The sequence below is a fragment of the Setaria viridis genome, chromosome 3 (genome assembly GCF_005286985.2).
Source record: "Setaria viridis chromosome 3, Setaria_viridis_v4.0, whole genome shotgun sequence".
Taxonomy (NCBI): domain Eukaryota; kingdom Viridiplantae; phylum Streptophyta; class Magnoliopsida; order Poales; family Poaceae; genus Setaria; species Setaria viridis.
This window is the reverse complement of record NC_048265.2, coordinates 44647268-44716015: the sequence shown is the minus strand read 5'-3', so window position 1 is coordinate 44716015 and position 68748 is coordinate 44647268. Positions and strand designations below refer to the sequence as shown.

The 68748-nt window shown below is 43.5% G+C and overlaps 3 protein-coding genes across 3 annotated transcripts; all 3 read left to right on the top strand.

Moving 5' to 3' along the window:
- The first annotated feature begins 9703 nt into the window (after positions 1-9703).
- Positions 9704-17692, top strand: LOC117848518 (uncharacterized). Its single transcript, XM_034729950.2, has 7 exons — positions 9704-10086; positions 10866-11134; positions 11260-11365; positions 12942-13065; positions 13163-13918; positions 14470-16390; positions 16768-17692. The coding sequence occupies exons 2-7, from the start codon at positions 10951-10953 to the stop codon at positions 17181-17183; spliced, it is 3507 nt and encodes a 1168-aa protein (XP_034585841.1). The 5' UTR covers positions 9704-10086; positions 10866-10950; the 3' UTR covers positions 17184-17692.
- Positions 17693-18914: 1222 nt separating this feature from the next.
- On the top strand, positions 18915-22073 carry LOC117846862 (protein CLT2, chloroplastic). Its single transcript, XM_034727964.2, has 10 exons — positions 18915-19294; positions 19445-19590; positions 19759-19796; positions 20056-20171; positions 20390-20489; positions 20564-20599; positions 20762-20812; positions 20936-21059; positions 21362-21487; positions 21624-22073. Exons 1-10 carry the CDS (start codon positions 19155-19157, stop codon positions 21779-21781), a joined length of 1035 nt encoding a protein of 344 aa, XP_034583855.1. The 5' UTR covers positions 18915-19154; the 3' UTR covers positions 21782-22073.
- Positions 22074-37045: 14972 nt separating this feature from the next.
- Positions 37046-43003, top strand: LOC117847920 (indole-3-pyruvate monooxygenase YUCCA1). Its single transcript, XM_072292880.1, has 4 exons — positions 37046-38014; positions 39620-39868; positions 40103-40228; positions 42532-43003. Exons 1-4 carry the CDS (start codon positions 37262-37264, stop codon positions 42748-42750), a joined length of 1347 nt encoding a protein of 448 aa, XP_072148981.1. The 5' UTR covers positions 37046-37261; the 3' UTR covers positions 42751-43003.
- The last annotated feature ends 25745 nt before the right edge of the window (positions 43004-68748 follow it).

The following is a 68748-nucleotide window of genomic DNA, read 5'->3' as shown; positions in this document are numbered from 1 at the left end:
TCCCCCCCTTTTCTTCTGACGCCCGAACTTCAGACTTAAGTTGCGGTCGATTTCCAATCCGACGGTGCACATGTGTCTTAACCGAAGTTGTAGATAATCTCGAGTTTTCCAATTCATCTATAAACCTTTGCCCGAGATAAACATCCAAAAGTCTTCAAATTTGAATTTTTCTTGGGCAAATGACTGAACCCTTTTACCCTTCCATTCAGTTTCGTCAGTTAACTGACAGTGTCATTTGCCTTACTTTGTGAATAAATTTGGTGATCCAAATCCTCCTTTTCCAGTCCAACTTCTTCCTATTCGTGCTCTAGCATCTCCAAGGTTTCCATTTTGCTCAAGAACAACTACTCCTTTTGATCTACATTTCTCAAAAATCAAATCCAAAGTCGGCCATCCACTGTCATTTTCAGACTTAACTATTTTCAGTGATGCCGTTTACAGTGACAAGATGCTGACTTTGAGCTTGAATTTGAATTCGCTCCCTTCACTGTTCCTGGCCAACAACATCAAATTCTAGTAGTCCAATGTCCATACTTTGATATGGTGTAGTTGTTCTGATTCACTTATTTGAAAAATTCATCAGAAATCAATTTTGAAAACAGACTCTGCTGCTGTTTTTCTGAGTTCCTATTTCCGGACGGTGAACAGTAAGTTCAGTTTTCCTTTTTCTTTCTTCAATTCCTTTGAGATATTTTGGACCAGTCTTGCTTCAAATTCTTGACCCTTAAGTTCTAGTCACTCTTACACTTGTATTCCATATTTTTGCCGAATTTTTCTGAATTTAAAATTCAAAATTCAAATTTCGGCTAAATTTGACCCGAATTTGATTTTCGGCCAATCTCTTTTTCTTTTCTTCTCGAATTGCTTCCAATCCATCAAAGTCACTTTAATAACTAAAATGGCAGCTGTTACAAATTCCCAGGCGCGTGTCAGGTCCAAACTTCCCTTGGCATGCAATGCTCCACAGTCCCGGCCTCTACCGTACTGTGACCACACTTGCATCCACATGATGCACCATGGGAACCTCGTTCCAGGGACAGCAGGGGTATAAGCCACGCCCTAGTTCAATCAGGTACTAGGCTTCCCCATCCCATATTAGGTATGAGATTAGTACTTTCAAACACTTGATCACGAACACCACCACTGTCGGGCCTTAGCAAGTTTCATAGACAGACGGGGCGATCAGCCGACCAGCAAAAAGTTACCCAACACCTTGCCCCGTCCATCGTCCTTATAGTTGCAACAAAAGAGGAAACAAACAACTCCTACAACTCGCGAGTGACAGGGAATCACTCAGCTTTTACCGTTTCCTAGTTAAGCAAGGCATCTACTCGGTCCAACAGCTAGTGTTCAGATCAAGGGAGCTAAGTTATGCATCTATGGTTCCAAACAACTCCTATACGTAAATGCACAAGCATGTTAAAGAAGGCATGCGTAAGTTTGGTAAAACACAGGGGGATTCATGCATCCGGGGCTTGCCTTCGAGCAAATAGGAAGGGAACTGCTCGACTTCTGGGGCAGCTTCGGCTTCTGGGGGCAGGAGCTCAGCTACACCGTCGTCTTCTGGCGCCGGGTGCAGCTCGTAGTAGCCGTCGGCGAGACGCAGCTCTACACGAATGCAATGCATTAGTTAGCGTAGACGGTTATTTCAACAGCAACACTTGCAAGCCTGAGCCCAGAAACTTGCAGCAAGTTACAGGAGGGTGGGGAGGTTCAATGGAGTTGATGGAGGTCAAGAGGTAAGGGTCGGAGGGAAGGAACTTATGATCTGACCCTTAATCTAGAGGGTTTGATGTACTAGGGGTCCTCAGACTCAACGCTGAAAGGTCCCCGAGTTTTAACATACACCCTCGGTTCAAAGAAAAAGATACAGCCGAGCCCTCGGGCGAGGCGGAGAAGGGTCGGCGGACCAGACAGGGTCGGGCGAGACGGAACCGGGGTCGGGTGGATAAGAGGGGTCGGGCGAGACGAACAAGAGTCGGGTGGATAAGAGGGGTCGGGCGAGACGAACAAGGGTCGGCAGCCTACCTTCGTCTCACAGAGGAGGCTGGGGCGGAAGAATTAAGGGCTTGGGATGGTGGCGCTTCTTGTGGATCACAAGCAACTCTTGGGCAGCACTGAAAGCAGTGGCTAGTGGATTGGAGAAAAGATGGTGCTTGAGCAGAGAGGAGAGTTCCTCAGACCGAGGTGGTGGCGCTGTGAACTCGAACAGGGAGCAAGAGAGATGGCAGCTAGGGCAAGGGGAACTCCGGCGGGACTCCGGCATTCCCTTTTATAGCTGCGCAGCAGAGAGAAAGAGTTGGAGCGGCGCGAAGACCGGAAAGAACGATGGAGTGCGCTGCCGGAGCGGCGATTGAGCGACTAGGGCGGTGGAGCAGGACTTCGGGGATGACACCGGCGGTCATTGGGCACCGAAGATAGGGCGGAGCAGGCGCGGTTTTGCCGGTGGTTGAGATTTGGCGGAGGCGGGCGTCATCGGGCGGTGGATCTGATGGAAGTGACCGGGGGAACGGCGCTAGAAGCGAGGTTGCTCAGGTGAGAGGTCAGGCGGGCCGCTGCTGCACGGGCGAGCGTGAAGCAACACTCCGTCGGAGCGCAGCGCTGACAAGGCAGGAAAGGAGCTGTCGCGGTCGGGGTTTGGATTGGCGGAGGAGGAATCGTCGCGTAGTGCGAACCTGGGCGGCGCGACTGTGAAGGGGCGACAGAAAAACCGGGAGACATCAGGCCTTGCAGCTGGGGGTCCGACGAGGTGATGATGGGCGCGAGCGGCGAGGCGCTTCAGAAAGAGTTGCAGAGGGCTTCCGCTGCGATTGGGGAAAGGGGCGCGAGAAACCATCCAGTCGCGGCCGGCGACGGGGCGGAGCGGCGGGTGTCGGAGAAGTTGAGCCACGCGGCGGGGAAACTCTGAAGCGGGCATGCCACTCGAGTGCGTCTGTCGCGAGAGATCTGGGAAAAGATTTTTATGGGTCCACCGGTCAGTCTCGGATGGTCCACTGCTCAGATTGAGAGAGAGACTGCTGTGAAGACTTAGAAGGATCCGGCGGGTGAGTTGGGGTCGGCGGGGTCGGAACTAGGGGCCAGCGGAGAGGGGTCGGGTCTCAGGGGTCGGGATCGGACTGGAGGTTGAGTACTTAAACTCGGTAAAGCTGAGACGGGAGACTGGGGACTTAGATTAAGATTAACTTGGAGATTTTGGGTCAGTCGTCACAGCACCACTGACGTCAAGACACCATTTAATATCCTTCCTATTCGCTTCTTGTAGCTCTGCATATATTTGTCCTAGCACCACCGACGATGAAACCGGAGACTCTCAATGCGGTGTCGTCCTATTTCAAGGTGTTGGAAACTGGGTACAACTCGTTTCACTGTGGTGAAACAAGATCTTTCTCTTCGTTCCCCTCGTAAATGCAAAGCCATCTCAGTAATATGCTTACATAGCAGGTAATTAATTATGCATGAAACCAGCATATTGAGACGGGCCTTAAAAATCAGCTTTTATGACATTAATGTAGCACTGCGTGCATAGGCCTGGCGCTGTTATGCCAATGTTTACAAGTCTAGAGACAGAGTTCATAAGCTAGGCCACTACATCATACTGCTGTTACATACTGACCGTCTACGTTTGAGCTTTAAGGGGAGGGGGGGCGTTTGCGGACTGAGCACCCGCAAGCAACCTTGAGCCAGCACAAATACCGTCTGTGCTGGCAGGCGACGTTAGCCACCCGCTAGGAATATGTATTTTTCCATCCAACATATTATTTCCCGTGAGTTATTTATAATTTCTATTTTGCGCCAGTTGTTAGCCGTCAAATTGAAATATGTATCTCCAACCACATAACAACAAACTTGAATAATAAATAATTCACATTATTCAAAACTGCATCGTACATAATATATAATTCACATTATTAAAAATCCAACATTTGGAATAGAGCTATCCTTTGCCACGCTAATATTAAAACTATTACGCCCATCTACGAAGATGTTTGCAGTCGTCCGCCATCAACACGCCATCTTTATCAAAGAATGCTCCATCCTCGTGACAAATCTCGCGTTGGATGAACCTCACCATGTCCCTACAAATGTTGTCGATTTATTTGTCTTCGAGCTTGGCATCGTGAGTGTCGATCCTAGGATCTGCAAGTATACAATAAATGAAGATTAGGATGTATTACCACTAAGAAGTTAGCATCTTGTAAATGCAAGCGTGTTTCTTCGCAGCCTCCACAAACTTTGATACCTATGCCATGAAAGTATGCGAATGTCTCTGTATGCCATACATCCATGCTCTATGATCCATCTTTAACAACCTATGACAAGAATTTTATGTTATATTAACTAATTTAATAAGGTATGGGTCGCAATTCTATAAACTAAATTAAATTATGGAGGTAGTAACTAATAAGTAGGAAGAAATATACTAAAAAACAATACTATATTACCCTAAATGAAACTCAATTAAACCTTGGATGTAATAATTAATAAGAAGAAGGGGAAAAATCAAACTCAATTATACATTAATTCAATCAACTCTATTAATTAAACTACGGATGCAGTAACTAATAAGTAGGAAGAAATATAATAGAAACCAATTCTATATTACCCTAAATGAGACTCAATTAAACCATGGATGTAATAATTAATAATAAGAAGGGAAAAATTCAAACTCAATTATATATTAATTCAATCAACTTCATTAATTAAAACTATGGATGTAATAATTAATAAATAGGAAAAATATAATCAAACTCAATTCTATATTACATTAAAATGACAAACATAGTATTGTAATGGTTATAATATGACCATAGAATTTTATTTACAAAAATAATCTATTTTTAGTTATTTTCTCTCTCTTCCATCCTCTCTCTCCTAAATCTAGATTACAACCTAATGAAGCTAGAAATGATGGATAAAAGTTGAAAAAGAAGGTTGGAATGGCACAAACTCATTTTATACAGCCACCTCCTCCAAAGAAATCAAGAACAAAATCTTCCTCCTTAGAATTGGTATTTTTGGAGCTTTTCACGAGCTCCTCTTAGGCAAGCTCCAAATGGAAGGTTGGCTGGGGAAGAAGAATGCCCGCATTTGTGGACTATCGTTTCATAGCATGGAGCTATTGTCAAAATATTCCCTCCTTTTTTCAAAGGAATGTGAGAATATTTTATTTCCCTAGTTATAGAGGTTGTGGTTCAATTGGCCACAAGGCACATTTCTTCCTCAATTGGAATGATTCCCGTACAATTCTATATAGGATAAGAATTTAATGCAATTCTTATCGATTATATAGAAACATATTATTGAACATCCAATATGAAGGTATGACATTCCCATGCATACGGGTTTGTATAACTCAAAACTCATGAGTTTGTACTCCCCTAATCACAACTGAGTTTGTAGAACTCAAGTTATTAATAAGTTTGTTCAACACAAATAGCATGAGTTTGAACATATTACAACATCATTAAATGGGATATTAGTGATAGTGAGGTTATGCGAAATCTCAAAGTAGATCATTTGAATAGTACTCAGTGAGCATGTCATCCAACAAAGTAGGATCCTCTTGGGAAAGAGAAGTGTTGTTCCGTGGTTCAATATGAGCCACAAGTAACCAACAAATGTGTTAGATATAAGATTTGAAAGGGTGTTTCATGTCTTGACTCTGATAAGAACTTTGCATCCATTATGGTATCCATTAGGGACTTATAGTACATGATTAGGTGCATGGGCATACGACACTACATCAATATGTATAGTGTAACCACATTTATGACAAGTGAGTTGTTATTCTCATTGCCCGTCTCTTTCTGGTATGCATTGGACATTTGCCCCATGTTGTATTTGCATTTATCAGTCGGGTTCATAGATTAGCAGGAGTGTCAATCTATTGAACGTCGTGTTATTCTCAATGTTATTCTAAACACTATGAACCTCAGAAGAGAGGCGCCGCACAATGGGCGTTGATGATGATTCTTCAAAAGAAGTTCATCATACTATTCATCATGTGTTTTTGAATGAACGAGGAATGATGCTAACAAATGTTACATTAATTCCAAGATACATATATTGGTACTTATTTTGTTACGTTAATTCTAACAAATGTCGTGATCCAAACAGTCTTCAAAAAAAATTAAATAGTACGTCTGTGCAAACCCACCATTCCACCCAACAACATGTTATTACATGGGACTATGGGAGGGCACCAGCATGCTACGTGCGCTACTCTGCTATGCGTGTGTTCCATGCTGCCGACCGACCCGAATGCATGCGTAGCGCTCTCAGTCGTTCGAAAGCCTTAGCGCGAATCTCCAACATTGGAAGGTGGGTAAGTAACGGCCTGTTTGGTTTGAGTTGCTTATGCATAAGCAACTTAAAAATAAGTAAATAAGTTGCTTATGAACCAATCACTCTTGCTTATAGACTTGCTTATAAGTTGCTTATGCATAAGCAAATAAGCAACTCTTGTGTTGCTTATGGTTGTTTATGGGGCACTTTACACCTCCTACCCTCATTCTCTCTCCTCTCTCCCATCACCACTCAGGCCCACCGCCGCTTCCGCCCGCCGCCGCCGGCCGCCCGCCGCTCACGCCCCGCTCGCGCCCCGCCGCGGCCCGCCGCTCGCGCCCCACTCAGTCCCCACAGGAGCTGGGTAATTATTAGGGGTAGAGGGAAATGGGATGGCAGGGGTAAATATGTCAATAGCAATCAGATAAGCAACTCAAACCAAACACCTAGAGCTAAAAATAAGCAACTACAATAAGCAACTTTAAGTTGCTTATAATAAGCAATTGAAACCAAACACGCCCTAGCTTTCTTCCGGAAGACGTATACGGCGGGGAAGGGAAGGGGCAGGCCTAAGCTCCCTCCTTCTCTGTTGTTGGTTGTCAGCGTTTGTGTAACTAGGTCACTTCTAATATTAAATATAGTTTGCAGCTTACCCTCAGCTACCACGCCACATTAAGCAAAAATACTATAAGTTGGAGCCGAGAGTGGAGCAATAGTGGGAAAAGCTTGCAGGATCACCTCTTCTTTTCCTCTACTCGATCAATTTGCGATGTGCTCTATTCGTCGTTTTCATAATCATATATAGAGGTCCCTAGCTCGTTGTGACACGGTGTGGTCAACTCATCTTACTCATGTGCTCATTCGATCGACGTGCCTGCGGGCTGATTCTATCAATGGTAGTCTCCGCCTTCTTCACTAGTGACTATCATCAGGTATGTACCTAAGATTAGATGCCCTAATGCGAAACGTAAAATGGGATCCCATATTTGGAAAATATAAGTAATGGAAATGTATTTTGATTAGATTATATATAATGTTTCACGATTGAGTGCTTATTATCCTGATTGGTAGAACGGGAAGCGAGAATGCAGGGAGGAAAATTGATAGGTTGCAGCATAATTGCAAGGAGGATTATTGGAGGAAAAACAAATAAACAGGAGAAGATGAAGTGATGGGCAGCAATTTGGAACGGGGAACAATTTGGAACAGACGGAGTATAACTTAATTTTGCATCCACGGATCCTCAGGGCCCCTAACTTGGGAGGGCCCCTGCTGCGCGTTTGCTCCATTTGCACCACCCAATATACGGGCCGGGCCTGACTATCATGCTCAGCAACGAAATCTTCTAAGGTAGGATGGCGGGCCGATGGTTGATTGCTCCCCATGCCGTGGAAGTTGTGGGTAGAGGAATTGTCTTCAAAACTAAAATAGGCCAAATAACTGCGTTAAAAAGAATAGCGATTGAATTCGCACGAAACATCTAACAGAATGCAGTTGTCCTTCGCCCGTTTAATCCCCCTATAATTCTAGACAAATAACAAGTGAACCTATCCTATCCTCATTCTTGTTGACAGCTTGTCAGCTTCTACTAGAGTTACCAGTACCGTACGTACTCCCTTTATATAAATTTTTCTATGTATCTAGATATAAGTATATATCTATATGCATATAAAAATACATATATCTAAAAAATCAAAACGACCTACGAGCCCAAAATGAAGTGAGTATAAACCACTTAACCTCGCAAACGACGTACTCGTCTAGAGGTTTTATACGACCTGCTAGCCTGGGTTAATTATATATATGTTCCTCCATTCTCTTGGAAACGGTGCTCAAGAGAGTTGTTCCAGAGGCGTGACACACCAAGTCCGTGATGCGAGAAAGATGTTGCCTGTTTGGGATAAGCTCCGGAGGCAAAAGTCCCCTCAGCAGGGGGCTTTCACGCGAGCAGGAGGAAAGGTCCAAACCGGGCAACGGTAGCTGCCCACCTACCGGCCGGCCGGCGCGCGGATCGGATATGATCAGCGACGCCGCCGTCGTACGCGGAGCGCAGGCGGACATGGACGTTGCGGCGGCTGCGCCCCGAGCGCGACGCGACACGCCTCCCCCCTCGTACGCACGCCACCGGTCTCTCTCTTTTTCTCTCCGTGGCCGCATCCGCATGTGGGGAGCAGAGCACGTTGGGATTGATGGCGACGGGTCGTGCTCCGCCTCGTCGACGCAATCATCTTTCGGGCGATGAGATCACGCATGCCCGCGTGTGCGTGCGCTGGTGGATGGTTTTTGCTGCGTTTGGACCGGGGGAGGGTTGTTTTAGTTTTGTAGTTCCCGATATAGCATATATATATATATATAAAAGCGCGTAATAATATCTATCAACCTAGAAAAATTAAAATGATCTACAATTTGGAACGAAGATGTACAGGTTAATTTATTAAATATGTTACCGTAGAAATGTTATTTATCGTCTAGAATTTATACAGATGGGGTTTGGAATTCTCCTAAATTTTGGATTAGGGTAGTATCACAAGTCATTCTACTCTTGAAAGTTAACCCTCTATCTTATCTCGCCTTTTAAATTAGTACCTTAATCACATTGTGTTAATCAATAAAACTTACGTTAAAGACTGTGTTTGTTCTTTTTTATGCATTCACCAATATTAATGTGCAAGAATGTCAATCTTAATGTTTCTCTTGATTCCATCATACCATCTTCCAATGATTAATAACATCGATTTCATTAACGCAGTAACCCTGACGGTGTAGTCTAATAAGGCCAGTCTCAATTGAGGTTACGTCGGAAGTTTCATGACCATTAAATAACATGCAAATCAGCAAATTTGCTGACGTGGCAAGATCATTATGAAGAGAGGAGAGGGAGTTTCATCATACGTGAGAGGAGTTTCATCACCGTGAAACCCAGCAGGCGCAGTTACCAACTTGTTAGCCTTGGGAACTGTGCCGTGAAACTATGCACTGGGACTGATCTAAATAGCACCTACAGAGTAGACTGCTGATGTGGCTTCTAATCATAATCCTTTCATCTAGTAAAAATATGGTTGTATCATAGGGTTCCTGCCAAAACTACATGGCACGTCAGAGGAAAGTCAACATTTCAATGACCCAAATTGACAGAACATCGTCACCTTCTTTGTTCAAGACTTCAAGTGATATAATGCTGCCAAGTAACAACCATCTACTTATGCTAGCACTAATTGTATTTGTATTTCTTTCGTAGCACAGGAATTGGTTGAGTTGTAAAAAAAGCTGTGGCGTACGGTATCCTCATCCTCCCCTAGGGGTAAAATCGTAATCTTACCATCTAATACACCACAACGATTTGCCACATCACAGCTAATCCTCTCAACTAAATCCATCTTTCCGAAATCCAGATAAACCAAAAAAGTTGAAATAATGCCAAAAAAAAAACCCAAGAGAGCAAAAACCACCTTCTTCCCCAGTCCCACCCTCACCTCCGCTTCTGCTCTGCCCTCCCCCCTCCAGCGAGCGCACAACGCGCGCAGCCTGCAGGGCAGCCAGCAACCGGGTCGAGCTCAATCCCGCTGCATCGCCCCACGCGCGGCGCCGACGAGCTCCCGTAGGGCCGAGGGCGTACGCGGGAGGGGAGGGGAGGGGAGGAGAGGAGCGCGCGGCGGGGACGACTGGGATCCCCCACCAATGCTCGGGCCCGAAGCCGGATCTGCCTCGGGGCTCGCGCCGGGGGCCGCGGAGCCGCGGCTGGTGGAGCGGACCGCCGGCGGGCGGGGGGCGCCGGTGAGCGGCGGCGGCGGTGGAATGCGGGTTAGTGGACTGGGGCGTACTGAGCTGTTGTTGGGTGTGCTAGTGTCTCTCTCTAGTGTGGTCAATTAAGGGTAGATGCTTTGATACTTGAATGTTGTTCAGTGAAGTGCGTAATTCTCGGTTTTTTATTGCCACCTTTCTTGATGCTGGCAATTGGCATGTTGCTTTCTCTGTTTCTCTCCCATATTCTAAGGGTTTCTTGAATTGTGAGCTTAGCAGATTGTTTCTATTATCTCGCTTGTTTGATCGCTAGATGCAGCTAGTGGTGTTGTGGATTGTGAAATGCTGAGCTTGAATGCTAGCGTTCCCAATACGCTCTTGTGTTTGTTTGGCTTGTTGTCCGCCTCATTTTTGGAGACCTGCCACTGGGCTGGCTATTTTTGTCCTGATTTGGTGGATTTTTTCATCCAGAATGTGATGGATTGGGCAAACTGGGCTTTGGACTGTGGCAAATATGGGGGCATCTTCAAGTTTTGGGCTCCCTTTTGGGACCTTTTGTTTGGTTCATCCTGTTTCATTGCTATCTAGGAAGGTAGTAACTATGTTAGTATGTAGGTGTTGGGTGGATAATTTTGTGCAGCAATGAGATGATTGGTTACTTTGGGCAATGCATAGTTCACAACTCAGGCTTCTTTTATAACTTTTCATTCCTCGTCCTTCATATTCAGTGTATCAGCAACTAGTCCTATCTTTCACTGTGATACATGTCAAATGCCTTTTTGATTTTTTGGCGCATTTTTTGTCTGCCTATTTCTTTACTAATGAAAGCCCATTTGCAGATATTTCAAATGGATTAGTCTCAGCCTTGTCCCAGAGAGAAAGAGCATAGCTACAATCCCTTCCAGAGACTAAAATACTACAAAGATGCCCCCCTCACCGTCGCCTAGGAGATCTCGTAAAGAGATTTCCCATGAAAGGGGGCATAGTTTTGGAAGCATTCTGCCTGCTAAACCGAAGGATGACGAGCTCACATTGTTCACTGATATGCAGAAACATGAGAGGGACAACTTCTTACTGGACCCGGCAGAGGATTTTGATGAATCTATCTGTAAGGCATATAAATGTCATCCTTGTGATCTACCTACAGTTTTCGCAACATTGTATTTCCTAGTGTGAACTTTGTGATTTTATCATATTTACTGTATGTTCTTTCTTTCTGATCCTGCGTATCAGCAAAGTTGAGCTATTTTCCGGATTTAAAGCTTGGTGTCAACATAGCTGGAAGGGGTGAAAACCGAGATTTGCTTAATGCTGATGGTGAGAGAAACGATTATGATTGGTATGTACACTTAATGGCACATGTTTCTTTGGTTTGCTCCATGCTTAATAGTTTAATACGCATGTTACTTTGTTTAGTTTCAACAAATATAGTTTATGTTAGGTGTTTAAATAAAAATAGTTTATGGAGTTATTTGGGGGATGTCATATCTCTTGCTTATTATGTCTTTGTTATGTTTAGTACAGATTGGCTCTCATTATGTGATGTTGAGTAGTTAAGCAGTGAGTTACAAATTGCTTAGTCTTCTGGTTAAGTATGTAAGTAGCTCAGCAGATGGGATAGATCCCCATCATCTTACCCCTGACACAAAATGCACACTGCTCCTAAAATCAAGCAATTTGAGAGCAAAACCAGGATCCTCCTTGCCCTTTATTGTTGATTCCTCCCTATTGTTCAGAGAGGGGGTTGCCTAACTATGGTACGCGAATGCATAGAAAGTAATAAAATCATATAGCAAACTCAGATACTCATTTGATTTGCAAGAAACTAGCCATGCAGCTGCTAGTCTGTGCCACCACTAGGTTTGGAACTCACTGGGTGTGCGAAACCAATAGTAGCCCTACAGTTGTGCTGTAGGCTCACCAAAACAGCAAGGATCTTTTATTATTCATTACTAATCATTCTGTTAATGTTTTGGTCTTTCAGTAAAATTAGTGCTTTTGTTTGGTCTACTGAATACTATTCTACTATACCACATACAAGGAATGAATGCCTCTACCTGACACTGTAATTTCTGGCTAGGCCACATTATTAGATCGGTAGGTCACACTGTCAATAGGTGCTTGATCAATGAAGAGCAGTTATCATTCTGAGTACTAATGAGTAATACATCGTTAGAACCTTTCTCTTGTTAGTGCTGCTAGGAACTGAGCCTAGCTCAGTTGGTTGAGGGTATGGATGTCCGCCCAGGTCACCCAAGTTCAAGTCCTCGGCGAGGCGAATTTGGGTGCCTATTTCTTCTTAATTAAAAGCCACTTAGTGCCTCCTATGTTGGTTGAGTTTTTGTATTAGTTCTGCTTATTCTTGGCATGCAATGAGCTTATATGGATAATTGAGTTCTCCCTTTTTGCAACATGGCATTTGCTGTTTTGTTGTTGAGTTTTTCTCTCTTGTTTTATAGCCAAACATTCTTGTCTCTGTTGAGTTGTGGTTTCTGATTAACGCGTGATTCCTATACGCCTCAAGAAGCTTCCTGATCTAGATTTCCTTATTTTTTTTCTGTCAGTTCATTTAAGGTTTCCTTACTCTGATGCTTAAATACTGCAGCTTTCACATATTTTGTTTGACTTATAAGCTTTTGTGCTGTCTAAAACAGTAAAACTCCATTTACCTATAGTTCTTGTGTCATGTGGGGGTATACTTCTGTGTGTAGCCATGGGCAGCTACAGCTGGCACATAATTCAGGGCTGCGCAGACTAGGGCTGGTGGATGGGTCTGGCTTTGCCGTGGCCATTGAGTTAGGGAGTTTGAGTTTCAACAGTGTCTCCTTCATGCTTCCATCTGTTAAGGCCCAGGGCATTTCATATGTCAGGTGTAAGCCATTACTTACCAGGCATCTAACTTTTTTGCTTAACAGGTTGTTGACTCCACCAGAGACCCCACTTTTTCGTTCACTGGATGATGAAGAATACCAGCGCATTGGTATGGCTCATAGGGGCAGGGCACAGATTAAGCCAATATCAATTTCGAGGTCATCCACAGTGAGTGCTTATCTCATGACATGGTCCTGATATTCAAAATTTTCAATTGACAAGACCTACCTATCAAGTGTGAATATTCCTTTCTGATTTTGCACAGATGGATAGTACTCGAAGGTCTAACAGAAGCAGTGCAAGCCCAAGTAGGCTTAGCCCATCACCACGCTCATGTAGCAGCACTGTGTTCACTAGGACCAGATCGTCAAATTCATCTTCACGTTGCAGTACACCTCTTGCTTTACAACCAGCAACACCGTCATGGAGGTCTTCAACTCCTCCAGCTTCTAAGACATTAACACCTCCACGAAGGTCACCAAGTCCTGCTTCAAGGAGGATGAGTACTGGTTCAAGTGATCCAATTTCAAATGGAAGAAGGGGAAATTCACCAGTTAAAGCTAGTCACAGGTCATATTCGCTAAACCTTCAAGGTGATCAGTCAAGTGACCCTGGTTTCTCTTTTGAAGCACCTTCGAACCTGCGCACATCTCTGTCAGATCGTCCAGTATCCAGTTCTAGGGGTGGATCTCCTTCATCTTTCAGTGGATTGGACATGAATCGGAGAGGTAGAAGGCAATCTATATCTCCTCCTCCATCAAGAAGAGCCAGTTCATACAACAGCAATGACCGAGATCATTTCGGCTCATACAGCAAAGCATCTGCAAGATCTTCTGCTGAAGATGATCTAGAATCCATGCAATCTATACCAATTAGTTACTCCAGATCCAGTAGCCCAGCTGTAAGAAAGAACTTGCCAGTAATGAAATCCAGAACTATTGCATCGCCTAAGAAGCCATCCAAGAATTTCTATCCTAGTTCTGCTCCAAAGAGGTCCTTTGATTCTGCAGTTTGGTTGATGGTAGGCATTGTTCTGTTTCTTTCATATTTGGTATGATGATGTAATATTTGTTTTTGCATCACATGGTAGAATCCCCCTTGAAGACAATTAGTTATTCATTTAGTAAAAGTTGAAAACCTTTCTATCCTTATAGTTATTTTGTTCCTTTTTTTTACTAATATCATTTTTACTCATTGTGTCCAGCTGATGCATATTTCTATTTAAGATACTTTCCTGTTCTTGAAACTCTTTTGTCATTGCCTTTGTTTCACATGATCCTTGAAAAACAGAGGTGATTCGTACTTTGCTGGTATTTTGTTGCCAAAGTTATATTTAATTGGTCGTATTACTGGCTTCAAATGACCTTGCACATGATTACATACCATAAGTTGTTCTGTAATCATTTCATAGTTCAATATAGCTTCTCTTGTAGAACTGCATTTTCTGTGCACCTAGACTGATTTATTTGTGCATTTGATCTACTTTTAATGCAAGCGAGAACCGTTTCTCTTGTTTTATGCCTTCCTTTTGGATTGTCCGCAATATAACCAAATGGTATACTCCTTTTCTAGGATCAACGCAAAGCTCCTCAAGATAAGTTCAGGCCACTTCTATCAAGTGTTCCTTCCACCACATTTGGTGCTGTCAAAGGAGATGATGTACACTCATCTATGTTGTCGCATGATTCCTCTTTCATGACAAGCAGTAATTTAAGCTCCGAGCACGGTGTCACTTTTGGCCCTTGTATGGTTAATGACCAAGAACAGAATGATGTCGTGAGTCAATGTGAAGCAACATCTAGTTCCGTAATTCATGAGGATATATTTATGTTTGATAAGTTGGATGTGCTGAACGGAGGACCTAATTGCCATCAGTGCAGTTTATCAACTACTCAAAGTGGCCCAAAATCTCCAAGAACAGTAAAATATGCAGAAAGCACCATAGAGGGCCTTGATATGGAAAAAAGTAGAATAGCTCAGAGTTCATGTAATGTTGCAAGTAGTTCTGAGGTCGGACACACTAAAATGGTAACATGCACTAGGTGTGGAAAGTTATTCAATGAAATAGGAGATGATGGAGAAATTGATTTCTGTGATGAATGTGCTTTAGTAGATGAGATTCTTTTTGTGGACCCAAAGATACAGACTTTGGAAGAAGCACATCAACCAAACCACAAAATTGGAAATTCTAAACCTTGCATTGCATGGGAAGCTCCTCATATAACTCCAGATTGCATTGAGGGTATCAAGAAGTCATCTCTTGACAGTCAGCTGCTGAATGATGAACCTCAAGGTGGTTGTCTGCAAAAGTGCCCTGAATCAAAGTCAACAATGGATACAACTGACAGAATGTTGTCATGGCAACATGGGGAGAATGTTTCTCAAAATTTAAAGCCACATGATATTGGTGACTCTCCGCTAGGAAATAAAATTGATAGTTCATCTCATCAATGTAGCGTAAGTGACTGTCAACAAAAAGAACCAATATCTGTAATTGAGTGCGATATTTTAAGAGACCAAACTGCCAACCACAACAATGAGGTATCCAAATGCCTGGCACAGTCATTGCCTGAAAGTATTGAATTTGTCTCTGATAAACATACCACTCATAAAGTGGGATCAGAGCATCTAAACCTGAAGACTGAAAATACAAGGGGTGCTGGGATTTCAGTACTTTTACTGCAGGAGTCAAGCAGCAACAAATGGCCTGTTGTAGAAGGGAGACCCTTAGCTGCTACCAACATTCTCTGTTCAGAACCCTATTATACAAGGGATTGTGTCAATACGCCGAAGCCTACCATTGGATGGGACAGCTCATCAGCTGCTTCTTCCATCAATCAAGGGTCTTCAAGGCAATCAGTACATTTTGAGCGCCACAAAAGTAGTAATCACTATGACTTTGAGAAGTCTCAAATAAGTAGTGCCGTCAGTTGTCAAAGCATTGCATCAATGTCAGATATGTCAACCAGCAATTGTTCAGTTGCAATTTGTCCTCGGAGAAATGCAATTGTAGATATTGGCTTCCTAACCGACAATTCAGAAAGCAGTGCTTCAAGAACCATGATTTGTACTGAGGAACTTGATGAGTCATGTAAGTGCACTCTCTCAAGCACTATAGAGTGCTGGTCTGCTGCAAAGGCTATTGTTAATGATGATATTGATTCATTTGGAGATGCTATTCAGAACTTAAGTGCCAACACATGTTCATCAGATACCGAAACACATAGCAATATTCCACTGTCTTTGGCTCCTGAAGAAAGTTGCATACAAAAAACTGAAGAAGGTACATCTGCTGTCAGTCAGTGCTATTCAGTTGGCACTCCAGAACATCCTGGTGATGAGTGTGGCGTTGATAATTATCAAATGCAGTATGAAGCAGTTCCAGCTTCTAATGAGGCAAAGAGATTGGATGATGGTTGTGTATCTGTCATCTCTGAAGAGGATGTGTTGTTTTCTGCAACAGAGGCTAACACAATGGAGCTTCCTGATAATGGTATGTATCCATGACTTGCTAGTTTGCTACATATTCACTTCTTAGTGCTAAAAAGTTCTGGTTTTGTCTCATGTTTTCAGTTTTCTTGCAAGTGATGTGTATTGCAAGCATTTTCAATACGAACATAATGCACTCTTATTTGATAAACATATTTCCGGTGATTAGGCTCCATTTGGCATTGCAGTGAATTTTCAATAGCACTTATGTCTTTTCTCAAGATTTTTGTAACTGATTTATGGCAACTAGATCAGCTATACATTTCTGCTTATCCTCACTGTAGTTATGCCACAAATCCAGCACGTTTTCCATTTGAATTTGATTAAACATATTTGGTGCCTATGTCAATTAATTAACACTAATTTATGTCTGACCTGTAGAAGGATTGCTGGCTACAGTTGAGGGATCAAGGGAGCAAATTCAGAGATGCTTCACTTTAGAAGAGGTTACGGATACAATTCTCTTCTGCAGTTCCATTGCTCATGACATTGCATTCAGGGCTGCAACAATTGGACTGGAGCGTGAGCAGCAGTCAGAATTTGCTTCTGCTCCTCGCCCAACAGTTACCATGGTAGGACAATCCATTCCAAGGGGTGATAGTTCACTGAAGCCGACCCACAGGCGAATGCCAAGACATAGGAAATTATCAGAAGGTGGAACGGTCACAGAAACTGCCAAGATGGAAGTTGTCGCTAAAGATCATATACCTGTGCAACAGGTTCATGAATTTTCAAGGACATCTGACAGCATGAAGCCTCCAAAGATCGAATCAAAGTGCAACTGTGCAATCATGTAGAGTTTCCTATCAACCTAACGTGCCAAGGGCACTTATGATCGTAGTTGAAATCCATGGTTGCTACTTATTATTTGCACGCAAGTCAGCAACACAGAATGACAGAAACGAATCTACATCCACCTATTTCAATCGACATCAGCGACCTGCTAACTGCTGGTCGTGCATTTGTTCTTTTTTTTCGGGGGATGGGGGTGATAGAGGTGCTCAAGGAGCCATTCTTTTGTAAATTCTTGCTTGCCCCTTTTGCTCACTGTGTTTACTCTGATTTAAGTCGTTCAATTTTAGTTTGTGTATGATGCCAATTCCTCGAGAGGGAGTGAAACTTCTAGTTCAGATTGTGTTCAATTGTGTATTCTTTTGCGACAGAATGCAGATGTGCCTTGTTATGCCATCGTGCATCTGTTTGCATATCTGACACAGAGTGCAGTGAGTGTAGGTTTTGACTCAAATGTAAGTCTGTAATTATATATTGACATAGGAAGTTATAAATGTATATTGGCTTGGCTGAATGGTGTTGGCGGAAAAGAAAATCAAATGGGAAATGTTCTGTCAAGCAGATGCCATTAAATTCATTGATGTTCTGTTATTTTGGCTTGTCTGAACGGTGTAAGTCTTGTTTTCTTGTTTTTGTTCTTTGCCCTCCATAAATTCTTATCTGCTGACCTCATTAGGAGCAATTAAGAGGTTCCATGTGGTGATGCGGACATGCTGTCCACGTTGGAATGCAAGTTAAATTAGGCTAATCCCAGTGGGAGTTTCATAGAGGTTTCATGCACATTAAATACCGTAACACATCAGCATATGTGATGACATGACATGATAGTTATGAAGTAAGAGAGGAAAGGAGTTTCATCATGATAAAACTGTGTATACACTATAGAGTTTCATTTCATCTAACCATATCCAATCACATGTCTCACAATTAAATGTCATGGTCATCCTATAAAATCATGAAATGAAACTATGCACTGGGACTCTCTGTTTTATTCATGAGAATACACCTCATGGGATGAGGTGGCATCCTTGGAAACAGTGCGATGAAACCTTACACTGGGACTAGCCTTATGGAAAGTCTAGTCATTGGATCAACCCTACATTGAAATATAGCTTCTTGGTCATAAATACAAATACTTTTTTTTAGGACTGGTCATAAATACTTTGTTTTACAAGTTACGATCAAACTCTTGAAAACATTTTGTTTGAAAGAAAATACCATATGTATAATTTATCTTAAATGTATACTTTTGTAATCTCGTAAAATTTATTATATTTTCTAGTATATTCTCAGAAGTAAACTCCTATAACTGGAAAATCGAAACCGTCAATTTTTCTTGCCGGAGGAATCATAAGAGTTAATGTTCTAAGATCCTTAACACACAATTTCTCACCATGCCATCTATAGTGGCACAACCATTCTCTTCAAATCTGAGTCAATAAAATAATCAAGTGAATTTTGCTATTTTCATAAATACCAGTAATATCGACAGGGTTGTCCATACAGCTAATACTATAAAAACACATGGAAGTTTACAATTTTTTTTAAGCACATCGAGGCCAATGGTTTTTTTCCCCCTGAAGGCTGCGCAATCCGGTCAGCCGTTGAAGTCTCAACAGCAAAGAGCTCGGTCAAATGCTACAGCCACGTAAGGAAAGGTTCCTTGCGCAACTTTCCTTTCCTCCTACCATAGTTTACAAAGGCAAAAGGGGCAAAGTCTAGGGGCCTAATCATAAATACCAAAAAACAGGGGAGAAGAGCAGAGACGCTTTGATTCCCGCACCCCCACGGCAAGCAATCCACGCGGCGGCCGCCAGCGCCGCCGCCGCCGCCGCCCCCACGGTTTTTCATGCTGGGTTCCCAGTCCGGCGATTCCATTTCGATGTCCTTCCTTCTCTCGGAACCTCACCCCATCTCAGCCCAACGCTCCCTCGACTAGCTGAATAGCCTGGCGGTGTAACGCTGCCGTGTGCGCGATGGGCTCCTCGCCGGTGGCCACCGCCGCGGCGTCGGCGGCAGTGGTGGCTCTGGCCGTGGCCAACCGCGTGCTGTACAAGCTCGCGCTCGTGCCGCTCAAGGCGTACCCTTTCTTCCTCGCCCAGCTCACCACCTTCGGGTAAGTAAGAAAAGCCAAACCAAAGCTCCCCCTTTTCTTCCTCTGCTGTCCCAGGCAGCCGCCAGATTGATGTTCGACGTAATGCGGGGGCGGGATTTCGGCGCGCTTGACGTGCTAGCTTGCTAATTTCTCCGTGATTTGCGCGTGCAGGTACGTCGCCGTGTACTTCTCGATACTCTATGCCAGGCACCGCGCGGGGGTGGTGACCCGGGATATGCTGGCGCTCCCCAAGCGCCGCTTCGTTGCCATCGGGTTGCTGGAGGCGCTCGGAGTCGCTTCGGGCATGTCCGCTGGAGGTAGCTTTGAGCTTTCTTTACACTCCACAGGATGTGGTGTAATCAATTATGGCAGATTAAATATTTCCTGCTTGATCGAAAGGACAGGACAAGGGAACTGTGTTTCCTGCAGAATGTTCAACGCTCATGTTTGATCACTTAACTGGTTATCTTTTCTGAATTTTGCAGCCATGCTGCCTGGACCTGCTATTCCCATACTATCCCAGGTATGCCCTTTGGTTGGTTTTGGGTTTGATCAGCTCTTAACATTTGTTCAGCTATATGTGTAGTCCTTTGTTAAAATGTTTCATTTTTGTGCATGTTTGTAACCTATGCGAACTTTAATACCAGTTTTCTGGATCCATGCTAATATTAGGTGGCTAGTGCCAGTATATAACCAATGCCATCCAGGATCCAGTTAGTGATTAGTGTTCAAAACAGCTGCGGCTCTGTAATGATGTGGATTTTTCCGAATGTATGCTGCAGTCATTCCTGGTGTGGCAGCTTATCTTCTCTGCCCTGCTCTTGGGAAGGACCTACACTGTGAGACAAATAATTGGTTGCCTCCTAGTAATTTCTGGTGTGATTCTTGCTGTTGCAAGGTATGCCATTTTAAAACTTTGCTTTATTTTCTGATCCCTGTGGCGCAACATGTTTTTGGAGGAAAAGTTGTATACATGCATTTGGGTCTTTCACTGCTATCAGCTACAGTTTGCTGAAGAGTTGTTATTCTATCATATTAATTTTGCAAATTGGTTATTGCCATACTGGTAACTTATGATCGATTGGCTATGACTATCACAAAAAATTGATATTTTAGTGGAGCGGATGAGGGTCAGTTTCTGTCTGGAGTCCAGTTAATTTGGCCAACACTGATGATCACTTCATCTGCATTTCAAGCTGGTGCATCTATTCTGAAGGTATAGCTGCTTAAGTTATCTTATGCTATTCCTTTTTCTGCTGGTGCTGAGACTTGGTACATTGTGAATGACAGGAGGCTGTTTTCATTGATGGTGCAAAACGTCTTAAGGTTCTTTCTCTTCTATCATTTTTTTTGGGTATATGACCATGTTTCTGGGATTGAGGCATATTTATTGGCTCTTTGTTTTGTTGATTGACCAGTAATTTTATTTATGAACTCATGGTCAAATCATTGTTCATAACATTACTGTGTTATCAAAAAATTTCACAGGGGAAGCGTCCAGACATCTTTGTGGTTAATTCATTTGGATCTGGATTCCAGGTGACCTTATAAATTGGATAAACTTGGTCTAGAGTTTCATGTTTAATGCTTCAAAACATCATCATCACCATGTCTTTGAACCTGGATTGAATATTATATAATTTTGTATTATATTTTTTGCAGGCCCTTTTTGTCTTTCTTCTTCTTCCATTTCTTTCTAACTTGAGGGGAATTAAGTTTGCTGAGCTTCCTGGTTATCTAAATGGTGGTGCTGAGTGCTTCTTAAATGTTGGGGAAAGTCCAATTGGTGATGCTTCTTTCACATAATCGAAAATTTTCATTTAATTTATATACTATTGTAGTAGAGTATGTACACTTCAATTAGCTGACTAGCAAAAAGTAAATGTATTCAAATCATGGTTAAGTGCTCCTGATATACTAAGAAACAGTGACTTGTTATGTTATGTTATTTTTGTGATCGATGGCTGTTATTTAAGGATATCTATTGTTGGACCCTTTCTTTCTAACTTACATGTATGTGTAGGTCACCTTTTTTAGGAAAATGGAAAAGCTGTATGCGTTTGGTGCTCACTTGCTACTGTTTTATAGATTGCGGAGGAGCGCCGTTCCTGCCTTTGCTGTTTATAGTGGTGAATATGGCGTTCAATATCGCACTCCTCAATTTGGTGAAGCTGTCATCTGCCCTTGTTGCTTCCCTTACTTCAACTTCAGCAGGTTCCTTTTTATGGCACCTTGCCTTTCCCCTCCTCAAATTTTCATCTTCATTTTGGTTCTAGTGCCACTGTGCTGTACATCAGATCAAAAGAATTTCTCCACGACCTTGCTGAATCATGTTCGTTTTCTGTTGTAGTGCCAATATCAATCTACATCCTTTCACTTCCTTTGCCCTACATACCTCATGGTGCAGAGCTAAGCACGCCTTTCATCATTGGTGCTGTGGTATTGCTGATGGGTCTGATTCTGTATAACCTCCCACAATTGTCATTGAAACAGTCGAAGGCTGATTGAAAGCTGAAGTGGAATGCTCCAGATGACTGGTTACAGAAAGTTTACTGATTTTAGTTTTTAGTGAAATCGACTTCCACTGAACTATACGGATCATATAACCATTCAGATTTGTAATTATGTCTGTTACCGTAATGAGGGCAAGCAGCACGTGTTTGGCGTAGGACCATGAATACTTCCCCTGGAGTCTGCAAGTGCTCTCTGATTCTATATTTCTGTAGAAGGTGAATTCAATGAAATCAGTGCTAATAGTGATACTGGAGTTCAATGAAATCTTTCATGTACATACCAGCAATTGCTGTTGCACTCTTAACAGCACATGCTTTTTATTCATGCCTCCAGGACCTAATCATCAAACCGCATTGCGATTTTACACTCCCAGTCCAACACTGCTCAATTAACCTGCTAGATTCAAGCACAAGGTAAAGGCTGAAGGATGTTGCACAAGGCCCGCAACAGGTGCTAGCCTCTTGTAGTTCGGCTAACATTACTCATCCCACAAACAAATATATGCACCCAACCAAACCAATCTTACATGCTTCTTTCGAATCCTCCACTTGAAGCCATACATGATTCTAAGTGAACACTCTATAAAAAGAGAGAAATTTAAGAAATTCTCAAAAAAAAGCAAACACATCTAGCCATCAATCGGTAGACTCAAATTATCAAATTATTGTAGCCATCGGATCTATTATGTTTTTTTAAAAATTACCCACCTATACTATTATAAAAGTAACATAAAGTAACCCCTAAATGTAAATCTAAATTACCCACGTCTTCCACAAATTATCAAATTATTATAGCCATCGGATCTATTATATTTTTTTAAAAATTACCCACCTATACTATTATAAAAGTAACATAAAGTAACCCCTAAATGTAAATCTAAATTACCCACATCTGCCATTATGAAAATAGTCTAAAGTAATCCTTTCTAAGTTACCAACCTCTACCGTTATAGAGAGATTTTAATCTAGATATCTAGAGGATTTTTACAATGCTAACAAAAGAGAAATTTTGACTAGAAAATCTCACAGTTCGTTGCCACCTCCTCATAAACTGAACCATCCACCCTTCTCACATTATTCTCTGTTCGACTCTATCTAAAAAATCAGCTCTGCTTTTCCTCCTCGACCCGCGTCACCCAGAGTCATCTAATCTAATCTATGATAGCCCAGCACATCGCTGTTACTTCCGTCTGATTCTTCTGCCCAGCTTCCTACTTCCAAGTGATTGATGGGAACATGCCGTCGGAGCATGACGGTGCCGTACCTGAGAGCCGCATCCATCCCTGTTGTTGGAGTTTTGCCACGCAAACGGGGAGACGAAGAATCGACTGAGCAACTGCGATGGTGGGGCGTGCTTGGTTCCCAACCAAGCCACACAGGGCCACACCCGCCACGCTACAGTTGCATGGTTTTTGGTGGCGTGCAACCAAGCATGTCCAGCGGCGCCGGCGTGCCGGCTGACATCATGCATGGGTGGTGGTACCCTGGCCAGGGCCAACACTAGGCAGGCAGGCGATGAGGCGGTCGTTGTCCTTGCATGTATTCGTGCACTTCGACTATACTTCAGGAGGATTCGAATGCATTTTGACTTGCAGGTTCGGTAGAACAAGAACCACATAAGGTCAGCCATTCACGACTTCACGCGTGCAACTTCCGGTTGATCCTTCGTCCAAGGGCAATTTTCTTTGTTTAAATTCCACTAATAATGTCATTGCTTCCTATGTCTAATCTGAGATGCTTGATGGATCCATATGGTTTTGCCTCCAAGATGGGCCAGATGGATCCATATGGACTATGGTCAATTGCACGCTAGCGATCTTGGTAATCAAGTCTGAACAGAGAAAGAAAGTATGCGGCCTTTTGTGTATTAAAGGCTGAGAATGCTCGTCTTAGAGCTGAGGTTTGTAAAAATAATTCCAAATTCATATATCAGAGTTGCTTTTCTTTTGGCATGTGTTGTATCTGCATAGGAACTGATAAGCACTAAAATTATTATTGGTTACAAATAACTACAATAGAAATTAGTGGTAAAGATGGTGTGGCTACAATTAGTCCACACATGGGCTGTTAGATAGCTATCTTACCTCCATAGCTGTTAGATTTAGATCCTATAATATATCAACTATGAACAACTTGAAGCTCATGTTTAGGCTGGAAAAAGGGTAATCCTAATTGTAAACCTTTAAAATTGACATGTGTAGAACTAACATTTGGTACAATGTTGGTACCAGTAGAGGATTGTAACCACATGCTAAGGTACAGCTTTAAGCTAAAAGGGAAATGATGGTGAATCCTGAAAACATCTCTCATCTCGGGAGGGGGTTGCAGTAGCAGGGTCAAATGATCTAGGCTTTGTTGGCACGGCCGGCAGCGCGGTGGACGGTACTGCACCTCGGCGAGGGGTGGGGTAAAGTCAGTGGGAGCGCGGTGGAACCCACCGCATGCGGGAGGGTGTCGGGAGGCAGCAGGCGATGGCATTTCCTCCGTAATCTCAACGTTTACTCTAAAATATGTTAAAATAATAGTTGTAACATTGATATCTAATTATTAGAATATATGTCAAGTCGTCCGATTTATTTTTTAAGATTTCGGATGTTACGTGGATTCTTTCACTTACACGCTGCAAAGAACTGTGAATTCGGAGTGGACTTTGTTCAACCGGACCATTTTTAACACGGGGTCGTACCAGTGGGGTATGAACCTGTGCTGGGATCGAAGTTGGCCTTTTTGCCTCTCCCTCACAGGAATTAGCTAGTAGCTATCCCCTTATGGCAAGGGAATTTTTTGCACCTGAATTTTACCACTGATGTAGACCGGTAATGGACGGTATTAAGCACCGTTTACAAGGTTATTGTGCCTTGATGGCAACGGATTACAGGAGGGGTTGAGGAAGCAAGAGGACTAAGCAATATGAAACAACATACAGCATTGATCAACTACGCTTAAAAGCTTAGTGCGGTGATCTAACATTTTTCTCAGCAAAAATAGGTGGATATACCAAAATTTAGACCTTGTTTGGATGCAAAATGTTTTTAAAGTTTTAGAAAAACATACAATATTTTTTTGTCAAATATTTAGATTCAGGAAGCGTGTTTGATGATGTAACAAACCTTGTATCGTGTTCCTCACTAAACCTTCACATTTTCCTACGCATTGTGCTCGTGTTTTCATGCTGGGCGTTTCCTCACATATAAACGGAGAGAAAAAGCAGAGTATCTCCTAGCAGGACCGTGATCAGTGGCAGATTGAGGAAAGAATTGGAAGCGGCTTGGATCTTTCATCTTTCTTCCTTCGATCTCCATCTCCCCCATCTTCTTCCTCCTCTGACCTCACCATTGATGCTGCTGAAAAGTGAAAACGCTGATGTTGCTATAAGTTTGGACTGCAGCAGTAGTATGGTACTGATATCCGTTGGCTCCCCACCTACACACAGCACAGTCAGTCATTAAGACGCCCGTAAGTGAATATCTATTCTCAGAAGCTTAATTAGGGCTTATATTCCTAGGTGTTTAGGAGTTAAGTTTAAACTTTAACGTATTGTTTAATTTTACTGCCTCCATTTTCTCAGATCCTTGTCCATGTCACCTTGGAAATCATCTACTGTAAGATCGTACTTACATATTTCATAAGTTTGTGCTAAATGTCGATACTTGTAATGAACTTAATTAGATTGTAGACTTTTCTTTACTTTTTCTAAAGGTTTAGTGAACGCAACTGAGGATTTGAGGAAATCAACTAACCATGGATCTTGCGTGGGGTGCTGGGCTGAATTGCACTGGGCTGGGCTTATCTTAACGGGCGAAAGACAAATAAATTTCATATGTGGGGCATCTTTTTCTTTAGGCTTCGTTTGGACATCGATATTGTGGACTTTGACATTGAATTGGTCTCAATACTAAATCAGAGTAGTTTTGGGTCACAATGCCAAATGTTTGGATATTGATGAAATTGCTATATGGAATTCAACTAGAGTGCCAATACCTATTCGTGTTTGGATGTGCATGGAGTAAGATTTAGTATTGACTCATCTTTTCTTCCCCGCTGCTCCTCCCATCACCGCTGGCAGCAGCACCCCCACCAGCTCCTCCTCCATGCGCCATGGACGCCCAGATCCACCAGCCACGAAGAGCTGTTGTCCGTGGAGATGAGGACACCGAGCCACCGCTGCTCTGTTTGGTGAAGGGAGGGAGAAAGGGGAGCGGCGCCGGAGGAGGGAGGCAGGGAGGGGCGGCGCGGCTCGCCGGCTCGCCGGTGGAGGGAGATAGGGGAGGGGCGGCGCGGCACTCCAGGGGTGGCGGAGTGAGGTAGGGGATGATGAGGACATCACATGCTTGGATACAACCATATTGGCATCTTTTGACTCCGAGGTGAAACAATTCTTTATCATAATTATATGTGACACATTTGATGAATTGATGCTGCACCATGATGTGTTTTCGTTGTCAATTTCAGAAATACGTACATGGATCAAAAATAGTGTTAAACACACATGGAAGGTATAGAGGACCAAAGAAGTAGATTGGGGGCCAAGTCCAAGTATTCCTAACGTCCTCCACCAGGCCACCACGTCACTTTTGGCCCAAGGAAAGAAAGAGATCCAATCCAACACGTTTTGGTGCTGGATTCGGACTACAGCTCTACCCCAACTTGCAACGACCGCCATGACCTCATCCGGACTCCGTTTTGGGCGTTCAAGTACTCCTTGGAATCCTTATGAAGTCTATTTTCATATGGATCCGGAATCATGTCCATATCTATTCTGAGGCGGCCGCAATCATCGAAATACTACTGAGAGGTTTTCTGTCAACAGGTGCTGTGTCGCCCTATTTTGGCCCGATGGGCCGTGTATCAAGTTGGGTCCATTAGGGACGTGTCCTAGGGTTGGAGCACGACCCCAACACCCCCCTGGTCGTCCTCCTAGGTATTAATAAGGATTAGAGCCGCCACGAACAGATTGAGTTTTGTTTTGTTGAAAGTTTAGCCATTGCTACTTCCTTGTAGACGCGTGTGTCGACTAGACCATCCGTTCTACTCGATTCAGAACCCCAACTTTGTGATTTCAGATTTGTTTTCATCTCCATATTTGCAATTTAGTTGCTTGTTCTACTTGTTCTTGCTTGTTCTTTGATTGCTTGCAGGACGAGTGCCCTAGTGGCCGGGTGACGCGCTCCACAAGATCGCGGCAGCCATTGGAGGTGGTGTATCGGTTGCTAAGGCGCAGCTTGGAAGGCTGTAGTCGGGCCATGAACGTCGTCTCCATCGACCAATCGAGTTATCCCACGCCTCTCATCGAAAGATCGGGAATCAACCCTAGCGGGTTCATATCAGTTGGTAATCAGAGGAAGGTTTATCGGTGAGAGACTTCCAGTTCCTTGCTGTTTTTTTAATTACCTATAGTCCAGAAAAGCACAAAAAAGATAGTAGATTAGTTTACCTGTAATCCTATAAACTCTTTGAGCCTTTGCTAGCATTGCTTAGTTAGGGCTTGTTGAGTTTTTGGTTGCATCGGTTGTGTCGAGTTGCTGGTCTTAGTGTCTACTCCTTTAGAGTTTTGAGTTCTATCACGTTTTGGTCACCACGAGACCCACCATCACCATATACATCATCGCTTCATTTCTGCCACCACGGTTTCATATGATGTCCGATTTGGGAGTTTAAATACAATCTGGAAACTTGAAGTTGTCTTCTTTCCAACGGATCTGACCTTGCAGCAAAATTCAGTCTGAGCGCTCCACAACCGTCTTAGAGATTTCCGCATCTGTTGTATTAGCAAGAGTTGTTAAATCTAATATTCGAAGGGGCTGTGTGCTATAGTCTTATTGTTTGGGTTGTTATAGTACCAAATAAAGTTTTAGGCCTCTGCAAAAAAAAAAGAAACAAAAAAAAAGAAAGAAAAAAAAGAAGAAGAAGGAAAAAAAAAGACAAGACAAGGAGAAGAAAGAAAGGGCTGGATCTGTTTTTTTCTTTGTGCTGTGCTAGTTGCTCTTTTCAGTGACTACCTTTGTGCCTAGGCTCACGTCTCTAGCATGGTTTAGCCTAGGACCAGCACAGTACCACCGTTGAATGATTACTCAACTTGCTTTTGTGACTAACGTGGTGCTAGTATATTTCCTTGCTTAAGCCCACCTACAGCTCCACATATTCGACTACAGCTTGACAGGCTTTTGTTGCTGCGGCATCGATACACTTCACTCCACGGTTGCATACTTGTTGGTTGCCGTCACCTCCTGTTTGGCTTGGTAAGAACTTGTAAGGGCTTGTTTTTACAAGTTGAGTTTGAGATAATTACAACCACCACATCATAGTAGTTGACAGGAGGATACATATTATTTTTGTGTTTCTTGTTTCCTACTAACCATGGCAGGTGATACGGAGATTTTGGAGCTGATGAAACTAGACTCTCATATTCAGGGTATTATTCAACACTTGCCGTTATATGATGGTAAGTTTGATCCTAAAGCTTACATTGATTGGGAGATAAAAGTAGATAATGAATTTGATGAGCATGACCTGTCTGAGAAACAAAAGATTTATATTGCCTCTAATATTTTGACTGAATTTGCCTTGCTACAATGGAAACACATTTGTAGGCGTAAGAAACTTCTAGAATCTTGGGAAGACTTTAAATTTCTTTTTAGAGATGCATTCATTCCTGAATATTATGCTGATTATTTGCTTGCTAAATTAGACAACTTGAGGCAAGGTAGTAGGACTGTGAAAGAATACTTCCATGATTTTAAAATTTGTATCATGTATGGTGGATTAGATGAATGCATGGAAGATGTGATGAGTAGGTTTATGAGAGGGCTCAATTCTGAAATTCGAACTTTGTTAATTAGCAAATCATGCATGCATCTTGCTCAATTGTATTGTCTTGCTCTCAATGCTGAAAAGGAGATTCTATTATCTGTGAATACTTGCAATAATGATGTGACCCATAATGTCCAAAATTTGTCCACCTTGCATGCTAATGACGAGCAACAAATAGTGGAACCCACTGTTGATTTTCCTTTATCACAAAAGGAATTACTTGCTATTCCTTGTGATAAAGAAGACTTGTGTGATGATGATTCTTTTACTCCTATGCCACAAGTAACAAATAAGTGTGATACTTTTCGTTTGGAAACATATAAATGTGCTGAAGAAAAGCTATTTCATCCTATTAGTTGTGCACAAGATGAACTGAGTTTGCTATCCTCTTTAAATACTTTGGGTTATATTGAATTTGATGTTTTGTGTAATCTAAATTGTCTAAAAGAGAAACTTAAATTTTATTCTGGTTTGCCAAGTTTTAATCATTGTTCGCTTCATCCAATTGGCAAATACGACAGCAAAGGCGAATATTTGGTGCATAAAGTTTATATTTGCTCTAATCTGAAATATCGTTTTGGGCAACAATACCAAGATCAAAAAGAGGGCTGCACTAACACTAATAATGTCTTGCAAAGTTTTTCTAGTTTTTCCCATATGCAACAGGGTAAGGCCAAAGAAGGGGAGCATTACTGGTTGTGCCCATGCAGCATGGTCATCGCTCCGTGCTCCAACATCAAAGCAACTACCTTAGAATGCCATTGGAGCAAGTCGAGGACGACTTGCAGCCAAGAAGGGAAGAATGATGAGGACATCACATGCTTGGATACAACCATATTGGCATCTTTTGACTCCGAGGTGAAACAATTCTTTATCATAATTATATGTGACACATTTGATGAATTGATGCTGCACCATGATGTGTTTTCGTTGTCAATTTCAGAAATACGTACATGGATCAAAAATAGTGTTAAACACACATGGAAGGCATGGAGGACCAAAGAAGTAGATTGGGGGCCAAGTCCAAGTATTCCTAACGTCCTCCACCAGGCCACCACGTCACTTTTGGCCCAAGGAAAGAAAGAGATCCAATCCAACACGTTTTGGTGCTGGATTCGGACTACAGCTCTACCCCAACTTGCAACGACCGCCATGACCTCATCCGGACTCCGTTTTGGGCGTTCAAGTACTCCTTGGAATCCTTATGAAGTCTATTTTCATATGGATCCGGAATCATATCCATATCTATTCTGAGGCGGCCGCAATCATCGAAATACTACTGAGAGGTTTTCTGTCAACAGGTGCTGCGTCGCCCTATTTTGGCCCGATGGGCCGTGTATCAAGTTGGGTCCATTAGGGACGTGTCCTAGGGTTGGAGCACGACCCCAACACCCCCCTGGTCGTCCTCCTAGGTATTAATAAGGATTAGAGCCGCCACGAACAGATTGGGTTTTGTTTTGTTGAAAGTTTAGCCATTGCTACTTCCTTGTAGACGCGTGTGTCGACTAGACCATCCGTTCTACTCGATTCAGAACCCCAACTTTGTGATTTCAGATTTGTTTTCATCTCCATATTTGCAATTTAGTTGCTTGTTCTACTTGTTCTTGCTTGTTCTTCGATTGCTTGCAGGACGAGTGCCCTAGTGGCCGGGTGACGCGCTCCACAAGATCGCGGCAGGCATTGGAGGTGGTGTATCGGTTGCTAAGGCGCAGCTTGGAAGGCTGTAGTCGGGCCGTGAACATCGTCTCCATCGACCAATCGAGTTATCCCACGCCTCTCATCGAAAGATCGGGAATCAACCCTAGCGGGTTCATATCAGGGGAGGAGCAGTGCGGCACTTCAGGGGCGACGTTGCTCGTCGATGGAGCGAGGCAGGGGAGGAGCAGCGCAACACGGAGGGAGGGGAGGGCGTGGGGTGGCTCGCCGGCGGAGGGGTGGCGCAGCTCACCGCGGAAGGAGGCAGGGGAGGATGGGGAGGGGCGAGGCGCGAGCCGTGAGGAAGAAAAGGCCGGGGCACCGCCGGGAGGAAGAAGGGGCGGCCACGACGGAGTGGTGGTGTGGTGGCGGCGACATCATCGAGAGAACGGCTGCACAGGCATTTTTCTGGAGGAACACGAATTCAACACGATACGGAGGGGAAGGGGTCGGTATTGAGGGGAAGGGGGTACTGGAGCGGTGAATATCGGTTGGTATTGGAGTTTATGTCCAATTTCGAATTCCAAACCAAGAACAGCTAGAATTGGAGCAAGTCAATTCCAATTCCCAATAAATATCCACATCCAAACGCTACCTTAAGGTCTTTCACCTGAAAGCTTAGTTTGTACATCCTCTAACCTTTCATTTAATGCCGGTTTTAGTTAGTCAAAGTTCTTGTTGCTGTAGCGGGGAAAGGACATGGATCATCATGTGACTCGCAAGGATATCACGTGACAGAATGGATCATTTTGATCTATCGATTTTGCACCTCCATGCCATTTCTGTTCCATTTAGTCTGGCACACACTTTACAAAGTCAATGTCTTGATGTGTACGTAACAGAGAGCCACTGCCATGTCCCATCGATCTCACATCTCTGTGTTGCCATGGTTTTCAACTTATGATTATGATCATCGAGGCTGACTGTGCATATCTAGAAAACTGCGGTATATAGGCAACAGCTCTGGTAATGGGTGTATTTAAGATAACATAAGTAGAATTATCAGTATTTGCAACAATCATACAAACTATTAAAAAACATCATATACATTAGACAGCCATATGCAGAACACTTACAACCAAAAAGGCCAACATAAAATGTTATAAATTCCATACTCCCCCTCCGTGCCTAAATATAAGAACTTATAAGAATTTTGGACAAATTAAACATGAAGGGAAAGGTCTTTCATGTCCCTCATTAAAAGCAGCAGCCGAGCCAGCCCCTGATTATTGGTGCGGTTAATGGTTAAGCCAGCTCTTGATTGGTCACCTCTTGATTTTATAGACGCAAATAATAGCTAGGTCAACTTGCCAATTTCTAGAAATGCTTATATATATTTTGAGAGAAAATTTAGAAGTCAGAACTCCTTAGTTTAGTCTCAGTGGGAGTTTCATGAGTATTAATTTCCATTCTGCTGACTTGGCAAGGTATTTATGAAGAGAGAGAAGGAGTTTCATCATATGTGAGAGGAGTTTCATCCTCATGAAACTTAACAAGAGTTACCTAGTTTCCAGTCTTGGTAACTGTGCAATGAAACTGTGCACTGAGACTAGCCTTATATTTAGGAACGAAGAAGTAATCAGCAATGTGTTGGTGGACCCAGTTACCCATAGGGTCAATGTGAAAAACAAATCATGAATTGTCAATTTGACTAAAAAAATAAATATTTCTAGGCCATTTGCAAAATGATACGGTGTTAAATGACATTGTGACTTTTACTTAATTAATTAGATCCGCACCACAAGAAAGTGAAAGGACCCTTGTATACAATCAAAATAAACACTACTACAAAGGGCAATCACACCCACAGTTTGCAAATGGCCATTAGAATGTGTATCAAGAAAAATAATGGAACTACAGCCATGCTTAGATAGCCATGAGAGTAATTGCAGCGAAGAAGGTAAGACCATTTTTTTTAAAACGAAGATAAGACCACTTTCTGCTGCAGATGTAAATAACATGTGGTAGAAAATAACTATATACTATATATCTAGGGAGTAGAACTCAAGCCATCCAAGTGCCAAGGAAGGATGAAAGATTGAAGACTGTCTAAGCTAGGAAGATCGTGTGCCAAGATGCCAAATTATATTCATTTTTGCCCTTTCCTTCAACATATTGTTCAAGCGTAGAAAACAACCATTTCAGTTATCACATTATAAGATTTAGCAAAAGTTCATTTCTGTTTTTTAATGTTTGTAATGAAATATGTATAAATGAAAATTTACATACTACTCTGGATAGTACCTTTTCCAATTAGTGTAGGTAAAAGATGCATACTCCCTCTAGCTTATTCTAAATTTAGGCCCTTTTAGACTTGCGCACAAGAATTAAGAAAGCATATCAAATGACCTGGGTGGCTGGGAATTTATGTATAAAACATTGGGAAAAATGACTCATTTGTGAGGGTGACAATATTTATTAAGCATAGGCAAAAGGAGGGAAGAAAAAGGTTAAAGACACATACTCCGCCTTATTCCAAATGTAGGTTGTTTTTTAGATTTGTACACAAGGACTATATATGAAAGTATATCTAATGAGCTTTGTGCCCTTCATTTAATTTATACAGCTTTGGAAAAGGTGACTCATCCATTTTTAGAGTTGCCGTGTATATTAAGCAAGGACAAAAAGGGAAGAAAAGGGTAAAAGATACATTCTCCACTTACTTTATAATATATATTAACTCTTTTTATTTAATACCTGAATTTATTACACAAAGTGTTGTCATCTCAAAATCTAACTAATTAACCAAGATTTGGCAATAATATGCCACACTAATGATGCCGATCCAAAACTAACTAATGCATTTGAATATTTTTACTATTTAATTTAAAATATTCAGAAATGCTCTTGTTTCATTTATGAGAATGCCTGTTTTAATTGGAATAAATATAATTAGTGGAAACATGCATGGCACTTATCTCTCATGAAGTACAAAATTGTCAACCTCCCAACCAAACCACATTAAGAGTTTGGGAACCTTGTGGTCATGTTGATCAATTATGATTATTAGATCTTGGGTAAGGCACATATATATGGCCCATGTCAATGGTATATATGCCCGATGTATGTACGTTTCTGAATATAAAGAAAATAGTATCAAAGGTCCATAACATTGTGTTGGTTCCAAAATTTGTTATCAATTAAGTCTGTCAACATGAAAGCTAAGTCCATATGTCAACATTTTCAACTTTGTAGGTTTCAGTTAGTCAAAATTGTTGGGTTTGCAAAAAAAAAATCGTTGTGGTTTGGAGAAAGGAGGAATATAATTCATATGGATCATCACGTAACCCTCATGAACAATCTTTGATCAATCTAAATGTCCCTATCGATTCAGCACCTCCATGCCATTCCCATGTCAGCATTTAATCAATCAACAAGTGCTAACAGCGTGTGATGGCCAGATTTTACAATTCAATGTCCTGATGTGTATGCTATGGTGAGTCACCGTGCCATGTCCAGTATATCTGCCATCTCTATATGTGTTGCCATGGTTTTCTTTATTATTTCCCAGCCTATAATAACATATAAAAAAGGCGCACAACATCACGCTACTATTAAGCAAGCACTCATTTAAAAGGATAACCAAACACGTACATTGGTGGAGCCAACAGTAACTGCACACAGGGCCAGAAAAGTGAAAATTACAAATAAATTAAATTTCAAATGAATATATACAACTAATAACTTGGTGTGGAAAAGGATAGATGTAGTGTTGATAGACACCGTACCACGACTTTCACAGTTTCACTTGTTAGACAGATCTATGCCACAGGCTAGCAAAGTTGCAGGGTACTTGTTGACAATCCAAAACATCAACACCTTGGTGACACCTCGAAAACTCTGGAAAGTCTACCGATGGATTATTAACGAGAGCCACCTCTATGGCGATCAATGGCAACATCTCGAGAAGTTCCTCATAGGCATCTCGTGTTCCCGACGGGGCATATGGTTATTTATGGGTTACCACCGTCCCAACAATCTCCATTGCGATTGACAGTTCCATCGAAGTCCATAGAAATCGACATCCATACGCGCCGCACCTCGCAATCGAAAGAATGTCATCCACACATCATACCCGCCATCATTTTCATTCCAATGGTAGTAATAACAAGCACAGTTCTGGTGGCCTCCCTACTTTTGCAACTTATCTCTATCTAATATTAAAGTACAGCTTTAAAAATTTTCAACCGTTGTCCGATGTGTTGGGGGAAAAAATTGGTGGAAACCAACGCAACTCGGTGCAAAACCCTACTTTTGCAACTTATTATGATTATGGCTTGTTGTTTATTTGGAGCACAAGAGTATCGCCTTAACTAATTCTCACATGAACCGTCTCAAATGGGTCACCCAAGCCCATGCCTGTGCAGTGCATATCCCGGCTACACCCATGATCTCCTCCAAAAAAAGACTTTATGTCCAAGCTATGTAGCCGGCCAGCATATCCCAGCTACTCTCTACATGATTATTGTTCATACTGTTTCATGCATGGATCGGAGTCTCTCTACACGTAGCTATCACGCATTGAAGTCGTAGCACTGTCGCCGCCGCACGTACGTTACGTACTCATCACTTCACTAGCAAGCTAAGCTATACTCCTAGGCTGTAGCTGTAGTAGCTGATCTCTTGCGCATGCCATCCATCACCTCTTGGATTCACACGCGCGCCCCATGCCTCCCCGTTGCATGTGTCACGCGCCTGCCATTCCCTGCGTCCATGCTGAGATGACGATCACCTGTCAACTCAAATCTAAATCTTGCAGCCCAGCCATCCAGTTGGACACCTTAGCTTTACAAGTGTGTATACGGTATGCATCGTTTTCCATCCCAACAGTGGCTGCTTGCCTTATTGTCGAACGTGCAAATCTAAGTCTACCACACCGGCTCCATGATAAACCTTATCCCACTTTCGGCTTTTATTAAGATTATTATGTCCCACTTAAACCCGGCAAGATGCTGTAGTATACTGTAGTTTGCTTGTTTGTTTAAACATGCCTATGGACAATTCCAATGTAGTGGCTAGTACACAAAAGAGTAATAATATTTACAATATACCAAATGGGCATCATTAGATCATTGTAAAAATATTTTCATTTTTTAATCACTTACTCGATTGGTAGATATGTTAACACTTAAATTTGGTCAAACTTAGTATAGTTTCACTTAACACAAATTAACTCAAAAGTCCTTATATTTAGAGATGGAGTGAGTACAAAGCACTACAATTAGCCTAATAATTCTCTTGGGTGACCCAGAAAACAAATACAATATATTGTATGAGTTCATACACATCTATTTAATACAATCCTCTTGACATGGCAGAGTTGAATATAACACCATGATATCTATAATCCAATAGGAATAGCCTCTCGCCCGCACACACTCATGTGGGTGGGGCCTATCTAGCACATATACATCTAAACAGAACAGAATCATATCCTAGCCTCACACATCATACAAGCAAAGCCACTATATATGCATGGGACTCGAACCGGTGCTTAGTGTGAAACTCGCCAACATGAATGAGCAAGTCTCACCACAAGGACCTATAACAACTGACCTCGCTTTAGTATGTTGTTAAGTTCATATAGTTTATACAATATTAATTGATCCTATGATGGTGCATTTATTACGTTGTTATGATAATTATAATTAGGTCCGCATTCCATTTATGTTTGTTATCTCTAGCTTAAAAAATATGGATGTTTGGTGGTATCTTCTGTGGATCCATATCACTATTTAAAAAATATGGATGTTGGGTGGTATCTAAGATTGGACTAGTTGATCTTGAGATTGTTGACTAAGGCAGTGTTTGGATACTAGGTGCTAAACTTTAGCAGTGTCATATCAGATGTTCGGATGCTAATTAGGTGGACTAAACATGCGCTAATTATAAAACTAATTGCAGAACCCCTGGGCTAATTCACGAGACGTTAATCCATCATTAGCAAATGGTTACTGTAGCACCACATTATCAAATCATGGACTAATTAGGCTTAATAGATTCGTCTCGCGAATTAGACTCCATCCGTGCAATTAGTTTTGTAATTAGCCTATGTTTAATACTCCTAATTAGTATCAAACATCCGATGTGATAGGTTGCTAAACTTTAGCGGGTGGTATCCAAACACCCCCTAATTCACTAGGGACGCTGTCTTGCTATCGAGGGACAAGTCACCTGCCATTAAATAAATAGTCACCTACCACTAAATAAATACTCCCTCTGTATCCAAATATTTGCTTGTAGCGTTTGACCATTCATCTTATTCAAAAAATTATTATAAATATATGAAAAGATGAGTAAATATATATATATATAATAAGTCACAAACAAATAAAATGATACTTATATTATATAATTTTTTTTTGAATAAGATGAGTAGTTAGATGCTGTGACCAAAAGTCAGCATTGACAAATTATTCGATATGGAGGTGGTACTGTACTAAGGATGTCATGCTACTATGTTGGAATAAATCTAAGAAAATATGAGAACACATGCGTTTGGGGCTCAAACCTAGATACAAATTAATGACCATAGATTCCACTACGAAGAAACTCACGTTTGCTTTGCTAACAATTTTGTATTTAGAAGAACTAGATTTACTATGCTAACAATTTTGTATTTAGAAGAACTAGATTTTACTTGTCGTTTGGATACAATAATATAGCCTATCTGCGTTCTGCAACTATCATTATCAATCTGCTAAATGCAAGCCGTATAACAGCAAAAGAAAGTATAGATATTGACGCATTCAAGGATGGCGTCTATTTTGGACCGGAGGGAGAGGGTACACATTGCAAACATTTGTATATATATAAATGTCTATGTGGAGGCTTGAGCTATATGCATGTGCAGTACAAGCCCAAAGAGCACCCATCTTGAGAGACACAGATCTCCAACACACTCCACAGTAACTATAGCTAGATAGAGCAACGCCTTTCACATTACACCTACACCTGTCTCACTGTTGCCATGCCAACATCGCGAGAAGGACACGAACCCGACCACCACCCCACCACCACCATCCTACACCGCGGCGGTGGCGCCGGGGACGCCTCCGGCGGCGACAGCGGCGCGCCGCCGACGAGGCAGGTGTGGGTGCCCGGCCCGGTCATCGTCGGCGCCGGCCCGTCGGGGCTCGCCACGGCGGCGTGCCTCAAGGCCCGCGGCGTGCCGTCGCTGGTGCTGGAGAAGGACCCCTGCGTGGCGGCGGCGTGGCGCCACCGCACGTACGAGCGGCTCCGGCTCCACCTGCCCCGGTGCTTCTGCGAGCTCCCGCTCGCGCCGTTCCCGCCGGGCACGCCGCCGTACCCGACGCGGGACCAGTTCGTCGCCTACCTCGACGGCTACGCGCGGGCCTTCGGCATCGAGCCCCGCCTCGGCGCGCGCGTCCGCAGCGCCGCCTACGACGCCGCCATCGGGTTCTGGAGGGTCACCGTCGACGAGGACGACGCGGAGGGCGGCGGCGCCGCGGCCACCACCACGGAGTTTGTGTCGCGGTGGCTCGTCGTGGCCACCGGCGAGAATGCGGAGCCGGCGTGGCCGGAGGGCGTGGAGGGGATGGACGGGTACCGCGGCGTGGCCATGCACACGAGCAGCTACAAGAAGGGGGATGAGTTCAGGGGCAAGAATGTGCTCGTCGTCGGCTGCGGCAACTCCGGCATGGAGGTCAGCCTCGACCTCTGCAACAATGGTGCCCGGGCCTCCATGGTTGTCAGGGACAAGGTAAAGTTTGCAGTCTACGTAAGCGCTACTAACATAATGTATTTACAAATTTACCTGACGTCATATATTTTCTAGTTTCAAATTAATTAAAACGTTACTAATTAGGATGGTATTGATTTAAATTAGATAAAAACCTTATGTATAAATTTATTTATTTATTTATAATTCTATAAGCTTGAACCAAATGCTGCAATACAAACTATAATGTTATATATAGAGAGAGACGGTTCCCATGTCCAAAGCAATATAATTCTGTGAACTGGGTTCTTTGAGTGGTCAATTCTGTGTAGTGCCACATAGGTTTCCTTCCCTTTTGCCCCCTCTTATATAGGCTGTTGTCACTTTCACAGGAAAAAAATATGGTAATATATAAATATATACATTATTATTGAAATTCAAATAGGAACTAATACTAATACTTTGAATAAGTTGTACAGATGCATAAAGAATTCTTAATATTATCCCTTGCAATTTGTTATCTTCAACATGATCGGCGTTCTAAATCATGCATTGCAGTACTTGTGACTTGTTAGAACATACAGAAATTTGTTGAGGAAGCTTTCTTATCCTGAAATATCAATCTTGTGAAGCAGATGTTGTGCTACTTGTAACATGCTGTTTCATAGAAATGTATACTGATGTGGTGCTATAGGGACCCATAAGTCTCCCTTTCCTTATCTTGTATATACCTGCCTGAGAGACAGGGAAAATAACAAGAAAAGTGACAGGGCAAAAATGGACCAGAACTACAGAACTCTCGAGAACTGCTTTTCTCTTTGAACATGTGGCATTGTGTTCTTTTATCCTAAAAGGAAATAAAATTAAATAGAATTCGTAATGTTGGACATGGTAGAGTTCCCTAACTATAGAATGGCAGGAGAAATATGTCAGCTGTAGCAGTTCAAATGAAATATCTAGCTAAGAGAACTCTTCTCAATACTCTCCAGTACAAAATGTATAAAGTTTTCAGTTTGCAAATGGATGTTATTCGAGTTTTGGAAGCAAGATTTTTAGACAATCAACTCTACTAGCTAGGTTCCTAAAAAAACAACTCTACTAGCTACTTGATTTCTTACTTGGGAGTTAGTATTCAATTAGCAGGAGCAATCTATACCAATACATAGTACATAGTTTTGCTGGATTTAAGGTCACCTAGAATGGGCAAGAGCCAAAAGTGTCAATTGCGTACCTTGTCACCTTGTGCTGCGTACATGATGCAAAAACTAGGGCAGACTAGAGGGACTCATTACAGAGGGAAAAAAACTAGTTTTTATAATATTATATTCTAAAGGTTAGGCATGCATTATTCTTTTAATTAGAATATAAATATTGAGAGTAAACTAGTTTTTAGAATAATGCCCTAGTATTTAGAATAATGCATGCATTATTCTAAAAACTAGTTTTTAGAATATAATTTTTAGAATATAAACATTAAAACATGCCCTAGTTTTCTTATAATTTTCATTAATTAAATTATTGTTGTAGAGTAAACATTATAAAAAAAACTCCTATGTATACTTTTGAATGCGAATAGTAAACATTGAGAGATTAGTTGACTGATTCTATATTGTATGTGCTTATATGATGTTCCTTTTTCTTTTTCAGCTTCATGTTTTGCCGAGGGAGATACTAGGCATTTCGACATTTGGACTTTCGGTGTTCCTTCTCAGGTGGCTCCCCATAAAACGGGTTGATTCTTTACTGCTCTTCTTCTCAAGATTGATCCTTGGAGATACTGAAAAATATGGTCTCCCACGACCAAAGATCGGGCCATTTCAAATCAAGAGTTCATCTGGGAAAACACCGGTACTCGACATCGGAGCTTTGAGAAAGATAAAAAGCGGAGAAATAAAGGTATGTGACCCAAATACTTCCCAAAAACTATATACTGTAGTTGCAAGAACCATGGAGTTACTGTAGGAATGATGCACTCTAAAATGTAAATGCATGGGACCTCAATGTACTACGAGGAATAAAAGCTGCACAGATCTCGAAAACACACACAAAAGAGTCCTAGACTGATATCGGTTGTCAGTACGTGTGTACTCAATGATACACAACTAATGTATCTAGAGAGAGATTCTGCAGGTGGTCCCAGCAATCAACCGGTTCACAGGGAATAATGGTGTTGAGTTCATAGACGGCCACAGAGAGGACTTTGATGCCGTCATCTTCGCCACCGGGTACAAAAGCAACGTGCCTTCATGGCTCAAGGTACATTCGTACCTACACATTCAATGAGCTTGCATAATCTTGGAAAGAACATGAATGGCCTTTTTGATAGTGGTATATATGTCAATCATTATAGTTACACGTCCAATCACATAGAAATTAATTGTTTTGCCGTAATTCATTCAGGAGGATGTGGAAATTTAGATCTACTTCATCCATCTCAAATTATATTATAGGTCATTTTGATTTTTCTACATACAAAACTTTTGCTTTGCACCTAGACAGATATACCTCATATCTACATACATAGAAAAACTATATATCTAGAAAAACTAAAATAACCTACAATTTGAAATGGATGGAGTATTTGGCAAAGCCTTGGGTTTATTTACTGGTTCTATGCTTGTCTTTTAGGCTTCAATTGCTGAATCAAACCTTAGATACAAGTAGATACATATATACATGCCATTTATCAAGCTTTATACCCTTAAATGGATTCGTATGGGAGCAATGCATGCTTTTGTGTGTGTGTGTGTGTGTATCAGGTTAATTAAATGTGCGTGTGCATATTTAGTCCTTGTCCAATTAAGCGATGTTCTAGATAGCAAGGCATGGGCAATGACAATGATGCTTAAAGGAGCGCGATATCCCTCCGACGGTGACTCAAAATTAAATTTGATCACCAAGAAATTGACAATCAAGGACAATGTTGATTGATCCGTGGGCATTAATTTGTGCAAGCCTACTAATTTGGGGAGAGGAAGTAATCAGTTTAGGCAGAGATCGAAAGGAATGGACACAGAGTTATAGACCATATATGTGCTTGTTTTATATTATGGTCCTTGATTGGTATGATAGCTACTGGCTTTTTTGTACTTGATTTCCTTTGTATATATCTTCTTGCCTGCATACAGACTTGCATCATTGCGTGCGAGTATGTAAACAAATATGGACAATTGGACATTCATAGGTACAACTGTTGATGTCACGTCAGCACGTCAAAGCTTTGAACGCGTGCAAACTAGCTAGACCAAATTAAGGATGCAGAGTGCACTGGCGGCTTGATCTTAGCTAGCTAGCATATGGTAGCTTTCATGCGTGCGCATATTTTTTGTTTTTATTTCTGTGTATTTGTGCTTGTGTTTGCTTGTATTATTGTTGGTGTGTATGATACTGCTGGTCAAATAGTGTAGCCCTACCAACATGCGCATCTGGGCCATATAACAGTGACCAGAGTGCGAAAAAAGAGGGATGAAAAGGACAGTTTTATCAAAAATAATTAAGTTATAATTAAATAATTATTAATACATTACTAATGATCGAGCCATATTTGCGTCATTTACCACGCCTACCCACAAAATTGCTCTTCAAATGAGTAGTTTCCGGTGAAGTCAAGATCTCACCTTCTGTCAGAAAACATGATATTGGCAAAGGAAAATTTGCAATGTACACAAACCCAGATTTACTTTTTCACCTACAAATATTTTACTAAGGCAACAGTATCCAAATAAAAAATCCAAAGAGCTAACTGCCTGGAGTTGTCATCAAATTTGGCTTGGCTTTCATGTTTTTTCATTCGAGCGCATATTAACTAACCAAACAACCCCTTCCAAGTTCCAACAAACCTCAGATAAAAGTTGTAAATGCCAACATTATTTAAGCAATCAACTTAAGTAGCTTGCATATGCACCTATATATTGATAGCATGCCCATTTGCACCTCTCGGCCACTATCAAGTGGGGAAGGAAGCTGCATCCCTGTGGGTTGGGAAAGAGGTTGCCACAAACCCCATGCATGGGGTGAGAGTTGGGTGATCGATGCACATGCATGAAGGCTGGCCCATAATGATTTTGTGGTGAGAGGCGAGGTCCATCTGGTCATCATCATGTGCTGCCCACTCTACCTTTTGTAGGGTGGCCCATCTAGATGGCTTGGATTTGTTTGATGGATCCCATCTGTCTAACCAGATTTGGTATGAAGGTCTCTTGCAAGTGTGCTTGGCATGCTTTCAGAAAGTTAATCAATCAATTAATTTGCAGTTGAGCAGATGGTTGAGATTTGAGCATTTAATAAATGTGAAAAAATGTTTGTAGAGTTTTCATTCATTTTTAGAGAAGATTTCTGAAGGCTAGTTCGTTGGCCCACCATTTTATTTTTGTTCCATTTGCAGCTGATAAATCAGTGTTTAGGAAGACCATCAAAATATGCATTTATTGTAGCTAGCTAGTTTGATCTCTTCGCATATTCGCATTCTTTTTTGCTGAAGGATCCGGCATATACATATATATCATTCATCGATCCATATGTACAGTTTCAACTGAAAGATAATTTCTACCTGCATATAGGAGGAGGAGTTCTTCAGTCATGTTGATGGGTTCCCAAGGAAGCCATTCCCACACAGCTGGAGGGGAAAGAATGGCCTCTACGCCGCCGGCTTCACCAGGAAGGGCCTCATGGGCACCTCCTACGACGCCGTCAGAATCGCCGGCGACATTGCGGACCAGTGGACCGAGGCCTTTGCGAGCCCCACTGCCGCTCACAGAAGCAGTGACCACGGTGCTTGAGGCGCACATCATTATGGGCGCCGTGCGCTGCTGCTCTCCTCGATAGGCCATAGATGTTGGTGGCAATCTGTAGATTGGTAATGCTTCGCATGTTACAAATTTTCAGCTGTTTGTTTTCATTTTGCTTCTAGCTATGAGACGACTGGAGGTACTCTGTGTGTGTGTCTATATATATGTGTGTGTGATAAACTCTTTATGTAACTGTAACCGTATAGCAGTGAAATATAAGGTGTGCAGCTACAGTGTTCCTAAATTTCCTTTGTCTTATTTTTCCCCCCATTTTCTTGTCGAGATTCTTTTTCTAGGCAAAGTTCTTGACAAGATAGATTCTAACGTGCGTGGTATTGATGGTGGGCTGAATGGGCCATTACAAGGCTGAATGTTTACGTGGACTGCATATATTATGACGCTCTTGTTTGTTGTTCTGGTCGTTTTAGTCTTCGCAGCAACTTCTAAATATATATCATCATAGAACTTCTAGATATTTTTTCTCTCTCTTTTCTTTCTTTTCATGCCATTGCTAAATAAATGCTACGACAATTCTGAAACTTCCAAGAAATAAATATATGAGGAGGGAGAGCAAATTAATAGTTAAATTGTTGGTCAAAAATTGCAAAGTTTGAATCTTGATATGCGTGTAGACAGTGCGCCTTACAAATAAAAACGGAAGGAGTAGTTGTTATATTTAACTCTTGCATTGTCTTAATTTGTCTCTATTTCTCCTGTTGCTGTCATTAAAGGTTCAAATTAATTATTTGCCACACCTCATGGCCGCTAATTTTTTTTTACCACCAGCACTGCCAAATTAAATCTGGCACGATGTGATGCGCTGAGATGGGAGGGGTATTTTTGACATTCCATTGCTCAAAGTGGGGGTGGTATCGGATCATATTCACATGGAATTGGATTCGGATATCTTTACCACATTTTTACTCGAATACGAATACAAATTCGGATATTCTCTAATTTGAATACAAAACAGATAGTGTTAATTTGGATTTGCATTCGGATATCTTTTCACTTTATCGATAGTTTTGGAAGTACGAATTCATCATAAAATGTACGTACCGGTTGGGATATCGGAAATACTTTGTTTAATTCTACCACATATAACCAGATCACTCATGCAAAATATTTTTATAAAAATATTTCAATAAATAAACATCAATAAATAAATAAACCTATATAAAAATACTTATAAAGGCATATAAAATATTTAAAATCAATCAATTAAATTATTTGAAAGTAATTAACATCACTAAATATATCAGTTTCAATATAAATAAAAGTAATATATTTATAGGATGGTTTAAAGATTGTTTATTCTGCATGAATGCGGATAATATCAAATATTCTATCCATTTCGACGTTTTTCACAGTAGAACAAAGAAAGACAAACACGTCTTAATGTTGTACTCACCACTACCACGATGATATGTACAACCCCCCCCCTCTAAGCTCAAACGTAGACGATCAATATGTAACAACGACTACCTTTACAGTACGATATAGTGGCCTAGCTTATGAACTCCCTCTTCTAGACTTGTAAACATTGGCGTAACAGCGCCACGCCTATGCACGCAGTGCTACATTAATTTCATATATAAAAGCTGATTGTTTAAGGCTAGTCTCAATATGCTGATTTCATGCATGCATAATTAATTACCTGCCATGTAGGCAAATTACTGAGATGGCACTGCATTCACGAGGGGAACGAAGAGAAAGATCTCGTTTCACTGTGATAATGAGTTGTACCCAGTTTCCAACACCTTGAAACGGGCCGACACCGCATTGAGAGCCTCCGGTTTCATCGTCGGTGATGCAAGGACAAATATATGCAGAGCTACAAGAAGCGAAGAGGAAGGATATTAAACTAGCATTTGGTGTCTTGACGTCAGTGGTGCATTTTGAAGCGCGATCAGCACATCTATATAACTGAGAAGAGAACTTGAGAAAGTGTGCTAGCTTGCACCACACTTCACAATATGATAATCTAAGATGAAAAGGAAGAAGACATGAAGCAAATCTTGATTTGAACGAGCCTCCAAGTACATCTCTTGTTGAAGCTACATTTAAAAGAGTGCTAGACAAGAATGAAGATATTGAAGATTTCCATCATAAGAAGGATTTGATTGAGCATATTGGCAAAAGTATGGACAGCGATAAACACTAATAGCTCAAGTATGAGATATGTTTTTTTAACTATATATTATATATGATGTCTAATACTATGTGATGTACGGAAATTGAAGTGAATTAAACTATCTATGTGTCGCCTTTTTTATTTTCTAATGCCATATTTATACATGCTCGTTTACTCTATGCCGTACGAATATTGAAATGAATAAAGTATCTTTCAATTCAAAGAGATGTCACATTCGTTCATGCATTTCCTACATCTAGTATTTGAAAACAATAGCTACATAGTTCATATGGAGCGATAGATCACAACATAATCCAGTAATTTAATGGTATGGCTAGCTTTGGAAACAGTGGAGTGAAACCATGCATTGTTCACTGTTTCATCCCACATGGTGTGATGTGGCAGTCTTGGAAACTGTAAAGTGAAACTCGGCATTGAGAATACTTGTTGAGAATGAGTGAAGAATGCGCCATAAACTATTATTAGAGGAACATTAAGGGGTGTTAGATTAAAATCATTGACTTGTTTGAGCACATTAGATCAACGTGCAAGGGTGATTATTCTCGATGATGATCGATGGGTAGTCCTTCTTTTTTATTTTGAAAGGAACATGTACTTCCCCTAAAATTAGATGCGCAGGCTTCCATGGGAGAAAACAACCTAAGTGCTGGGGTGGTGTGCATCAAATCGAAGCGGGTGGCTTTAATTATATAGAACAGCTTGTTTAGTTAGCTGGCAGGATATTCAACGCTTGGTTGAACTAAACAAAGGGAGCACACGAGTGAAGCATGTGTGTTTACTTTAACTAGGCGAAGCTCCACGGACCCCGGAGCAAGGAATATGCAAGGCTAGATGTTATTCTTTATCTTTGGTTACCATGCGATTTTCTTATGGGTATGTTTTTTCCTTCCGTTATCTATTTTTGCCTTTTTTTTTATGAACCAGCGGTGATAATGATCACTGCTGGTTTAAAACATGAATAGACGATCATAGTCATTTGAAATTGTTTCGATACCCAAATATTTGATACAAGGACTCACACTTATCAAACCATCTCAAATGAAAATAGTACGCGTTGCACTCTTTGGATGGCTGATGGATGTGTTGGGGTGCTCGAGTAAAAAAGAATTTTTTTTTGCTTCCGGATATCAATTCTGTATATATTTTTTAAAAAAATATATGGTGGTGATAATAACTATCACTGCCGGTTTGAAACATGAACAGACGGTGATAGTCATTCTCACCATTGGTCCGAAACTGGTTGTAATGTACTGTATATATTATCATTGTCGATCTTTCACCAATGATACCCAAAACCGACGGTGATGGAGACTTTAGGATCGGCGGTGATAGAGTCCGCTGCAGTAGTGGCTGTTCCAGCTCTTGATGATGGTTGATGTTCATGCTTCCTCCATCGGGAGAAAAAAAAAAAGATCGACGTGCTGGGATGGTTTACATCAAATCGAAGCGAATCTCCTTATAAAATCTTGTTTAATTAGCTTATCCGCAACATGATCCTGGATGCATATGAATAGTACTAATGAATTAAACAAAGGGAGCACGGGTGAAGCCTGTGTTGTTACTTTAATCAAGCAAATCATAAGCTCTACAAACTCCCGAGGCAACCAACGCCTATAAAAAGGCTTGCAGCAGGCATCCCATCGCCGCACCCCAACATTCCATTCATTCATTTCACACCCCAAGATACCAAGATATCCAAGGAAACATGGCACCCTGCAGATTCTGCAAGCATCAGGGCGTGGCCGCAGGGGGTCTTGCCCTGCTGGCGGCGCTGGTCGTCGTTGGCCTTGCACTGCCAGGCGGCGCCGCTGCCCAGCAGCAAGGCCAGGACGGTGACAAGGACGCCGGGATCCCTCTCAGCGTCGTGCATGCCTGTCTCGGAAGCGGCAGTGTACATCTGCTTTCCTGTGCATCGCGCCAAGAGGAGGATTTTCAAGGTTGCTGCGAGGAGCTGATGTCCGAGGATGGGAGTCGAAAAGACTGCGTCTGTGGCGTTCTCGAGGTGATCAAGGGTAGGGGCATTGACCTCAATAATGTCTGCAACACTCCTGGTATTGAAGGAGCTTGTCAATAATCTTTTTCCATTTCAAAACATCAGCCCAGCCCGGTGTGTGAGTTTCTTCGACAAATGCTTCATTTCCTTTAATTTCCTATATTTACTGTAATGATATTTCCCCTGTTTGTTTTTGCAAGTAATACTCATGTTTCGCGTGCACACATGCTTGTGCTATTATTTGAGAGCTTGTATGTAATTCTGTAATGATTTCTCCACTGTTTGTTTCTGCAAGTATGAATAAGACTGCCACCTTTAACTTACTTATTTCCTGTTTATATTTTGTCTATGTCCTTTGCTAGCATTCCGCTGTTTCTACGATCTTTTTATTTCGCTCAACATTTACAAGCTCAGCTTACAGATTACATTATAGGGTTATGTTATAAATACATATATACATATATATAAAACAATCCTATATATTCCGTACCCGAGCCAGCCACTAGTCGTCCGTCGGCTGCCGTTCCGCTGCTCCCACGCCAGGGTCCGTCTCCCCATCTTTTTCTTCCCCCTCCGGTTTTGTGCGCGAGGAGAATTCTATTTTAATAATTAATTAAAGTGGAGATCGTGGGTTGGACGGAATCGGCAGTTTTGCGGCCGCGTCTCTATCCATGCGTCGTTTGCCTTCCTCGACTCAGCCAGCGCCGGCGCCGGCGCCGCCGCCTATCCCAGCTCATCCCGCGCATTTTCCGCTGGTGAGGAGGCCTCTACAGCTCCGCCTGACCCTCCAGATGGGCCACCGTCCTTCGCAAGATGGGGACGCCCACGATATCTCGTGAACCGGTTGCGGAAGAGGTCCACCGTCGTCTTCTCCAAACTCCGGCCGGCCTCCCGTCGTCGTTCGCCCACCACCGGTGAGAACTTGCGTGCCCCCCTCCTCTCTCCTGCGCGCACCCGGCTGCCCGACCCCACTGCCGGAGCCCCATCCCGCACCCACCCCCATGCGCCCGTGTGTCGCGGCCCACCCCGGCCCCGTGCAGCGCCACCGGCCACCAGGCCGAGCTGGCCGTCCTGCCGTCCCGACACACCCCTCCCGGCTGTGCCAATTCGGCCAAGCCGAGCCGATCCAGCCCACCCGCCCGCCCCTCTGCGCCGTCCTACCCGTGGCCGAGCGCCGCTGCCGCCATCCGCGCCATGGCCCGACCGCCGGCCACCTGCACTGCCCACCAGGCCGAGCCTTCCGTTCCGCAGCTCCGCCCCCGTTCTCCAGATTCACAACCATCATTCCCCGAGAGGTCTAGAGCAGCGAACGGTAGGGCATGACAAGTGCAGCAGAGAGATCCGCTCCGGATCAGTTTAGCGTAATTGCTGCACTGGTTACTTGTGCTGTAGGAACGGCGATGTTTGCCGGTGCGACATTTGTGACCTCCCATTCCCTCTTCACTGACAAATTCACGCAGGTATGTACAAATTAAAAGCAGAGAACAAATTTTGTGTTGACCACCTGAACCAGACGGGAATATGACTGTAATTTTTTTTAAACGAACCGGCTGGAGAGCTGCCAATTATATTAAAAAGAAGGCCATCCTAGAAGGGAGGATGTACAAGACTCAAAAGAAACAGGAAAGGAAAAGAAAAACCCAAGCCAAGCAAAGACCAGTTAGGTCCGGCCGGCAAGGGTGGCTAGATGTTTAGCCCCCGCCGTCCAACTATCTAATTCGTCTCTAACTCGGAAGAAGACTCTGTTACTTGTGTCCTTTTTATGGTCAAAAATCCTCGCGTTCCTCTCTTTCCAGATTACCCAAGATGTTAGCATGATCAGCGAGCATAGGCCCTTTCTTGAGCTGGTAATTGAGGTTGCTCTACTCGTCCACCATGTATGGATATCGCCGTCGTGTCGCGGCCATTCCCTCGGGTGCAATGCTAAAATTGCCAGCTACTCTGCTATAGAAGCCTAAACCTTCCTGGTGAATCTGCATTTTGAAAAATTATTGATCCCTTGACCTCGATGTATCAGCAGTTTCGTGGCATTCTCTACAGTCTACTTGCAGAGGCAGCTCTAGGTTTTCTTTGTTTTGCTGTTTCCCTAAGAACTTAGAGAATTGTGCAGCAGTCGAATAGGTTTTGTACATGCAGATTGTCATTTGGACTGCTTTTATTCGTCAATATGAATACACGTTGAGACATGTAACTTTAAAATTTCGCATGTAATTCCAGCAAAATCATCTATGATCAGATTGTTTTCTCATAGATTACTTCTATTCAAATTCTTGAGATGCATAAGGTGATGCCCAAGTGCAAATTATTGTTTAATTTTTACCTGAACATAAGCTGCTACATAAGATTGGAGAGTATGTGATTCTTGTGTCATATGACAACATTGGTTGCTGACAGCATTGATTTGTTTATCAATCTATTGATTGAGGAAGGGGGATGATTTTTAATTCATTCTGTGAGGGATGGTGTGATTTGGTCATTAAATGTTGTCCAATTACAGATTTCTGTGGTGATTAATTTGCATCTCACTGCCATTTTGTCATTAACTAATTGCTAACCGGAACTCCACTTTTACAGACTAACTATAAGAATTAATCTTACCCCTCTAGTCGATATACTCAGGAACGTTGAATATTATTGTATCTTAAAAAATTATCATGGCTGAGATGTGTGGATGAAAGGAACTCAAATTTAGCAACCCCATGACGTGTTTCTGAAACATTCATATTCAGCATACTCCTGCTGGCAAATGTTGCAGTCAACGAACATTTAATAGAAAAGCTGCTAATATGCATGATTAGCTAAATGTTTGGATGGATTAAATCGATGCCCAATTGATCTAAAGGCTGCAGCTTTCAGTTACATAGATATTTAAGTTACCTTGCTGAGGTTCTTATTGTTCAGTTCACAAATTTGTGTCAGTTGTCTTCAGATTATAAACTACTATTTTGGTTGTTTTGTTGACTTCGCACTAGCAGAGAAGATAGTTTTCTATAACCAGACATAAAGATCTTTTGCTATATGGATATACTCTCCTCTTTTGGAGATATATGGTTTCCTATCTTGATAAGATACAAAATTTGTAGTCACGATAACTAGTTACTGTACTTGCAATTGGATCGGTGGGTGACAAAATATTGATATTATTATTAATTTTCAATTGGTTAAATAATCTTGAAAGAAATATCATGTCTGGGGCTTGCTGCAACAAACATGCCAATCCATTGTTGCTTAATAATATATTTGATCTTCCGCAATGTATATGGACTGTCTTTAACCTGCATATGCTAATAATGCTTAGCTCTTTTGCAGATTGCGCTAATGGAAAATCTATGAATATTTTCTAGTACAAGCTCTCTATACTAGCCACAATGCACTTTCTAAGAATCTGAAGGAGCATCATGGGGATTTTCTTTTCGTTTTACTTCTACTTTTTGCTAATCTGAGTGATGGTGCGTTCATGTGTAGCAGATTGCAATCCGTGCCAAGAATCTGGAGTCGGAAATGGCACAGCTGCTAAAGATTTAGAAGCAAAGATGCAAAGTCATAGAAATTGGTGAAATGATTGCAAGCAGCACGGGCAAACTGGATTAGGATTCAGATATTGGTTCTTGGTAGTGTTAGAAAGTTATGTGGTGTTGCCTTTTGGTTCATGTGGCTGGAAACGCTATGCACATTCTTGTTTTGATTGGAATTATGGAAAAATCGCAGTGTGCATGTTGATTGTATTTCTAAATGCAAGTGACGAGCAATGGACCTCTCCAATCTTTTTATTTGTTTTTTATTCGTAACAAGAGACGCGTATATTTTGATAAACGGTTCCATTTAAATCAGTATCGCGGGGGGTGCTGCATGCCTGCATCGCGTAACCGTTTATCTCCCAACCGGTTTAGCTCCCTGAATAACCCGTTTGGTGGAGCTTCTTGCCGCTCCAGCTCCGGTGGGTGCATGGAGGAAAGGCAAATTGAGCTCCTCCTCCCATGAATCGACCTCAGCTAGCAGCAAATCGAGACTTGACGAAGGAGGCAAGGCAAGCAGAAGGAGGCAAATCGAGGTCCTCGATTCGTGCAGCGGACCTTACCGAGAAGCAAAGCTCCGCTGCCGAAGCTGGAAGGCGAATTGACTCCGAGGCTTCCTCGGCCAGCCTCGAGCGTGACAAAGCATGGAGAGGGACGAGCGGCCGCTGGGCCTGCGGTGGGCAACAAGCGGCTGCTGGACCTCCGCACTAGGGGATAAGCAGCCACTGGTGTGGCGGTGAAGACGAGTGGCTGCCGGTGGCCTCCTTAAGACACGGAGCCTAATAGAGAAGTCTGATAGAGTGAGTTTTTTTTTACTGGGTCTTCTAAACTTTTGAGCTAGGGAGCAATTTAGAGGGTTTTTGGAGCCATAATAAAAATGTACAACATCTTCCATTTTTTTCATTTTGTCAACTCTATGTGGCGCATCGTAGATGAATGGTATTATGGATATTGGCAAAACTTGGGACATAAACCATATCTTGAGTGATTGGATCAACATCCTTATTTTGGGCTATTTGGATATGCCATAAAGTGTCGCTGTGACAGGACCACCCAAGTTAACCCGTCTAAAGTGTATTCAACATCACCTCAAAATGCGAATAGACACTTTAATCGAATTAAGATGGTTGTATGTCAGGTTTCACCCGATACAACCACGTGTTTTGATCGAAACAAGCATACCAAGCTCGCATGAAGACGAGTCCAGAGATTACAACGATCCAAATAACATATTACAGGTCTCAAATTAAATTATTACAAACCGAGCATGAAAGAGTAGTTCAGAGTTCAAAGCAATGGAAAACAACAATAAGTCTATCGTCGATACATAATACCATGATGAAGCCTACCATGATATCAATCACCACGATCCTCGCCGACCGAGGACGGGTCCCACTCAACCGTCCATCCCGGAGGGATCTGAGATGGCCAAGTCACACCGGCAATCAAGTCATTCACATCAACATTACCTGAAAATATAGCCACAAGTAAGGCTGAGTATACTGATATTCCGCAAGACTTACTCGTCAGGTGGTATCTAATCCACTGACTCCTAGACATGCAAGGCTTTTTGGCTGGGTGGTTTGTTTTCGCCAAAAGCTTCTAAAGTGGATCCTTGCTTTCAAGTTTTAGCCTCAAGTTCTAGTTGATTAACCATTCTAGATAAGCACCTATTCTAAGCAAGCATGGTAGAATAAGTAATTTAATCAAGCATCAATATTAATCATCATCCTTGTTCACCTTCTTATTCAATGTAGGAAAAGAGGTCAAGCAGTCCCAAACTGTGAGAAGCAGACGATTCGAATTGGATTTCTTAAATTTGCAAGGTGGACCTAAACACATGACATATGCGTACCCCCACAGTTCACATATATCAACGGTTCCCGTCAATTCGCGGCATTTATCCAGATCCCTCTTCCCTTGGATACAAGGCCCCAGCGGTCCCGGAACAACGCCGTACCGTGACTGCACTTGTACCCACTTGAGGCCTCAGGGGAAACTCGGTTCCAGAGAGAGTGGGGGAAAGGTCCACGCTGGTTCAATCAGGTACTAGGCTTACTAATTCCCCATACTCTCAGCATGTGTTTAGTACATTCAAAAACTTGACCAAGACTCCCACACGTTTCGACCTTAGCAGTTTTCCTCTATACAAACGGGGCATCAATAATTGCAAAACATAGCACCAAGCCCCGGTTGTCAACCTTATGATTCCAACATAAGAAAATAGGCAACTCCTATAGCTCACAAGTGATATGAAATCACTCAACTTTTACCGTGTCCCTATTTAGCATGGCAACTACTCGACTTATCATGCTAGTATTCAACACATGGGTACTAGTTTCGCAACACCATCAATAACCTTGAAATTAAATTTTTTTAAAAGCTAAATAGGAGTTGTCTCTATTTTTTAGCGACAAAAATAGCTCCAACTCGAGCAGTAACTTCTATGGATAGAGCGCGCTCTAGAGATCCCATACAAATGGAGGGTGGATGGAGGAATTTGGAGGCCTCCTTAAGACATGGAGCCTAATAGAGAAGTCTGCTAGAGTGAGTTTATTTTTTACTTGGTCTTCTAAACTTTTGAGCTAAGGAGCATTTTAGACGGTTTTTGGAGCCACAATGGAAATGTACAAAATATCCCTTTTTTTCATTTTGTCAACTCTATGCGGCGCATCGTGGATGAATGGTATCATGGATATTGGCAAACCTTGGGACATAAACCATATCTTGAGTGATTGGATCTTGCATTGGTTTGGCAGCATCCTTATTTTGGGCTATTTGGATATGCCATAAAGGTATCGTCTTTGTGATAAACTGAAACCCCAATGATAATAACCTCTTAGGGTTAGCTGACCCGCAGGAAGCCCTCGTTCCCACTGTTGCGCTGTCGATCCTTGCGGCCGCTGCCGGCCGCCTCCTCCACCAACTGCTCTACGCCTTCACCTCCCACGGCAAGAGCTTTAGGGCCTCATCCTCGTCCTCGTCTCCAAAGAGGGGAAAAGAGGATGTGAGCATCTGGAGCATGGGCATGGGAGGAAGGAGGCGGTGGTTCAAGGTTCAGTCAGGCACGCGTGCGTGACTGCCAGATCCACCTCCCGCTCGTGGCAAGTCAACCCCCTGTGTCTTGCTAAAGCTCGTCGCCTCCCCATCGAGCATCTTACCGCCATTGACCACAACTCGTTGTAGGGAGCCATCACCACTCGTCGACGTCCACACTCCACAGCCCTTGCCAAGCCACCGTCTCCCTTAGCTATCGGGGATGCCAGATCCATGAGCTTCCTCATCATAGATTCACGACTTGAGGTGAAGCTGCTTGTGGGAGTGCAGGAACCGCTACCGCCGGCGGCCACTACATTAAGGTTCAAGCTTGCTAGATCTGGCCGCCCTGCTACTGCTTCCATTTCAAAGCGCGTCGTCGGCCAACACAGCCACTTCCGTACTATGTCGCCATCTCTCTCGGGGTGAATCTGCAACCTACAGCAAGCTCCAAGTCAAATCCGGCTGCCCTCAAGTGAAGAGCGTAGGACACGACTATGATGCCATGTGAGAAGCTCATTGGCTGTTGGATTCACAGAAGTGAATTGCACCTGCCGCTACCGTCACCTCACCGCCTCCTCCAGTCAGCAGCATCGTGTCCTTCCTGAGTCCGCCACTTCGTAGGTGCAGCCGTGGGACCGGTGCCGTTGCCGCATCACCCGTCATGGGCCTCTACACTAGCACCTCTGCCCCTCTGCCATGCTGGCTGACTTCTGAGATGAAATCATGCCATCGTCAGATGGATCACCTTTGGAGAACAACGGGGTTTTTCCGATCCATCCTTGGTTCAGAAGGCTCACTCCCACCTTAATCCATCTCTACGCCACGCGGATCAAACACCAGCACCGCCACGTTCTTCACAATTGGAGAGAAGCATCGCCTTCAAGAGATAGGCTCAAGGGAGATGTTACCATTGTCTCGCACGTGATCACCAAGTTAGTTCGTGCAGGGACTACTTTCGTTGCATCCATTGTCACCGCCCTGGACATAGAGAGCGGCATTGTCATCTTTGGTCCCCTTCCCTGCTTTGCGAGCCAGCTCCTCCCGCGTGCAAACCCACCATCCCCAGCAAACAAGGACTTGGGCCAACATAGCAGCCATGCCTTCATCGAGTGGATGTCTCTCTACTCCGTCAACAGACATCTTGGTTGGGGCTCCATCACTCGGACATCACAATCTGTCGTCGGCTTCACAACCCATTGGTTCATGTGAGAAAGGCACTGATCCTGTTTGCCTCCAGTCTATGGTCACATCTTAGTTGTTGTTGTGCCTCTCCTAACTCAATGTCTTCGAGCCTCCAGTCTATGGTCACATCTTTGATGGAGTCATTGCGATCAGAGCTCCAACACTTAATCACTGTTCATTTGGAGGAAGTGGTGCGTCCCTTGAGGGAGGAGGCTTCTGCATCAAGTTGTGGCTAGCATGAGTGGCCCACCATTTGGAGTGTGCAGAGATAAGTGGAGAGCATACTTTTGTTTCCGACATGTTCGAGCTTTTTGGCCCGATTCTCCAATACGACACTCTCCGATGTTGTCAGTCCTCACTTCTCTAGCTGCGTCTTGCACACCTGCTTATCCATGATGTGTGAGGACACATGTGCGAACTTTGCAGACTCCATTATTGACAGCATGGCATTCGACACTGAGACACTCATAAAGTAGTCCATCGAGGTGCCCACATCGATTTCAACAGCATAAAAGCACCCAAACTCACCCATAGAATAGAAGTCGGTACAAGCCATTAGCTTCATTGAGGAGTTTCTTCTAGTAGAGGATGCATCTGATGATGAGGAAGCTATCTCAGATGCGCATGTGACAGTTTGTTGACGCTCGTTATTGACACACTTTTAGTACCATTTAAGTGGTGTTTTCATACATATTCTTGTACTAACCCATCAAATAACCCTATTTTTGCATATGCAATGTATTTTGGAGCATATTATATTTTTGCAGGAAATTGGACTAAATGGAGTATAATTGGATAAAGCTCAGAACAAGTGATGAACCGGAGAAAGATGAAGGCCAACGAGCCTAGGGCCTAGACCGATCGGCATATAGAGGCCCAGGCCGATCGGCCTAGGGTCCTCGGGGCTTCTCTAATGCTCATTTTTGCTCCTCCAAGATTACTTAAGGGCTAAGTTTGCAAGGATATGTCAAAGAGGATTAAGTGGAGATTTGGAAAGTTTATCAAAGATCAATCTTATCCTGAAGCTATCGATGTGCTAGGCCCACATGCAAGTAAAAACTAAGACTCCAGGACACCTAAGAAGACTAGGGGATGAAGGAGGGTGTGATAGGCCACAAGGAAGGGTTAGGCTGATCGGCGTAGACCCCCCAGGCCGATCGCCCTGGGGCTTTCCTTGCTTCTCTCGCCTTCGAATTTCTGCCACGCAGTCTCGAGACTATAAATACCTTGATATTTCATCGAGCACGTAGATCCATCCACAAGAACTCAATGAATAGAGGGACACACACCAGAGGGAGCTGAGGGCCACTGCAAGTTTTTGAGGTTGTCTAGGAGATGGCTTAGGCTAGACCCTAGCCACCGTGGTTGTCCCTGTGTGGCGAAGCCATGGTGGAGTTCTGAAGCCAAGCCTTGTGATCACCAAGGCTTATGTATACATGATGGTGATACCAATCTAATCTTGTGGTTACTTTGATCTACTATGATGCATGCTTGTTCTCATATGTTTAGCTAGCATATATTCTTAGTAGGAGTAGACATAATCATGGTGATTAGTCTATGTCTTGCGGATACATCTTAGTAGTGCGTAGGAAGTCAGTGTGATTACCCTTGCATGGTGACGGCATGTAGGAGGGAAAAGGCCGAACGATTGTGTAATGTTGAGTAGGATCGATGGCGAGTATTGTGGGAGTCATTTGAGGTAAAGCTTTGGGAAACCAAAGGCGTTAACATGCACCTCGCAGTGGTGACCACAAGAAAGTAGGCCGCTTGCGAGCCACCTTTGTTACCACTTTGGCTACATAGATTTGTTACCACTTTGGCTGAAACTACAACAAGAAGACAATAGGCTCATGCTACCTTTGGTTGTGTTACTTCATATATATGGATGTGATATGTTGACCATGTCTATAATTCTTATCTCACGATTGGGTTGACCTTTATATGCAATGCATGCTTCATGATAAGATTAGATCCATTTAGCTAGATAGAGAACTTGTGTTCTTGCAGTTCACAATTTGGCGTGCTAACTGCCATCAACAAGCTTTTCTAGCGCCATTGCTGGGGATTGGCAACTCGAACCCTGGGGCGATCTATCTAATTTTTTGTACTAACCCTAATTTTTCTATTGCATATATCATGTTTTTCTTGTTTGCATCCTTGAAAGCAGGTAAATACTAGATGCCAAATGATTGAACATGGACTTCATTAAGTCTCAATTCACTCTGATAAGATGATAACAACATCAAGCCCAACTCTTTAGTTGTAGGTGCTAACTTTGTTAGTGGCCCAGCATTTGCTACTGAATCCACATCAATGAAGATAATACAAATGATGATAAATAAGGTATACCACTATGTCAATTAATTTTTAAAGACTAATGTTTACTGGAGATTTGTTTGTTCAAGTAATAGGTGTTGGAGGCAACCATGTTAAGCTAAGAGGGATGATCGGAGGGTCTCTTTGCACAGAAGGTGATGATTTGGAGTTGATCAAGACTGGAGGCAACAAGATTAGAAACACCATGACACTACCAATCTTCTTGAGTGGGATGCTCAATACCTTCTTATTGAGTGATGCAATCAAGGAAGAAAACTGCTCATATCATCGACGCAAAGCACAAGAGCCTCCTCTGATCCCATCACCTTGGCTAAAGCAAGAATTATGCAGAAGCCACATCATTTCCACCATGCTACTCACTGGTGTAGCAATGGTGATGACCTTGAAGCTAAAGGATGTGTGACATAATACCCCAAAGACCACAAGATCAAGAACATCAACATCTTTAGATCAATTCATGACAAGCTACTGTTGTCATCAAGATTTTTGCTTGACCCCAGAAGAATATTTTTGGATATTCAGAAGTCCCATGAAGTATACATTCCAACGAATAAAAAATCAAGGCAATAAGAGATTCCTACAAGTGCGATGTCCTAAAATCAGTTCTAGACAGCACGTAGTGCTAAAATAAAACAGACATAATTCTCTCATTTGAACTTCGTTTTAGATGAATAACCACTCGTTGGAAAGGTAATTTCATAAACAATGAAGAGGAGCTTGGGCAATGCTTTCATCAATAGTACATAATCAAATTCAGAAGCTTAGAACAAAATAAAACCTTCGAAGCATTGCCACATGAAGACACAAGCAGGCTACATCCAATACAAAGAGGTGTTAGAATGAACCATGAAGGATTACAAAATATGATATCAAGCTGCATGGATACTTTAGATTCTCACGCAAAGGACCATGGATTCGCACGAACATTATTGAGGTGAGAATTTTAGCTAGATAACTTTAACTAAAGCGCTTTCGGGAGGCAACACGTCTTTTTATTTATTTTGTTTACTAAGATAACAGCCTATATTATGCTTTTTAATCAAAACCATCAAGTGACATTGTACTTGGAGCGGAACCGCTCGGATTAACATAGCTAAAGCACAACTAAGTCACCTAACACGCGATCATATGCTTTAATCAAGTTAACTCGGCAATCCGTCGGATTTCATCCGATAAAACCACTATACAGGACCGAGTTAGCATAGCTCACACGAAGGTAAGTGGTTCCAGAGAATACAACAGATCATCCACTTAAGCAAGTACATTAATTTCTTTCAACACTGGTTTGGAAATCAAAGTTTTACAGAGTTCATGAACATCGGAAAAGATAAAATAGCGGAAGCTAGTGCCGGGGTCGGATGTCCCTAATGAGGCCGATCAGGACATCACTGATCCCTATCCTCGCCGTCCTAGGAGGAATCCCACTCGACCGTCCACCCAGGAGGAAGCTGGGGAGGCCATGTGCCAACAGCAGCCGACTCGGGAGCTTCAACAACACCTGAAAGATATGCCACAAGTAAGGCTGAGCTACTAAGCTTAACAAGACTTAACCGACCGGTGGGAAACTACTCCACCAACTTCTAGACATGCAAGGCTCTTTGGCTGAGGGTTTGTTTTGCCAAAAGCGACTACAGTAGGTCCTTACTTTCAATATTTTAGCTCCGATTCTAAGTTCATTAACCAGTCTATATTGGCAACTTAAGCTAAACAAACATTGTTTCCAAACAAAGTGTAGAACAAGCATCAAGGTTCACATCATCATCACGTTCCATCTTTACTCAGTGTAGCATAGCGATCAAGCAGTCCCAAACTGTGAGAGGTAGATGAATCGATTCAAATTTCTTAACCATGCATGGTGAACCTAATCTCACGACATCCGCGCACCACCGAGGGTCGCTTCCTGTGTCGGCCGTCCCCAACAATTCCCAGGCACGTGTCAGGTCCAAACTTCCCTTGGCATGCAATGCTCCACAGTCCCGACCTCTTGCCGTACTGTGACCGCACTTGCACCAACATGATGCACCATGGGAACCTTGTTCCAGGGACAGCAGGGGTATAAGCCACGCCCTAGTTCAATCAGGTACTAGGCTTCCCCATCCCATACTAGGTATGAGATTAGTACTTTCAAACATTTGATCATGAACACCAACACTTTCCAACCTTAATCAAATTCATGTAGACAGACGGGACGATCCACCGACCACCAAAATAGTTCACAGAGCCCTGCCCCGTCCATCATCCTTATAGTTGTAACCTGAAGGAGAGCAAGCAACTCCTATAACTCGCGAGTGACAGGGAATCACTCGACTTTTACCGAGTCCTGTTAAGCACTGCAACTACTCGAACTTATCATACTTGTGTTCAGATCAAGGGAACTGAGTCATGAATCTATGGTTTCAAACAACTCCTATAATGTAAATGCCCATACATACAAATGCAGGCATGCGCAAGTTTAGAAAGATTGGGTTATGCTCCGGGGCTTGCCTTCGAGTGGGGTGGAAGCGAACAGGTCCTCGGCGCTCTCGGCTTCAGCTCCTGCAGGCGGTAGCTCGGCTACAGCTCCGTCTTCTGGCACCGGGTGCAGCTCGCACATGCCGTCGACAAGGTTTAGCTCTACACGGAATGCAAATGAAGGGGTTAAACACTTAGACGGTTATTTCAACAACACTTGCAAGATGTAGCTCCAAAATTGTAGCAAAACTACAGGAAAGGTGTGAAATCCCATTTTATTGGATTCTACTCAGGAAGAGGATTCTAACCCAAGTGATTTCACATTTCTCTGATTTTCCTCGACTTAAGATGAATTTCCCAAGCTTCTGTTGGTTGAGAACAAGAACACAGGGTCGGATCAGGAAAAACTTGCGATCTGACCCTTAGACCTAAGTAATAACTGTACCGGGGTCCTCAAGCGTAACACAGAGAAGTCCCCAAAATTTTACACAGATACCCTTGGCCAAAAGAAAAAGGATACAACCGAGCCCTCAGGCGAGGCGGACAAGGGTCGGGCGAAACGGACAGGGTCAAGCAAGACGGAAAAAAGGGTCGGGCGAAATGGAAAGGGTCGGCAGCTTACCTTTGGGCCTGCTGACGAAGACTTGGGGTCGGAAGGAAGCAAGCTCAGGCGAAACGATGAAAGACGCTAAGGCTTGGGCGGTGGCGAGGTCCGGCGGTGCTCCGGCGGCGGCGGTGTTTCGTGTGGGCAACGAGCATGCTCGTAGCACAGTGCGAAGGAAGACGAAACGGTTGGCGAGGTGTTGGGTGGAAGGAGAGCTCCACCGAGAGCTCAGGCGGCAGCACTTGCGCGTGGAGCAGAGGAGTGTGTGGCGGCGGGGGCGCTGGAGAAGAACAGCAAGCAAGGGCGGCAAGGGCGGTGGTGGCAAAAGGGAACTCCGGTAAGAGGCTTCGGTACCCTTTTTATAGCCGCGCGGAAGTGAACGAGTTCGAGCAGCACGAGGATGAGATCGAAAAGGATGGAGTGCTCCGTCGTGGCGGCGATTGGTCGACGTCTACATTGGCCGGCGAAGCGGAGCTTCAGGGATAGGATTCTTCGGTCATTGGGCACTGAAGACAGCGCTAGGCAGGCGCAGTTTTGTCGAACGGAAGGATTGGCGAGATCAAGCGCGTGCCTGGTCGCGTCAAGCGGCGGATTGGTTGCGGTGACTCTGTATCGGCGGACAGGAGGGAGAAGGATGCATTGCAGGCGAGGGCGCTGCAGGCGAGGTGACAAGGCGAGCGATGCGACGCTAGCAAGCGCGAGACTAGCGGCTTTGTTGAGGCACGATACTGGCGAGGCAGGGGAAAAGAGTTGTCACTACCGGTGCAGTGGTTGGCGAAGGCGGTATCGTTGCGGGGCGCGCGCGTGGCTTAGGTACGACGGAAAAGCCGGAAGGCGTTAGGGCGCGCGGCCGGGGATCCTGGTGAGGAGATGCGTGCGGGAGGCGAGGCGGACTGGCGCGGCAGCGGCCAATCTTCGGTCGCAGCGGCGGCAGGGTGCCTAGCACGGCTGGCATGGTTTCGGGCGAGACGAGATGGGGCGGAAAAGTCTCCGCGTGCGATTGGGGAGGAGGCACGCTGATCCCTCTTGTCGCGGCCGGTGACTGGGCGAGGCGGGGCTCGTTGGGGAGGTTACGCCATGCGGCGGAGAGGCTCTAAGACAGGGCGCACGCTCGCTCTGGCGCACTTGGCCCGAGAGATCCATGGGATCTATTTCTGGGTCCGTCTTCCAGTCTCTTGTCCTCCCAATTTCTGAACTGCACCACTTTGACTCCCTTAACAAGAGTTGTAGTACACAGGCCAAGGCCCAACTCTTGTAATTGGTTCGAGTTCAAAAACGCAGTGGATTTGGGGATCCAAAGCTCCAAAGTTTGAAGAACACTGGTTTCGGGACTTAGAGACAAACAGCGGGTTGCTGAGTTTCAGGGGTCGGGGCTGATTTGAACTGCAGTTTTGGGGATCTTCGGAGGTGAATTGGACCAAGGTCCAACTAACAAAGTTGTAGCAGGGACTTCGTTCTCCAACTTTCATAAAGGAATTTCTGGACGTTCAGCTCAACTTACCAAAGATAAGTCAGCCCTAAGGCGTGAGATCAGACTAATTTTCCAGACTTAGCCGTAATGGCTAAAGGAGTTTGAGTTGACCAGATCAGGGAACTTGTCTTAAGATTAAGCTCGGCTGATCTAAATCTAGGTCGTTACAGCCTACCCCCCGTAAAAAGAATCTCGTCCCGAGATTCGGGTGTAAGGACAACCAGTGGGGGTGTGCGGTTCTTACCACCTTGGCTGAAAAGAAAGCCTCTGAAGTGATTGTTCATATATTCCTCTGTTTCCCATGTTGCTTCATCTTCCGTGTGGTTACTCCACAGAATCTTGTATATTTTCACAACTTGTCGTCGGGTGTGCCTCTCCTTACAGTCGAGGACTTTAGCAGGATATTCGGCATAGGTCAAGTCGGGTTCAATTTGAAGTTGCTCTTGTTCCAAGATCTCAGTCGGGACTTGAACACATTTCTTCAGTTGGGAGACATGGAAGACGTCATGAATGGCTAAGAGCTGTTTGGGTAGTTGGATCTGGTAAGCAACGGGTCCACAAATTTCCACAATTTCATAAGGGCCAATGTAACGGGGAGCTAATTTCCCCTTTATTCAAAACCGTTGCACTCCTTTGGTCGGGGAGACTCGAAGGTATACGTGATCACCAATGTCAAACCGCAAGGGTCTCCTCCTCTTGTCGGAGTAACTTTTCTATCGAGATTGGGCTACCTTGAGATTTGCCTGAATTATCTTAACTTGCTCTTCGGCTTCTATTACTAGATCAGGGCCGTAGGTTTGCCTTTCTCCCACTTGTGACCAATTTAATGGTGTTCGACACCTCCGACCGTATAAAGCTTCAAATGGTGCCATCTTCAAGCTAGCCTGGTAGCTATTGTTGTAGGAGAACTCTGCCAACGGTAAGCACTTATCCCAATTCTTGTCATAATGGATGACACAAGCTTGTAGCATGTTTTCAAGGATCTGATTTACTCTCTCAGTTTGACCATCGGTTTGAGGGTGATATGTTGAGCTACGAATTAGCTTGGTGCCAAGTGAAGTTTGTAACTGTTCCCAAAAACGTGCTACAAACTGAACACCTCGATCAGATATGATCATCCTTGGCACACCGTGCAGGGAAACAATGTGGTCGAGATACAACTCTGCATACTTCTTGGCCGTGTAGGTGGTGTGAACAGGAAGAAAGTGTGCAGATTTGGTGAGGTGGTCCACTATAACCCAAATGGAATCATGTCGCTGAGATGTAGGGGGGCAATCCAATAATGAAATCCATGCTAATGTCTTCCTACTTCCAAGATGGAATAGGTAGCGGTTGCAAGGTACTTGCTACCTTCAAATGGCTTGCCTTGACACGTTGACCCGTGTCACACTCTGAGACATAGCGTGCAATTTCTGGTTTCATTCCACTCCACCAAAAAGTTTGACGGAGGTCATGATACATCTTATTGCTGCCAGGATGAATTGAGAATTTGGATAGATGTGCTTCATCCAATATTTGCTTCTGAAGGTTGGGGTTAGATAGGACAACAAGTCAGTTCTCATAGTACACTCTCCCATTTTCCTCCTGCCGAAAATGCTTGTACCCTTCATCCTTCTGTGCAATTTTTCTTTTAATTAGCTTTAATTCCTCATCTTCTAACTAGGCTGACCCAATTTGGTCCTCCAAAGCAGATTCAAAAGAAATATGACCGAGGGTTCCATGGGAAATGATCTCCAAACTAAGTTTTCCCATCTCATGACACAGAGTTTCCGTGAAGTTGGTTGCCGACAAGCAATTGCAATGGGTCTTGCGGCTGAGAGCATCTGCTACTACATTGGCTTTGCCAGGGTGATAGTGCACTTCCAAATCATAATCCTTGATCAGCTCTAACCACCTTGTTTGGCGCATGTTGGGGTCGCCTTGGGTAAAAATGTACTTGAGGCTCTTGTGATTGGTATAGATGTTGCAGTGAGTGCCCATCAGATAGTGTCTCCATATTTTTAGAGCGTGAATCACTGCTGCTAACTCAAGATCATGGGTCGGGTAGTTCAGCTCATGATGCTGTAACACGTGTGAGGCATAGGCAATGACTCGGTTGTCTTGCATAACAACACATCCAAGTCCAGTGCCAGAGGCGTCATAGTACACGTCAAACGGCTTAGTAGTGTCGGGTTGAGCTAAAACTGGGGCAGAAGTCAGCAATTGTTTCAAGGTGTGGAAAGCTTCTTCACATTTGTTGCCCCACACAAACTTAACCCCTTTCTTTAGCAGTTCAGTCATAGGCTTAGCTACCTTTGAGAAATCCGGGATGAAACAACGGTAGTAGCCTGCTAAACCGAGAAAACTTCTAATCTGATGAACTGAAGTAGGTGGCTTCCAGTCTATTAGTTCTTGAACTTTACTTGGGTCTACTGCTATGCCATTCCAAGAGATGGTGTGCCCCAATAATTTAACACTCTCTAACCAGAACTCACACTTGGAGAACTTGGCATAAAGCTGATGATCCCTAAATCGCTGAAGAACCACATGAAGATGATCGGCATGTTCTTCTTCGTTCTTCGAGTACACTAGAATATCATCAATGAACACTACGACGAATTTGCCCAACTTGGGCATGAACACCGAATTCATGAGGTACGTGAAGTAAGCGGGTGCATTGGTGAGTCCAAAAGACATAACCAGGTACTCATAGAGTCCATATCTTGTGGAGAAGGCAGTCTTGGGAATGTCACATGGTCAGATCTTGATTTGGTGGTAATCGGAGCGAAGGTCAATCTTTGAGAATACTCTGGCTCCAGCTAACTAGTCAAACAGGACATCAATGCAGGGAAGGGGATACTTGTTCTTGATAGTCACCGCATTGAGGGGTCGGTAGTCCACACACGTGCGTAGACTCTCATCCTTCTTCTTCACAAACAGGGCTGGGCAACCCCATGGTGAAGTACTGGGTCGGATAAAACCCTTTTCCAACAGGTCATGTAGTTGGGTTTTTAACTCAGCCAACTCTGCCGGTGGCATTCTATAGGGTCTCTTGGAAATAGGGGTTGTGCCAGGGATTAACTCTATGGAAAACTCCACATCTCTGTCGGGCGGCATGCCCGGCAAGTCATCGGGAAACACATCGGGGTACTCACAGACTACAGGGATGTCCTCCAGTCGGGTCTCAACTGCGGAATACGCGCAAGAATTTACATCTTCCTGGTGAGGCAATTGAACAAAAGAGCGGCCTTGGTGGGGTGAGTTGACATGGGTAGCTCGTGCTGGGATGTCTAGCATAACTTGGTGTCTAGTCATCCAATCCATACCCAGGATGACATCAATCCCCTCTAGATCGAGGATAACGAGATTCTCCTAAAAGAGGGTTCGGCCTAGCTGGATAGGCACATTGACACTCATCCTATCTGACATGATTACCCCACCCGGGGTGGATATCCTAAAAAACCCTTTTGTTTGGCACTCTTTTAACCCATATTTGTCACTATTCCTTCTTGCAATAAAACTATGTGATGCTCCTGAGTCAAACAAAATCAAAGCTGAACGACCGTGGATAAGAAAGGTACCCGTCATTATTGGTGCACCTTCGGGAAGCTCTGCTGCGTTGGTGAAGTTCAGTCGACCTTGGCGAACTTGCATCTTGGGCTTCTTCCCCTTATTGAGCATCGCATTACTCTGACCTGGACGCTGATTCTGATTTCTAGGGCAGTCCTTGGCGAAATGCCCCACGTTGCCGCAGGTGAAGCAACGATTTCCATTTACAGGGCACGGTGGCGGCGGTAGGGTCGGCCGCGATGCCTGAGGTTGAAATTCCGGAAAATGAAGTGCTGCCGATGGTGGGGGTCGAGCAACCCATCTTCCCGACTGCTGTGGTCGGCTGAGCGCTTGTGGGGAAGCCATCCTGTATCTCTATGCAGGTGGGCTGGGCGTTGGCATTGGAGCCTTCCTCTTTCTCTCGCCTGCCAGAGCCTTCATGCAGTCTTCCTGTGAGATGGCTAGGTTGACCAACTCATTGTATGTATTCATCCTTATCGAGTTCAATCTCTCCCGGAGCTCCAGGCTTAATCCTCTACGGAACCTGTCTCGCTTCTTCTCATCTATGTCCGCATGGTATCCGGCATAACGGCACAGATCGTTGAAAGCTTGCGCATAGTGCAGGACATCACGGCTTCCCTGGGTAAGAGCCAGGAACTCATTGAGCTTGCGCTCCAGGAGACCTTCAGGGATGTGATGGCCCCTGAACGCCGTCTTGAACTCTTCCCAGCTGACGACGTGGTCGGCTGGCTGCATGGCATGGTAGTGATCCCACCATAGGAGGGCAGAACCACGCAGTTGCTGCGCTGGGAACTGAGCCTTGTTCTCCTTTGGGCAATGGGCGGTGAGGAGGGAGAACTTGGACTCGATGGCATGAATCCAGGCGTCGGCGTCGAGCAGGTCTTGTGTCTTTTGAAACAGAGGGGGCTGCATTCCCAAGAAGTCCTCATAGCGAGCAACATGAGGTTGCTGATGAGCCCTTCCTCCCTGGGGCTGCTGCTGTTGCCCTTGGGCAATGTGTCTCAGTAGCTCAGTTTGAGCAGCCAAGATTGCCTTTAGTGAAGGCGGAGGCAGAGGCGGAGGCGGTGGAGGAACCTACCTTGGCTCACTGCCACTGGGAATAGAGCCGGAACGGGTGCGGTGCGCCATCTGCAAGAGTCAGTGTTCCATTAGTTACATAATCCCAGAAGCTTTCCAATCACGAGGGAACTTATGTGCTGAATCCTTAAATGCTACTCTTGCCGATAGTGCAACACAACAACATATCTTTTATTAAGGAGGTGCACCTCTCCCCTTGCCATCGTAGTTAGCAACTAGCTCGCTTCTGCCCCCAGCTACTATCGTTTTACTCTTGCTAACCGAATGGAAAGGTATTATGATTCACGCTCGGTAGGGCCCACAAGATCCGTGTTCTCATCGGCTAGTCCGCACACATCCTCGGGCGAGTCGAAACTTTATCCCACGGATCCCGCTATGTACGACCCTTAGTGCCCGGGTCGGGCGAGGCAGAGCCTTGCAACAAGTGGTCGGGCGAGGAGGAGACCTGCCACGAGGGGTCAGGCGCATCCGACCTCGTGACCCTGGGTCGGGCTAAGTTTTGGACAGACCCAAAAGAGCGGAAACTTTGCGTGCGGTCACAGCACAAATTCTCACACATCTTTGACATTCAAGGCATGTCCCAAAGGGTCAGAAGTGGATTCAAGAGCGAGGGAAAATAGGAACTGATTTCACCAAGATCATTTCATTACTGGTCTCTTAACACAGGATGAGTATTCAACTCAAGGCTAACCTATTACATCACCATCCAAAATTATAGGTTGCCGAGGAGCACATCAAAAGACCTACTTACTACAGCCTCAACCTAACAGTCATCAAGGTTGCCTATGGAGGAAACATTGTGCATCGGAGAAGGGGTGTCACCATCTTCAATGTCCATACTTGAGACTCCCTCTACCTCCTCGGGGTCTTCCTCCTCCTGCTCCTGGGCCATTTGCTCATCTAGCTGCATTTCCAAAGCATGGATAGCATCGAGTTCAGCATGGTGCTCGGCCAAGTGGGCATTAGCAACCGTGAGCTCCATCTGAACCTCAAATTTCTCTTCAGCAAGCTGCATCATATCTTGCTCCATGTCAGTTGCCCTTTCCTCTAGCTCGGTAATCCTGGCCTGCATATCGGGGCTCGTTGGGAAGGTTATGCCACGCGGCGGAGAGGCTCTAAGACAGGGCGCACGCTCACTCTGGCGTGCTTGGCCTGAGAGATCCGTGGGATCTGTTTCTGGGTCCGTCTTCCAGTCTCTTTCTCTCCCAATTTCTGAACTGCACCACTTTGACTCCCTTAACAAGAGTTGTAGTACACAGGCCAAGGCCCAACTCTTGTAATTGGTTCGAGTTGAAAAACACAGTGGATTTGGGGATCCAAAGCTCCAAAGTTTAGAGAACACTGGTTTCGGGACTTAGAGACAAACAGCGGATTGCTGAGTTTCAGGGGTCGGGGCTGATTTGAACTGCAGTTTTGGGGATCTTTGGAGGTGAATTGGACCAAGGTCCAACTAACAAAGTTGTAGCAGGGACTTCGTTCTCCAACTTTCATAAAGGAATTTCTGGACGTTCAGCTCAACTTACCAAAGATAAGTCCACCCTAAGGCGTGAGATCAGACTAATTTTCCAGACTTAGCCGTAATGGCTAAAGGAGTTTGAGTTGACCAGATCAGGGAACTTGTCTTAAGATTAAGCTCGGCTGATCTAAATCTAGGTCGTTATAGTACTGTTGCTCTAATAAATTCTGCAACCACATGTTGTATGCTTTAAATAATATTGAGGTAGCACTTTATTACTTGATCTTGGAAAACTTATAGACCTTTTTTTATGTGCTTTTAGTATTTAGAGTCTTTTTATTTGTCCTTTCGGAGAGAAATATGAAGTATAGCACCACCCTTTGATTCTAAGCTTGTGGCTAGTTAATTCAGGCTAACTTTTATTTTGTTTTAGACCACCTCCTTTTCATGTCATGTCATTTTGTTCTTCCACCTCATGTTGCACTGCATTTTCATGTTGTTTTAATCAAAATCTTTTTCCACCTAAGACTTCCTATCAACCCAATCGAAAACCAGAGTCAACAGAGGTTGGATTAACTTGTGTTGATCAGCTTGCTGGACCATTCAAATTGGCCTGAGTTGTCTTTGCCTGTGTTCTGACTACACCCTTACCCAGAGCCATCCTAAAACCATAGATTTTTGCTTTTCATTCAAAGAAAAACAAGCCCTTTTCTTTTCTTTTTCTTTTTGTTTTTCAAAACAACCCTTAGTTAGAATTTCTATGCTTGATTTCTCTCTTCAAAATTATTATTTCAAGTCAAAAATATAGGATACCTATAAACCTACCCTTAGCGTTGTTAGTTTGGTTGTTGGGGATTTTCAATGAATAACTTTCTTGTTGACATTGCTTAACTTCTTATGAAGTGGCCAGCCTTGCCTTGTCATTCTAAGCAATTATTTTTGACTCAAGTAATTGCGGAACAACATCGATAGTCTTTTCAACCTTGGTAGCTTTTGTTTTTGCTAACCCTTTTGCATGTGCATTTGCATTTGTTCCATCATTCATGTGTTAGCTTAGCTTTCTCCTAAAAACTTCTATGATTTATGCTTTCATATCTATGTTAATGCTTCTAGGGCATTTTCCCTTTGCAATCTTGTGTAGACGTGGTGTTTGGACTTGA

Bases quoted from the DNA above. Each gene is read 5' to 3' on its own strand.
- LOC117848518 (XM_034729950.2), top strand. From the start codon at position 10,951: ATGCCCCCCTCACCGTCGCCTAGGAGATCTCGTAAAGAGATTTCCCAT. The intron at 13,066-13,162 runs GTGAGTGCTTAT...GATTTTGCACAG, and splicing joins CAATTTCGAGGTCATCCACA to ATGGATAGTACTCGAAGGTC. The intron at 16,391-16,767 runs GTATGTATCCAT...TCTGACCTGTAG, and splicing joins AATGGAGCTTCCTGATAATG to AAGGATTGCTGGCTACAGTT.
- LOC117846862 (XM_034727964.2), top strand. From the start codon at position 19,155: ATGGGCTCCTCGCCGGTGGCCACCGCCGCGGCGTCGGCGGCAGTGGTG. The intron at 19,295-19,444 runs GTAAGTAAGAAA...TTGCGCGTGCAG, and splicing joins GCCCAGCTCACCACCTTCGG to GTACGTCGCCGTGTACTTCT. The intron at 19,591-19,758 runs GTAGCTTTGAGC...TGAATTTTGCAG, and splicing joins TTCGGGCATGTCCGCTGGAG to CCATGCTGCCTGGACCTGCT.
- LOC117847920 (XM_072292880.1), top strand. From the start codon at position 37,262: ATGCCAACATCGCGAGAAGGACACGAACCCGACCACCACCCCACCACC. The intron at 39,869-40,102 runs GTATGTGACCCA...GAGATTCTGCAG, and splicing joins TAAAAAGCGGAGAAATAAAG to GTGGTCCCAGCAATCAACCG. The intron at 40,229-42,531 runs GTACATTCGTAC...ACCTGCATATAG, and splicing joins ACGTGCCTTCATGGCTCAAG to GAGGAGGAGTTCTTCAGTCA.